General features: G+C 38.5%; 3 protein-coding genes across 6 annotated transcripts; all 3 read left to right on the plus strand.

Moving 5' to 3' along the window:
* The first annotated feature begins 2,918 nt into the window (after positions 1-2,918).
* Positions 2,919-5,076, plus strand: admb (adrenomedullin b). Its single transcript, XM_084409805.1, has 5 exons — positions 2,919-3,071; positions 3,412-3,524; positions 3,610-3,738; positions 3,828-4,123; positions 4,475-5,076. Exons 2-4 carry the CDS (start codon positions 3,424-3,426, stop codon positions 4,096-4,098), a joined length of 501 nt encoding a protein of 166 aa, XP_084265931.1. The 5' UTR covers positions 2,919-3,071; positions 3,412-3,423; the 3' UTR covers positions 4,099-4,123; positions 4,475-5,076.
* Positions 5,077-6,328: 1,252 nt separating this feature from the next.
* ampd3b (adenosine monophosphate deaminase 3b) lies at positions 6,329-20,962 on the plus strand. Of its 4 annotated transcripts, XM_084409251.1 has the most exons (17): positions 6,329-6,453; positions 7,104-7,253; positions 7,952-8,056; positions 11,803-12,025; positions 12,126-12,303; positions 13,570-13,735; positions 14,033-14,252; positions 14,365-14,494; positions 14,591-14,785; positions 14,893-15,024; positions 15,139-15,302; positions 16,691-16,817; positions 17,252-17,415; positions 17,525-17,645; positions 18,837-19,010; positions 19,115-19,225; positions 20,109-20,962. In XM_084409251.1, the coding sequence occupies exons 3-17, from the start codon at positions 7,999-8,001 to the stop codon at positions 20,283-20,285; spliced, it is 2,340 nt and encodes a 779-aa protein (XP_084265377.1). In that variant the 5' UTR covers positions 6,329-6,453; positions 7,104-7,253; positions 7,952-7,998; the 3' UTR covers positions 20,286-20,962. The 4 variants fall into 4 exon arrangements, with proteins under 4 accessions (XP_084265377.1, XP_084265378.1, XP_084265379.1 ...); XM_084409252.1 differs by lacking the exons at positions 6,329-6,453; positions 7,104-7,253 and adding an exon at positions 7,648-7,833; XM_084409253.1 differs by lacking the exons at positions 6,329-6,453; positions 7,104-7,253; positions 7,952-8,056 and adding an exon at positions 8,716-8,854.
* Positions 20,963-23,929: 2,967 nt separating this feature from the next.
* LOC311290646 (AMP deaminase 3-like) lies at positions 23,930-38,355 on the plus strand. Its single transcript, XM_084409259.1, has 14 exons — positions 23,930-24,167; positions 24,244-24,415; positions 26,392-26,557; positions 27,929-28,148; positions 28,274-28,403; positions 28,500-28,694; positions 28,802-28,933; positions 29,048-29,211; positions 32,860-32,986; positions 33,421-33,584; positions 33,743-33,863; positions 36,895-37,068; positions 37,173-37,283; positions 37,966-38,355. Exons 1-14 carry the CDS (start codon positions 23,947-23,949, stop codon positions 38,140-38,142), a joined length of 2,274 nt encoding a protein of 757 aa, XP_084265385.1. The 5' UTR covers positions 23,930-23,946; the 3' UTR covers positions 38,143-38,355.
* Positions 38,356-72,089: the final 33,734 nt, after the last annotated feature.

The raw sequence follows: 72,089 nt of genomic DNA on the forward strand, positions 1-72,089 counted from the left end.
CAGTAATACCCCCTTGTGATTTTTTTTAAAGCTTTACTTTGCAAACAAGTGGCTAAATGGGACTACAGAGGTTGTCAGGGACATTAAACATCATGCCATACAGAAAAACTCATACTAGTCTGCTTTCACAGCTCTGTTGTGCTTATTCTCTTGAAAATAGTTCTACCTAAATATTTAAGAGAAAATGCTTTTTTTTTAAAGGGATAGTTCAATTATGTCATCATTTATCCACTCTCAAGTTGTTCCAAACCTGTATGAGTTTCTTTCTTCTGTTGAACACTAAATAAGATATGTCAGTAACCAAACAGTTGACGATAGTCATTGACTTCCACAGTATTCCCCCCCCCCAGAAAAAATTACTTCTCAAAAATCGAACAGAACTACTGCGGTGACTGGCAGGCCACATAAACGCTTCCACGAAACAGAGCAGAAATAACCACACTTCTAAATCTGCTTGCGATTTCTTTCTTAGCATGAAAACAGCATTCACACCATGCAAAGACTGATAGTAAAAAAGATATTACCCACTTGTTTTGAATCAAGTCCACTGGATATCCACCAGCAGCTGGTTATAGGCTACAACCAGAGGATTTATATTAATTTTGATGTGCAGATTATTAACAAATAAATAACATGTGCTGTACGACCACTCGGATGAGCAGATGCCAGCACAGTCATTATTACATCGAACCACTTACTCATATAAAGGATAAACAATAGCAATAAAAAAAGTGTCAAGCAGATAACTTTCTGAGAACAGAGGGGATTTTGCGTAAAATGTCACGGTGGTTTCACGATGCATTACTTGGCAAGTGTAAACGAGAGCATGTATGTCACGACATGGGGATGTGATGAGATGTGTCATTTTCATGGAGCAGATTCTCTTCCTGAGGCTTAAAATAATTTGTGGCTGTCTGTATTCATTGACTTGATGATGTTGCAATAACAATGCCTCTAGGGGACTTGCCCCATCTGCTTGGAATACACCCTTGATTTTTTTTTTTTTTAGTCGTCGCTCAAGCACTGATATAACCAAAGTCTGGTTTGAACCTGCTTCAACCACATTTAACAGCTGGTAATGCATAGATAGGAGGAACAAACAGGTAATCGCTCTATTATCAAAAAAAGGAAACACATCACAGCTGTGCTGTCATACTTGCATCAAAACATGTGGAGTTCACTATGAACATAAAACTTCAATGCTGTTAGAATCTAATCCTGGTGCACACTTTATTCAAGCTTTATTCCTCTCATAAAGAGACAAGATTATGTGACTTCCAGTCACCGCAGCAAAGATTGATACTCTTACTATTTTCTTTTAGATTGTGTGGCACTATAGAAAACCAATGGATTCAGACAGTCAGTTTGTCACTTACACCAAGAGCAATCGAGCAACTACTCTGCTGTTAGACTGGCAGAAACATCTGAGCTGGAGCGTTTTATCTTTCCAGAACACATTTTTAAAAATGTCGACACTGTGTTTCTACTTTCTACAGATAAAAAGACGAGAGGCTCATGCTTAAATATAGAATCGGGTGTTGTTTAACTCAAAGGAAACTGGTAGGAGTAAAGTTGTCTTTCCTGAGCATGTCTTCACTTGGCAGGAACACTTCCAGCAGCCTTATGAGGCACTTAACGTAATGTTACCATAGTCACGCACCCATAGCCAATTTGCAATTCGATCGTGTCTAATGTGCTAAAACAGTGCATTTAAAAACCAAACTGATCGCAACTGTGTACAACTAGTAACACTGTTGAAACATTTTTTTTCATTGGCAATTTTGAAGGACAAATTGATCTATAGTGACAGGGAAGACATTTATGATGTTACAAAAGATATCTATTTCAAATAAGTGTTCATCAAAGTATCAGTTTCCACAAAAATATTAGCACAACCGTTTTCAACATGAGCATTTTCAACATTGAGCACCAAATCAGCATATTAGAATGACTTCTGAAGGATCATGTGACACTGAAGATAGGAGTAATGATGCTGAAAATTCACCTTTTCCGTCATAGGAATAAATTAAAATTCAAAATCACAATATTACTGTTTTTACTGTATTTTTTAATCAAATAAATGATCAGTCTTGGTGAGAATAGAGACTTTCCCCCTGAAAAAACTTACCAAAAATCTTACCAACCCCAAACTTTACAGCAGAAGTGTATATACAATCTCAATATTGAATTTTTGGTTTATTTATATACCCATGGACTGAAAAATAGGCCACATGAATCCGCAACAATCCAGAGAGAAGAACTCAGTCTAATTTTTGGGGCGAGGAGAATGTTTGAACAGAAATAATTACCATCTACTGTTTTTCTCTCTCTTCAGTTACAAATTTGGGCATGTTCCATTCTCAAATGATTTTGGCAAGGCATCTGGTGTCATATTAGCTGTACTCGATATAGAAATCATTAATTCCACATTCCTAACTTGTTAACAAAATGTGTAGGTGGCTGGAATGCGTGAGGGCTCATACGGAGTCATTATCCCAAGGACAACATCTCCCATGCAGTCACATCATTTGAAATAAACTCGATCACCAATTAGATGTGCATTCCAGATGCTTCGCAGGAAGTTAATCATCAGATGTTTACAAGGCTGATGCTGAAGCATATTTGTCTGGGAAATGAATCTCGACTCTACAATTCAAAACCTCTCTGACCCTGTGAACACACCAATGCAGGAGATATGAAAATGATTCGGAAACAAAACAAATGGTGTCATCTAATTAAAAACGATATTACAGGAATGCTGGAATAATGATTTCTCTCAGGGGTTATATTCCATCCTTTTAAGACAGGGCACATAAAGTTGTTGGCTAGTTTAGAACAGGGATGTGGCTGCTATCACTCAAGACAACTCCCGCCCCTTCCCACCCCCTGTAAAGTATATAAAGCACTCAGGTTTTTCTGTGTAACTCAGACCATTAGCAGTGGCACAGCTGAATACTCATCCTCAGCCAACTAAGATTTGGACACAACTTGGAAATACACAAAAATATTGACTTCAACATCACCACTTTTCAAGTGTGCAGTCAATTCTAGAGAGCGACCGGAGTTATCAGGTATGTTTTCTTGGTTTGTTCACTTAGGCTACTTTTTGGTTTCAAAGGTCAAGGCAAAAACATGGGTTAGTGAGACATTTGACTTTCTGGCAAGTCATTTTCATTGCACCAAGTGTGCACTTGTCTCAGGCAAATATAAGACTTGCTACTGGGAAATGACACGGTTGAGCAAAACTTAACCTCTGTGTAACTTTCAAAATAAATGAATGACCAGTGTGGAGTCAACAAGGAGCAGGAAGATCACGTCATTGAGACCTTTGTTAAAAAATCAGGTGTTTTTCATGAGAAGAACATGCATTTTACATGATTAATAATAACATTGCTACATGTTCTTCCACAGGTTCCATTCACAATGAACTCAGTGCTTCAGAAGGCTTTCCTGTGGTGTGTGCTGACTGCATTTCTGCCGAGCATCACGAGTGCAAAACCTCTGAATACAGATGGTTTGAGAAGGTACGCTCTCATGACTGAACCCCTCTTGTCATTCAAAACTCTGATTCTGAATAAAATCTCATGGGTTTCTCTTGTCATCTGCTAGGCTCAGTGTTTGGCTTCAGGGTAAGGTGAGGAAAGATGTCAGCAGCGTGTCTGAGAGAAGCGAGAGCGACTCGACAGCTTTGCTGACTCAGAGGAACAGCGGTACCGAGTCATTTGTACCACAGCACAGGTATGTCACATTCTTTGACTGGATAAACACAACTGACTAATCACCACCAGCAGATAAAGGAAAACTAAATGCTTTCTGTTTCCCTCCAGGAGTGTGAGGGTAAAGCGGACAGAACCAGCCTACACGGTCAAAAGAGTCGAAAGAGCGGGCTGTAATCTGGCCACCTGCTCTGTGCACGAGCTGGCCCACCTGCTGAATATAATGCACACGAAGACGAGCAACGCCCCCACTGATAAGATCGGCTCAGGGGGCTACGGACGGCGACGGAGACGTTCGCTCCCATCAAACCACCCTGCACTAACTTTCCACGAAGGCCGTCTAAAGCTGGCATGGGTCCGATCCATCCACAAAGGGATTTAAAGAACAACCCAGGAACACCTCTGCGGTTTGTCCTGAGCCTTTGGTTTATATTGGCTCTGTTTACTGAGATACTTCTGATACCTCCTTTGCTGAACGTTAGTGTACTCTCTTCAGGCACAAAGGAGCAAGTGGAGCATCCTTCTCTCCATCCTCTGCCTGATGGGTTGGACAGAGAAGGATTCAGGTCGCTTAAAGTGGTTGTGGAAAAAAGGAGTGCTATCAGTTGAGACATAAAAAAAACGATATATATATAAAAAGCTTTGTGAGGGTCTAAGGCAGTATGACAGGAAATGGGTGGTCAATGCTCTGCGCATGTGTTTAGCATTCTTGTCATTCTAATGGAGCTTTGGGACTTGACTCTCTGTCTCTTCTGCAGCACTGATGCGCCTTCTGCTGGAGGAATGAAGGAACAACCCAGGACACTGCCAGCCCAAACTTTCAGTGAAGAGGACGGAGAGAGAACAGCAAGAAGAGCTTTCATGAAGCTATTTACCCTGGAGGACCAATGATGAAGAACAGAGAGAGAAAACTCTTTATGGAAGAAATTATTTTTGCTGTCCTCAAGGACATCCACATACTTGAAGACTGATTTATCTATACTGTGGGGGCCGTGCAATAATTCACTTTAATATTATAATGTAGTCTTTTATTGATGTGTATAAAGATGTATATTATGAAAATACTGTAGGCCTACGTTTAAAAGTTCATATATTTATATCTACATACTGTACATGTATCCTTAAGAAATATTGTTTATTTTGCGTTTATTTTGAAATAAGATGTTTATCCTGTGATTTCATATCGCTATAATGCGAAGCATTTTTTCCACATGAATCATTCAATAATGTGTCAATTGATAACCTATTAAACTCCTGCAAGTGTGAGTGAGGACAAATTGTATCTTATTTCCAGGGAAGCTTTCAGGTTGGTACCTTGAACGCAAAAATAAATAAGTAGCTAAACATAGGCTACTGAAGTTAGTAAAATATTATGTGTGGACCGACTGAAAAATGTAAACATTGTGTTGCCGCCATCATGAGAAACTGAAATTACATCCTTTTCAATGCTTCATTACTTTACACAAAACGTTTACATTTTTAATTACCGTGCGTGACTTACGTAGCCTAAAAGAAGCCACAGTAAAAGATTTAATAAGTCGTTTTGGCAAGTGGACTGTGGGAAAAGTAACTTTTTGAACTACATTACAAACACAGCAGAGGGCGCGCTTTCCCTAATAATTATTATACACTAAAGCAACATTCCACGCTCTAGAAAAGGAAATAAAAGTTGCAAATAAAACACTTACCAAATAAAAGCAATGTAAAGATAAGGCAATTTAACTGTAACTTGCAGATTAAAATATAGTCTTGAGCAAAATCCTTCATGAAATGAGTTGGAGACAGGGCTCTCAAGTTTTATCAAAAGTTTGGCATGACATCTGTTAGGGGAGCCACCCAAATATTTGCAGCAGCGGCCGCTCAACCCCTCGACCCCACCAAATTCGCTTCAATTTTTGCTAGCAGGTCAATTTTGCCTATTGTTTATAAATGACCAGCACAAATGGACATTATAACAATTGGTAAATCTGATAAAAGACAGACAAATTCATCCAAATAAAAGAAATAGTTATATTTCAAAAATACAAATTTATCAAAAAATAAAAAGAAATTTGGCCCCAAACAAGCCAACTGAACAGCAGTGCTCACACAGTCATAACAACTTGTCTTGCCGTGAGTGTGTGTGTGTGTGTGTAGCATTTAGCTTATGAATGGTGTTTTGTGTTCTAAGTGTTTGTTGCACATTTTGATGCCAGGGGTAGGAGACTCCCACTTAAAGCACTGTGGCTCAAGGCCACATGATAGTGTTCCATCCAGAGCCAAACTGTTCCTAGTTTTGGATGGATTTTTTTCATGTGGTGGTTGTGTCCACACATTGCAAACACACATTTATCGGCAAACACCATATAAAAGTGAATTTTGCATCCGGAGAGTTTTTGACTGCATCAAAAATAATTTAGCACGAATTTGGCTATACTCCTCAACATCAGCTCTCACTGTCTTTGATCACAGGCAAGAGATTTCGTCCAGGAATCGTAAAATCTAAATGATAAAAAAATCATCAGATCGTGCTCTTCCACTCCGTGTGTGCGCGTGTTGCCTACGAACGTGCTTGCAGCGGGAACACGTAATTTACCCGGAAACAACTAATTCTTATTTCTGATTGGCTGGTAGGTGGCATTCAGCAGCTATGAACTCGACAGAGACCTTGAACTTCCCTCCGTTTGCCTGCGCCTCGTCCATTAAGTATTGCGGGACAAGTTATCCCTTACTCCTCAGCATGAGAATGAAATACAAGGTGTGGCGTGTGAAATGCGTCAAGTCTCAAGACTTGAGAGCCCTGGTTGGAGAGAGCATGCAAAACAGACTTTACCACATTTATTTTTTTCTAATTGAAAAGTGTTACACTCAAAAGAATGATACTTCTCCGCATTGTTTAAAATAGTGTACACGTGACGTATATGAAATGAATTGGTCTCAAGACTTGCTTTGTAATGGATAAAGTTCCTGTTACTTGACAAATCGTGTTAAAAAACGCGGCACTTGCGAGACGCCGAAAAAATAGCGAGATGCAAAAGTCAAAGACGTCTTTGCATTTTTACAAATAGAAAAAAATCAGCAAAAGGGAATGCAATAACGCGTTTTGTGTGTGTGCGTGTGTGTGTGTGTGAAAGTAAACATTCGCCTTCATCAGCAGAAACATATCCATAAAATACTTGTCTACCTTTAGTTTAAGCAAACATGTAGTTAGCCTATGTTTTGTTTTCATCAACAAATATAGTCGCAAAACGTCGAAAGTCTCTTTAAACATTCTGAGAACAAATGCAAAACACAATAAAAGCCCATAGAACTGAAATGAAATACACCAGACAAGATTCAAGTCCCAAATTCAAGGTTCCCTACCACCAGCACTGAAAGGGTTAAGTGCTGTGACATTTTTTTTTACAGATTCAGCTTGCAAAATCCTTGAGGTATTTATCTTCACACCCAGTGTTGCACTACTGAACACAGCAGAATCTCCCAGGACACTATCACACGAACAGAGAGAGAGAGACAGAAAAACTTAAAGGAGAACAGATAGAGGTCTGCAGACAGAGGGTGAGTTGGTTCATATCGCTTTAAAAACAAAGTAGTAATGCTATGGCAGTTGGGTTACCACAGTAGAAGTGCTGTAACCTGTGGCCTCTTTTCTTTCAAGCATTTCCTGCAGGTCTGAACCAGTTGAGGGGTGATGCCTCATTCTATTACTGCTTCTCTGTAGTCTTAAAAATGCCTTTATAAAATGGAAGGATTAAATATCGGAGAGTTTTTCCAGGTGTGGTGGTATTTTTGAACATTGAGGCATTTCCTTGAACATTGAGGCATTTCCTTATTCAGAACTGCATGCTGTTTGTGTTCTTGTAGATAAGCTAAGATGACAGCTAACAACTGATAGTGTTTATCAGGAGTTGTTTCCCCCTAAAACATCAGAAAATGTTGCATATGCTGTAAAGCAAGTGCCCAGGAAATGTAATAAACATACTAGGAAATAACATCAACTTTTGTGTTTTGCTTTTGGATTTGACTTTGCAGAAGTAGTGTCCATCAGATTAGAGTTAGTTGGCCTACTTATGAATTTCCTTTTCCTGTTTTTGAAAACCAGAAGACTAGCAGTTAGCTTTCATCTGCTCGCTGAGAGGTAAACAGTCCATGTTGCTGTAGAATTCTTATCAAATGAATCATTGTGTTTTTACTGTGGAATTTTTCCTTCCTGCAATGCATTTTAATAACACAAGGAGTTTACTTTTGTCTCTCAGGTGGAACTTTGACTAGAGATCGTGTTGCATCTGTTACACTGTACAAAATGAGCAGGAAAGGAACTCCGTTGTCTAAGCAACAATCAACACCCAACTTTATGAGGGGTAAGTTTGGCACAGTATGAAAATACTATATCTCAGTGCTACATGTTGGCTTGCACAATATGCTTGTTTTTGTACATTTTGTCTTTGTAAAAGGCTAGTTTGTTTCATCTGCACAAACTCCTGAAAGCTGACATGCAGACATATTGTTGGGTATTGTCAAAGTAGATTTAAAAGTATAGCAAAACATTCTTTGCAAGCATGTCATAAAGAGCTCTAACAAAAGAGAACTGAACCCGTTCTATAAATAACCCCTTTGCAATGAAGCACTTGACTTTACTCATGCCAGGCTCGATGACTTGTCTTGTGCAATCATTAAACGCAAAGTCATTGCAAAATGTATCTGTTTTCATTTAAAACCAAAGAAAGCCTTATTATAAATGCAATTATTTACACTAATGGCATTCAATACATTAGTCTGTGAGAATGATGGCACTGTAATTTAATGGTTTACACTTTTTCAGTCTATAAAATTAGAGTCAATTTTAACCAAATACTACAAAACAAGAAGAATACTGCAAATGTATGGCACAAAGTGAGCCGAACTTGTGCGTCAAAATGAAAGTATGGCTTTTCCGCCTCTCAGATGTAAAGTAAGGGGAGGGGGCAGAGGGTTGCCAGGTATTGAACAAGTGCTACGCTGCAGGGCGGAGTTCAGCCTCTCTTATTTGTTTTCCTACAAACGAGTAAAGGTCGAGGAGACACGGGTTTAGTAGACACAAATACACAGAGCTATCCTGTCTGTCACCCCTTATACTTTCTCTGAGACACCGTGGTAGCCTTGACCTTCTCAAAGCGCAGGTAAATAAATGCACTTGTGAGCGGAGCTGTTGTGTTTTGAGAATGCTTTGCTCATTTACTTTAAGCCTAGGGTTCTTCCATGCTCATTTCAAGGACCAGCAAAATTAGGTGAGTCTAACTTCAGCAAAGGGGATGTATGAAAACGGATTAGGACGTTATTGGATGCTGTTTGGAACAGAGTATTCCTCTGGGGTCTTATATGTGTCAGCATGTGCTTTCCAGAAGCTTGATAATAATACTGCACGTACAGTATACTGGAGGCTTATGAGTTATGTTGACTTAAAAAGGAGTAACCTGATTCTCGTTATCTGTGCAGGGGTAGGGCTTAGTGCAGTGTGAGCTGGTTTAAGTCAGGTTGAGCTGTTATATATGAAGTTGCTAAGGTTGTGGATGGGAATGTAAACAACCTGTTTTCAATAGTGGATACATTGTATAAGCCATAGCGTATACAGCCTGTCTTTAAAGGTTCATTAATGTTACTGGAACATGAGTGAGCTAATGCCAAGACAATGTTATTCCCTTATAAAAAAAAAAAACACAGCGGGCTGGGAAATGATCCTGCCAGCATTTAGAATGGTCTCAGGTTCAGCTCGCAGCTTGTTGTGACGTCCAGCCAGGGCTCTCTGCTGATATGATGCTGTCAGACCCTTTAAATAGGGAGGAGTGGGATACTGAAAAACACTGAAGCTTCTTCAAAGACAAAAAAAGACCTAGAACTGAAGACCACAGTTATAAAGCAACAGGAAAACAGAGAATCCAAACACAGAGATCCAGTAAAACCATGGCAAAAATAGCTAAAGAAGGTAAGAGAAAGTGTATATTCCAACAATAGGAATAGGAATATACAATAGGATCGGTCAAGCTGAATAATAGGGGTCAGTGACAGTCAAAAGATATGATATTGACAAGCTTTTTTTCAGTTGAAAGTTGACAGGATATAAGATATATTTGTAGTATAACTGTGTGCTTAAAGTAAACAATTCCTTTGACAATTACTTATTTATACATATATTCACATAATGTATAATAGAGTAAAAATCAATTAGATATACATGTATAATTTTATACATGAATTTTATACGTAATAAAAAATATATAATAAAATATATATAATGTATTTGTTTTTAATTTTTTACTGTATATATATAATGCATATCTTACAGAAAAATATATATGATTGATTTTTACTTGGATATATAACTAAGGGGTTTACTTCCATGCGTACGACACAGCTGTTCTAGAAGTGCGTCTGGTATCTAGGTTTCCTAGATGGGCAGGGCTGAGAGGAGTCCGGAATCATCCATCTGACAGGCTTGTCAAGCGTCTATATCGAAGGGCTGCGGATTGTTGACAGTGCAGTGGAATATCCAGTTGCATGTCAACACAGGTGGAAGTCAACAATCTTGCACATGACTTTATAAACCTGCCTGCCATTAAAAACTGGCCTGACCTACATTCCCATGCTATATGAGCACTGAACCTTGTATATGCTGATGTCATATCCAATGTGATATGGGAAATAGAAAGGTGGCCAAGGCATGGTAACTGATATGAAACTATAATCTACTGTACTGGATGCAAATGTGGTATTGATAAACCAGGAAGTCTGTGCGTGAATGGAGGAAGGGTGGTGAGGTTAGGCATAATAGAGACAAAAACCAGTGGTCAAGGCCTGAAAAATAATTTGAGAGATGCTTTTTGAGAAAAATTCAAATCAGAAATTCAATTAATTAATACACTTATCCAACATAATTTTTTTGAAATTTTCAAATGTCTAAAGCATACTGCATGACAGGGGTTTTCAAACTTTTTGATGCCAAAGACCGCAAAATATGATGATCCCCTTCCTAAAATATCATGGCAGCGAATATAATTGATTCAATAAAATAAACATTTATACTGTGTGACGAAAATGTTAAGCGTTGTTGTTTCCGGTATTAAATCATTGTCAGTAAATATTTACTTTGTATTAAGTTAATAGCTACTTTTCTACTCACTATTAGGATGATGTACATATATAAACCTCAAATTAACCAGATTTTTTTTTTTTTTTCACTGTTTACAACTAGGGCTGTCAATTGAATAAAATTGTGATTCATGTCATGATTTTTGACCAGATTTTCAAAGGCAACTTTGAAAACCTTAAATAGATACATTTAGTAAAGTGTCAGATTTTCTGTAGACCCAGACATAAGTTTGAAAACAAGACACTTTTCCTTTTCTTAAAGTGTTGCATGTAAAACTAAACCACAAAGTTACACTTTGCAAATGTGCTGCATATACTTCTGCTTCAGTGCATGCAACATTAATGAATTATTATATACAAGTTCCCCTTCACTTGTGGTTTGTTCTCCATGATTGTGCCTAAACTAATAATGATTGCCTACCAAGTAAATAAAGGAATGCTTGCTGTGCACCGTGAGTAGTTTGCTGCCAGACACAACAACTACTCATCTGACACTTTGGGAGTCCAGTCTCTAATAGGACAGGAACTTAGTTAACCTCATAGATACCTGACTAAGACCAAGGCACAAGTTGGAAAGTGAAACCAGAACTGTGTGGACCGATACTTGAGGACATGTTTACGATCATGATGAGTGCAGTTGTAACATTGCCATGACTTACACATACACATAATTACCTCCAGTTTATTTTACTACCTTCAATAATGGTTTTACTGTACATTATGGCAAAATCCCGTAAATAATTTCTTAGCCAAAATATGACAAATAATAGGCCTTCTAATAGTGCCATGTCATTCATTTCAAAGCATGACTCTCTTGTCAAGTTTTGGCAACATGTTTGGGTACTGGCCAAAGTAATGAAAGTTTTTAGAATACTTCATACAAATGAACACCATGTACATAAGGTGTTCCTACAGCTGATGAAGAACATTGACTAATTATAGAAAGAAAAAGCATTCTTTCTGATGGCACCACTCCTTGCAGAAATGCCGCGTCAGTTCACGAAGATCTCTCTCCAAGAGGTGGATGAGAAAGTGAGACTCATGGCTGAGAAAGTGTACGCTTCAGCTCTAAAAGAAGAAGACTCTAAGAACAGCTTGTCCATGTTCACCGTCCCTGAGGACTGTCCCATTGGCTTAAATCAGGCCAAGGAGTGGGAGCTACGCAAAGAGATGGAGGAGCAGATGTCCGAGAAATCCGTCAAGAGGTCAGTGAACTCAAATGTGCCACAGGTTGCAGAACTAATCAGCAGTTTGCATTATTGTGATATTCAATATGTATTTATTATTCTTTATGCCCCATTTTAGGAAACAAAGTTTCAAGCTGATACGATCCCAATCAATTTCCTTGCATATCCCCGCCGCTCAAGATTGGGCTATGTCTATTATTTCACCCCTGATGACCCCTTCCACAGCCGAAGGCCCTATGCCAGACAATATCCCAGAATTCCAGAGGGTCACCATCAGTGGAGACTACTGCGCAGGGGTAGGAGACAAATTATTATATATATGTATATATATATATATATATATATATATATATATATATATATATATATATATATATATATAAATGATTTCAGTTATTTCAAAGTTCCTTAAAACCCACAATGACACTGACCAAGCAAATAAATATAGTAAATAATAGGATAAAACCGACAAATTATTTCCATATTTTTTTCCACAAAATGACGTTTTATTATGTACTCAAACGCGAGGTGAGTTACCGGGTGTGCATTATTTTTCTTGTCATTTAACGGCCCGTCGTCAATTATTCCTTATATATATTATATATGAAGGTATTTAATAATATAATATATAATATAATATAATATACAAGGAAAAGTTCAAGAAAGTTAATAAACAGGGCTGGGTATTTAATTTGAGCCAAACAAATGAATTCATAGTACAAGTACAAGTCACACCTGTGTGACACAAATTAAGATTGCATGACCAGTACAGGTGTGGTTTCATAATCAAACACTTTGGATGCAGTGGTAGATTAGTAGATTCAATTGTGAAAAAATGCAAGCAAGAAAGTGTCCATTATACAGTGATTCATATTTGATGAACAGAGTATTTTTGTATGCGTACTTTTAGAAGTACACTAGCACACTTATATATACACATATACACATAATACACAAATTATGCCTCCAAAGCTAACAAGATATGGACTACAAGTCACAAACCTTTAAACTTAGAGGTTTAATGCATATATAATACCGTTCAAAAGTTTGGGGTCAGTAAGGTCTTTCTTTTTAAAGAAATTAATACTTTTATTCGGCAAAGACACATTAAATTGATCAAAATTTAACTGTAAAGTAATTTATAATGTTACAAAAAATGTATTAATGCTGTTATTTTTTAACTTTCTATTCATCAAAGAATGCTGAAAATGTATCATGGTTTCCAAAAAAATATTACTAATCAGCACAGCACCTTGATAATAATAAGAATTTTTGTCTTGAGCACCAAATCAGCTTATTAGAATGATTTCTGAAGGATCATGTGACACTGAAGACTGGAGTAATGATGTTAAAATCAGTTTTTCCATCACAGGAATAATTAAATTTTAGAACTAGAAAACAGTTATATAATATTTCACAATATTACGTTTTTTACTGAATTTATGATCAAATAAATGTAGCCTTGGTGAACATAAGAGACTTACCAACTTTTTGAACTGTAGTGTATATGCTGTTCTCCTAAAAGCTGACAAAATGAATTCATCTATGATCACTTCTGACAGATAACAGTTGAAGACTATGCGCAGGCAGCGAAAACTCTGCTGACAGCACTCTTCATCAGAGAAAAATATTCCCGGCTGGCATATCACCACTTCCCCAGGACCACAGCCAGCTTTCTAAGGATTGCCAATAATGAGAAATGGAGTGAGGAGGATGAAATGCTGCCAGGTATGTCATGGTTGGCAACAGTTCATGCACCAATAATGTTCAGATAACTGTTATCAAGTAACCAATAACTGTTCAAAGACCTATAATGACAACAGCTTTGAGACATAAGTGAGAAATGACTGTAATTACTGTTAAATAGTACTATTCTGTCTCAAAGACTGTTGGGTGTTCATTAGGTTTGGGAAAGTGATACTAAAAACATCTAGTCCTGTTTCTAATTATATCAGAACATAAGTATAGTATGACATTAGTATTCATCATCAGAACTACCGTTATGCTTTCTTTCCATGGCAACAGATATCTGCCCCCCTCCAAGTGAGGGTGAGGATCCCTACAGTATGGAAGACCTCCCACAGGATCTGAACTACTCCCTGAGGATGAAAGATGGAATCATATATGTCTACGATAATGAGGATGCTTTAAAACTGGATCAGCCACGGAGCTTGCCATATCCTGACTTGGAAACTTTTGCTATTGACTTGAGCCACGTCCTTGCTATGATTGCAGACGGACCAACGTGAGTTCGGTTATATTATATTTATAACACTGCATGCATCTGTTGCTAAATAATAATAATGAAATTCAGCGAAAAAAAGAAATACATTTAGGGGAAATATCCTCTTTTATAGGAAGACCTATTGTCACAGAAGGCTTAACTTCCTGATGTCCAAGTTTCAACTACATGAAATGCTGAACGAGATGGCTGAGTTAAAGGAACTAAAAGGTGTTCCTCACAGAGACTTCTACAATGTCAGAAAGGTATTTCAAATAAAGTTGCATAAACACTAATATTTACACTATTTACTGCATAAAGACCCTTTTCACTTCTAAATGTACATATTTGTGAATATTCAGGTTGATACGCACATTCACGCAGCTGCCTGCATGAACCAGAAGCATCTACTGAATTTCATCCAGGACACCTATAAGACAGAAGCAGAGCGAGAGGTGGTGGAGAAGAACGGAAAGAAGCTCACCCTCAAACAGGTGTTTGACAATCTGAAAATGGACCCTTACGATCTCACAGTGGACTCATTAGATGTACATGCGGTACGTATTTCAGAAAACCTCAGGACTTCCAAATGATGCTTTTATGCTACATTTTCTTGCAGAATGGATCTTGCCGCAATAAGAAATTGCTCTATTGTTTGTTACAGGGCAGACAAACCTTTCATCGCTTTGATAAATTCAATTCCAAATACAACCCAGTGGGTGCTAGTGAGCTCCGAGAGATCTACCTCAAAAGTGATAACTACATCAATGGAGAATATTTTGCACGTCTTATCAAGGTAAAATTGATCAACTCATATGCTGATACAAGATAAAATGAACTATAACTGTCAGAGCACACAGACTATTTTCTTAAGTGGGTAACAATCAATTACATTGTTCCTCTTTTGCAGGAAGTTGCTCATAACCTGGAGGAGAGTAAATATCAGCATGCTGAACCCCGTCTCTCAATTTATGGCCGAGCCCCTGAAGAGTGGGACAGCCTGTCCAAGTGGTTTATCAAGCAAAAGTTGTACTCCCCTAACATGAAATGGATCATACAGGTGCCCAGGATTTAGTAAGTCCTCTTCTAATGTCAATTAACATGAATTTAAAGACATTTAACAGTCAATGAATCTTCAATAATCTAACACAACAAAATATTTAATAAATGTCTTATATATTTTCAATATATTTAAGACATTAATTAAATATATTGAGAAAATATATATATATATTTTCATTCAAACAGCACTTATTCCACTGGTCTACAATTTTTTTAATAATATTTATTATGTATTTGATGTGCTGAATTCAAATATAACAAGTAAAACAACCGATTGGCTACTGTTTCCAAGATACTGAAGTTTTTACATTTTACATCTATGTTAGAAAAGATATTACCAGTCACCTGTCCTGTTTATGTAACACTCAGCAAAAAATTTTTATAAAACAAAAGACAAAAAAACTCTGCACTTCTTTGGCTTGTCTCTTGTATTCATTAAATGGAGCATCTCTTGTCACTGTCCAGCAATATTCTGCAAGCATTGATGGGCTCCATTTGCAGTTATCTGCACTGCAGTGACTAAACAGAACTGTGTACCTATGCAAAATCAAACACTGGCGAGTATGACACTGTATGACAGGGATGCAAAACTAAGTTCCAGGAGGGCCACAGCCCTAGTTTAGCTTCAACCCTAATTAAACACACCTGATCCAGCTCATCAAGTCCTTCAGGCTTAATTGAAAGCTACAGGATTGCGTGTTAGAGCAGTGATTGGAACCATGGCTGTGGCCTTCCAGGAATTCAGTTTTGCACCCCTGCTGAATGACTTCTAGAGTTGATTTAGGGCAATTTGTTCAATTGACTTTCAAGAAATATGATGCAATACCAGCTTCAGATTGCATAATTTATTGTTTTGCCTAAAAACCAAGTACTGTCCAAACCCAGTCATAATTGTATTCATAGATCCAGTCAAAGATGTGTTTTAGTAATTTCAGGTTTAAACTGAGATCTCTTCCCTTTATTATTCATTCATCCTCCGCCATTCCCACATCAATGTTCATATATACTGACCTAATAGCATATCTTTAAAAAACTAGAGCCAATCAACAATTTTAAGCATCATTTTCTTTCTCAGTGACCCAGAATTAGTCAAGTTTGACTACATTTATTTCAGAAGCATTTTGGCTGTACTGTTATTGTCATAATGTTTAATTGTTAATTTTCAAATCAGTGTATGAAAGTTATGTAATATGTACTTTTTGGAATTCTGCTTTCTAAATTCAATTTACAATTCTCTGTCAGTTAAAATTCATGATTTTAAAAGGCATTCTCAATTCAATTCTGAATAGCACAACTCTGCGACGTTTCTACTCAAACTATATTTTTACTCATACTTGCTCATAATTCATATCCAGTATTTCTAAAATCAAGTATTCTTGATTTGTGCACTTTGTTTTTAGTGACATTTTCAGATCAAAGAGGATTGTTCTTAACTTCGCCAAGATGCTGGAGAACATCTTCCTCCCACTGTTCCAGGCCACAATTAACCCTCAGAAGCACAAAGAGACACATGTTTTCCTGAAACACGTAAGTGCTTTATCAGAGTTTTGTTAAGCTGGCAAGACCAGTCAGAGCAGATTCATGCTACAATAGAATATTGTAACACCAACAGTGCAATTAACAGCTTAAACACAAAACAGTCATTTTACTAGGAATCAAGATTTAAATGCCAAATCCCTTATGAACAATTAAATAGTTCTCAGATGAATATGAGTTCATGTAAAATTGTCACGCACTATAAATCACAGAAAACATAGTTGTGGTTAAACTACGCACAAGTCAGTAATGTAGTCATTGTGTATTCATTTTTTCCCCCACCAAAGTCAAAGGAACGCCACCTTGCCTATATATCTGAACAGCCTGATCAGTCCTTATGTAAATATTAAGCCACAACCTCAGGAAAATTAGGGCAAAAAGTGGCTGTAAAAAGATGTCAAAAAAGCATTCTGTTTTTTCTGCAGGTGACAGGGTTTGACAGTGTGGATGATGAGTCCAAACATAGTGATCACTTATTCACCTATAAGAGTCCAAAACCGGAAGAGTGGACCATGGAGGAAAACCCACCATACACTTACTACCTCTTCCACATGTATGCCAACATCATGGTCCTCAACAACCTACGAAAGTAAGTCACTGTAAAGATCAAGCTCTGATTTCAGCACTACAACCCATTACATTCCCCTCAAATTTAGCCAAAAGCTTTATAACTGAAGTTATATATATGTATTTTGCAGGGAACGTGGTCTCAATACCTTCCAGTTCCGTCCTCACTGTGGCGAGGCAGGATCCATCACCCATCTGGTGTCAGCCTTCCTCACAGCTGACAACATCTCTCACGGACTCAACCTGAAGAAGGTCAGTCTCTAAAACTAATTGTGTTCACATCAAACCACACAACATTACACCCATAGGCAGTGTAGTTCAGAGTCCACTAAATAGACAAACAATTATTACACCGCTTTCAAAAGTAAGGATCGTTTCAGCTTTCCCCCGTTTGGGGTAATGTTCACTGCCAATTAGGGGGGAAAAAAAGCATGAATTTACATGTATAATTTCTAGGGCATTGACACAAATTTTACGATTTGATTTAATATCGATTAATTGGGGACAATCAGGTACAGTACATGGCAAAAAAATCTCTCAACTAACGCTGTAAATTATACAGGGACAGTGGTTATACATACTATATAATATTAAAGGTAACTGATTTGTAGGCTACTTAAATTACACACAAGAAAGGTTTTTTAAATGACGTAATTGTGTGTCTACTAGTTGTATTTAGATATGAACATTTAAATGGTGGCTGTCAAAAACATGACGGATTTATTCATACATACATTCATACATACATACATTAAATATTGAAAAGCAGGTTAAGTTGAAATGCAATGAATATGCTATATAGTGCAAATATTTATCAAAATGCTCCTCTAAGTTAATTTAGCTGACTGATGAGTTTTTGGACATTGATTGAATGGCTTTTCTGAGGTAAATGTAAGATGACGTGACATTGTTTTGGCTACAATCTATTTTATTGATGTTTTTATGTGGTTGAAACACTGATTGAGCGATTACACGAATTTCGGTAAGTTGTACTGTATCTTTCAACATACCTTCTGAAGTTCTTTCATGTTTGTTTCATGCTATAACTAGCAATACAGATGACGACCAGTTCACGTGCGCTAAGCTTGAACCGATGATCTGTCGCGCCACATTAAAGAGCACCAAAAATGTATTTATCGTTTGAATTTCATAATACAATTGACAGAATTTGAAAGCTGAGACGTTATTACTGTATATGAAGTACTAAAGCACAAAGCTTATTGCAATTTAATAGATTGGAGGCGCGCTGCAAAGGTTCTTACTGACCCAATAGGACAAGTGACTTTTCTGTCAACTGACCATCATTATTATTGAGCCCTGTATGCTAAGTTTCTTAGAAAGGAGTAATTTAACACACAAAAAACCTTGAAAACCATCAGATACCAGTATTGATGTAGTCTTTTCTTATGGTTTAACATTGTTCTTGTTAATTTCTCAATACAGAGTCCTGTGCTGCAGTACCTGTTTTACTTGGCCCAGGTGCCCATTGCCATGTCTCCGCTCAGTAACAATAGCCTGTTCCTGGAGTATTCCAAGAATCCCCTCAGGGAGTTCCTGCAAAAGGGCCTGTGTGTGTCCCTCTCCACGGATGACCCATTACAGTTCCACTACACAAAGGTCTGGGAAAGCAGTGTGAATGACGCTCATAGAACACTGCCAACACTGAGTGTAATCATCTAGAGCAGTCAGGTGATGTGATTCTGTTGTTTATGTATCTTTAGGAGGCCTTGATGGAGGAGTACGCCATAGCAGCACAACTGTGGAAACTGAGCACATGCGATGTGTGTGAGATCGCCAGAAATAGTGTGCTTCAGAGCGGTCTGTCTCATCAGGTACTTTCTCTGTCTGTCTTAACCTATAAAGAATATTATAGGATTAGATTTCAAATAATTACCGCTCATCCTTGTTTTCTTAAAATAAAAAAAAGAAAGAAAAAGCGAAATCTGAGGTGACATTGAGGAACATTCAATGGCAGTAAATGGGACCAATTTGTAGAGGATTTAAAGCTGAAAGCTTAATAAAAGCACTTCCATTAAAGGTACAATCAGTGCTTGAAGTGGGCCGGAACACACCGGTACTATACACACTTCTATATTTTAATCGGTAGCATACGCTCACTTTTTCTTGAGTACTGGCACTTCTCACATGTTGCCGGTATTCTGAGAAGCAATTTCTTTTTTTTCAAATGCAAAATTTCAACCGAGGGGGCTGTTCTTCCGCAAAACTCATGCAGTTTTGTTTATTAACCGTGAGAGCAGCAAAAGTTACATAATGTAATTATTCTGTTTAAACTTGTGCATTATTTGAGCTGTAAAGCTGTTGAAATATTTTTTACAGTCATTCTAGGGTTTTAGAGTTCTTGGTCTAGCATTGCCCTGGTGATTTACACAGAACAGGTTAATAAGGGATTTTTTTTTACACCAAAATCATGTTAACACGCTTATGTTTATGTCTTTTGGCTGATTGAAACAGTATTTGTATGAATTAGCCCCATTCACTTACATTGTAAGTGCCTCACTGTAACTCAGATGTTGCTTTTTAATGAAAAAAATAATAATTATGATACAAATACTGTTGGTTGGGCGAAACTTCTACTGAAACCGGAATATTTCCTTAAGAAAAATCTTCCAGTGCTAATTTTAAATGCATTCCAATGCTAAATTTAACATCAACCCTTTGTGTATAAAAAAGCTGACATTTAGATTTCCCTTGCAGGAGAAGAAACACTTCCTGGGTGAGAATTATCTACAGGATGGACCAGAGGGTAATGACATCCGTATGACAAATGTGGCGCAAATCCGTATGGCCTATCGTCACGAGACCTTGTGCAATGAGCTCAGCTTCCTAGTGGATGCCGTCAAGTCAGAAGCCTTGGCTGCACAAGCCCCGTAAACATGGCAGGGTGATCGATAGGGTAGAACATGAGTCCATACGAGTGGACCAGATATCAGCATAAAACTTTATCTTGCTATAAGTGATGCAAAAAAAGAGCCATGGATATAATTCATGCAGGTAGCAAGATGTGGAGTCATGTGACTTAATGCCTTATATGATGGGCATATCCGTTCTCATAGTGCCTTGTATGTGATGGATATATTTATATCACAATTGTCAAATGTACCTTTAAAAAATGGGACGTTCTTATAAACTGTTTTAGTATTTTGCATGGTTTCTGAAAATGTGAGGGGCATACATTTGTTACCTTTTCTTAACAAGGGAGTGTTCGGGTGAACAGTGTATTCCTTTGTTCAAATAATTGCTTTTGTAAAAAAATAAATAAAAAGGCACTGGAACTAAAATTTGCGTTGATAAACTAGTTCGTTTGCAACCTGAGATTCTGGGGCGTTTTTTTGTTCTTTCTTTTTTTGGTACAAAATAGACTTGTGTACTTGAACTTGCACATTTTGTACACCAACAATGATGGTTAAACTGATTTAAGGATGTTTTATAATGTATGGGTGCTTGGCCTCTGAAAAGCCACCTGAAACGTGCCTGAGTGCTATTAGAGTGCTTCACTAATATCTGAATACTGCACTCAAAGTAAAATAAATAAAGTGGTGTCAAATAAAGTCTTGCTGAATCAATTCATAATGAGATTGTCTATAGTTCATATTCCAGATCATTAGAAATATTATTATTTATTTGCTCGACACTGCTGTTCAGTGGAAGTACTAGGAACTGCAGCCTTCAAACAAACTGGCTAGAAGAAAATATTCAATTTAGTTTATTATTCAAGATTTACACAAGATGACAGAACTGAGAACATCAAACATCCCAATTTACTCCAGAAGTAAAAGAAATCTCCTTCAAAACAACACTAGGAAGCAGCTAATAATGTTATTTTCTCTCTGATAAAACTATTAACATTCAGCCCAATCTCTATAAATCTGAATATTGCAGAAATTTACATGTTCCACAAATTCACATACTCTTCTCATATAAGTCCAAGATGAATAGGATTTCAAACTGAAAAAACCAACAACACACAATTAAAAGGTAACACACCTCTACTGAAAGTGTCAGTGATGCCCTGTAAAATAAAGATTTAATTTGCAAACATTAAGCTGCAAAAGAAAACAAGCAAATCAGTTCATTCTCAAATGTTAATCCATTTGAAAGATCCAGTTATTTCATTTGGTCCTTACACAGAAATAAAGTTCATGTTAAATGGATTCATATAATTCCTTAGATTATAAACATTTCTGAATCATGTGTGACTAAATTATAGCATATAAAAACCTAAAAATAACCAGATTTAGTTTGTTTCTGATTATTAGGGCTGTCAATTGAGTAAAATTGTGATTAGTCATGACTTTTGACCAGATTGTCAAAAGCAAAATGAAACCACAATAACATTATTCTGTAAATATCGCATTAAATATTTACTTTGTCTTTCATTATCAACTTTGAAAACCCTAAAAGATACATTTAGTAAAGTGACTAAAGACACTTTGCCCTTTCTTACAGTGTTGCATGTAAAACTAAACCACAAAGTTACACTTTGTAAATGTGCTGCATTGACAGTCAACAGATAAAAATAATTATATTTGTTCCATTCTTGTTTTCTGCATTGTTGTAGTTTATACATTTTCTGTGCACCTTGTTTCTGCTACTGTTGTTAAAATGACCTCGTCATCTGCAACTCTTAATGTGGCGCTTTACGTCTTTAGTGGAGGAGAGAAGCAACATCGTTACAGTACAGTATCATTACCGCTCCGTTGTTTTGATGCGCTGCTCACTTTAATCTGTAGAAATGGTAAAATGGCGCAATTATGTCCCGCGGTCCGGATGGAACCAAGCCGGGGTCTGAAAATGGAGGTTCTCTATTTGATTTAAAATGAGAAACCTGAGAAACTGTTGTAGCACGTGCAGAATGAAGCCTTCCATTGTTGATGTCATCATTATGGCAGTATGTATCTCTGTACAATCCCAATATACGCCTCTATGTCATTGCACCCGCATACCGTGACAGATGTTTGCTTTTGCACCTGTCACTGATGAAAGTCTGGATGGTCCCATCCTTCTTTGGGTCTAAGAACTCGACGTTCATTTTGTTCCCCAAAAACAAGCTAAAACGAGGACTCATCTGACCACGGCACACATTTCCACTGTCTTTTTCATCTGAGATGAGCTCGGGGCCAGAGAACTCGTGGTCGTCTCTGCATAGAATTGATGTAAAGCTTTATCCTTGCGTAACAGAGATTCAAGTTGCATTTCTTGTAGCAGTGTCAGACTGTGTTAAGTGAAAACGGTTTTCCAAATTACTCTCGATAACGCATGGCTATATTTAACACAGTAGCACGATGGTTTCTCATGCAGTGCCATCTGAGGGCTCGAAGGTCATGTGTCCTGCCTTGATCTCACGTACTGAGATTTCTCTGGATTCCCTGAATCTTTTCAGGATATTATGTAAGGTGGATGGTAAAAGATTTGTGAATTATTTGACAATTCACTTATGAAACTTGACACAAAGTGATGAGCTGACTCATCTTTGCCTGCAAAGACTGAGATGCTCCTTTTATGCAGAATCGCGAAGCCAATATCGCCAATTCATCTGTTTATAGTGGACTGTTTTAAAACAGTTTAACATTCTATAACCTTTTCCTTTTAATTTAGCCTCTGTCCCAACTTTTTTGGAGTGTGTTGCAGCCAACTTACAATTAAGTTGGTCGGTGAAAACATTGGAAATCTTTTCTTTCTACTTTTGTCAGTTAAATAAAGGTTAAAGAGAATTAACGAATCACAGAATCTTGATTTTACTGCATTTTACAAAATGTCCCGACTCTTCTGGAAATGGGGTTGTATGTATGTTAGTTCTCCTGTCGTTCTTTCTTCATGATTTTGCCTAAACTAATTATGATTCCCTACCGAGGAAATAAAGGAATGCTTGCTGTGCACCATGAGTAGTTTGCTGCCAGAGGACACAACAACAACTCATCTGACACTTTGGGAATCCAGTCTCTAATAGGACAGGAACTTAGTTAACCTCATAGATACCTGACTAAGACCAAGGCACAAGTTGGAAAGTGAAACCAGAACTGTGTGGACCGATACTTGAGGACATGTTTACAACCGTGATGAGTGCAGTTGTAAAACTGCCATGTACACATACACATTACCACGTTTTATTTTTTAAATAATCAGCTGATTAATAATATTTTTTACATTAAGGCAAAATCCAGAAAATAATTTCTTAGCCAAAATATTACAAATAATAGGCCTACTAATTGTACCATGTCATTCATTTCAAAGCATGACTATCAGTTGTCAGGTTTTGGCAACACGTTGGTAACTCAGTCATAAGTCATAACACAAACACGCAGTACACTTAGTCTCATTTGATCAAAGGAAGGGATTTTGTCGAGTAGATACAGGCTTGTGATCATAGATTGAGAAGCTGATGGAAAATGGTACTGCCCAATGTGATGAAAGTTTTTAGAATACTTTTAACAAATGAACACCATGTACAAAAGAAGGTGTTACACCTGATGAAGAACATTGACTAATTATAGAAAGAACAGACATTCTTTCTGATGGCACCACTCCTGCAGAAATGCCGCGTCAGTTCACTAAGATCTCTCTGCGAGAGGTGGATGAGAAAGTGAGACTCATGGCTGAGAAAGTGTTCGCTTCGGCTCTGAAGGAAGAAGAGTCTAAGAACAGCTTGTCCATGTTCACCGTCCCTGAGGACTGTCCCATTGGCTTAAATCAGGCCAAGGAGTGGGAGCTACGCAAAGAGATGGAGGAGCAGATGTCAGAGAAATCCGTCAAGAGGTAAGGACTCCCGCGTAGCACTCTCTGCTTTTGTTGTTTAGTAAATGTATTTATTATTCTTTATGCCCCATGTTAGGAGACTGAGTTTAAAGCTGATGCGATCCCAATCCTCGCAAATCCCCTTCACTTCAGATTGGGCTACGTCTGTGATTTCACCCCTGCTGACCCCTTCGACAGCCGCAGGCCCTATGCCAGACAACATCCCAGAATTCCAGAGGGTCACCATCAGTGGAGACTACTGCACAGGGGTAGGAGACAAATGAGCATGTATAAGTATCTTACATATTATCTATAAAATAAAATAGTAGGCTATATTATATATATAACATACATAATAATGCATATTAAAAGTAATATAATATAATATACCATAAGGGAAAGATCAAGAAAGTTAATACACAGGGCTGGGAATTTAATTTGAGCCAAACAGCTATGAAATAATTATATTCAAAAAAATTAAAAGTACAAGCAAGTTGCACCTGTTTGACGCAAATTCAGTTATAATTGCATGACCAGTACAGGTGTGGTTTCAGAATCAAATACTTTGGATGCAGTGGTAGATTAGTAGACTAAAGCCGTTTCTCAATACCAAGTACGTAAACTTCGGACTTGCCAAGTTCGACTCAGGAGAACGAACTCCCGAGGACGAGGACGCAAGTCCGGTTATTCTGCAAAATGGAACAGCAGCGTTCTTGATCGCGTCACTCAGCTCGCTCTGGCAACTCCGGTCATCTCTTGATGTATATTTTAGGTAACAATAAAACGAAATATGGTATAAAATACAACTCTGCCTCTTTTCGTCAACAATAAAACGAAATATGTTATAAAACACCACTCTTCCTCTTTACATAAAAAAAAAAAAAATCTTACACATATGAATGGCCACATAAATGTGGTTCAGGCAAACATTGATTATCTTCACTGCATATATTTATAACAACACGAAATATAAAACACAACCCTGCTTTTGTTTTCATTTTAAAAATATGAAACATATTGATCATTAAAACTGACATTTAACAAACAGAGACAGGGTTGTGTCATTTTATTTTATTATACATGTACATACAGTGAAGAGAATGTACTAAAATAAATATAAAAAATATTCTATATATTAAACAATATATAAAATAAAATTACACAACCCTGTCTCTTTTTGTTAAATGTCAGTTTTAATGATCAATAATATCCAGTATAAAAGTATAAGTAGCCTAAAAGGTATAAGAAGTTATACAATGAGAAATAAAGCAAACAATTCATTCAAACATAGCCTAAGTCAGTTCTCTAAAGTTAAAGTTAAATAGCCTATAAAGTTGTGAAACTTCACTTTGCCAAAACGATTTGCCATGGAACAAACTATAGATTTAATGAGACCAAAGATCGACTTCTACACAAGACGAATTATATCTCATGTTTAACCAATAGACTAGAGACATCAGAGCCAGCGGCAAACATCAGAAGGATTAGCCGAGGAAAAGCTGTTCCAGTCGGGGTTAATGAGCGTTGAACGCCCGGTGTTCGCCTGGATCTCACAACTCCGAAAAACGTCAGATGCATTTTTCAAATAGGCGCTATCATTACAAATAAATCTCAGATTTGAGCTTTAAACAACTACATTCTCGCCTGAAACACTCTTAAAATTACATTTTGTGACACAATAACAGTCGTATTTTGATATTACGCGGGTTTTCTCCTCTGCTATTGACGCTTGCTGGTTGGTGCGACATGCATTCTGGGATACCTGGCTGTCTCAAGTCCGCACAAGTCACCTCTCTATAGCATCCTCGGTAAAAGGGGCGGATCAAGAACACATCCGGGGATTTGAACTGGACTTGGCTATATGTGAACTTTACTTGGGCAGTACTTGGGCAGAACAGTACTTGGGCAGCGACTGATGACGTTTCACAAGTCCACAAGAACACAAGTACAGACAAGAACGCATATTGAGAAATGGCCTAAATTATGAAAAAAGCAAGCAAGAAAGTGACCATTAAATTGATCAAAATTGACATTAAAGGCATTCATAATGTTACAAAAGATTTATAAATGCTGTTCTTTTTAACTTTTTATTCATCAAAGAATGCTGAAAATATAATATGGTTTCAACAAAACATAAGAGACTCCTTTCAAAAAATCTTACCAACTTTTGACTATTGAACTGCAGTGAATATGCTGTACTCCTAAAAGCTCACAAAATGAATTCATCTATGATGATTTTGGACAGACAACAGTCGAGAACTACGAACAGGCAGCGAAAACTCTGCTGACAGCACTCTTCATCAGAGAAAAATATTCCCGGCTGGCATATCACCACTTCCCCAGGACCACAGCCAGCTTTCTAAGGAATGCCAATAATGAGAAATGGAGTGAGGAGGATGAAGTGCTGCCAGGTATGTCATGGTTGGCATTAATAACAGTTCATGCATAAATTAAAGGTATTGTAGGCAATTTTCGGAGTGGCTAGCAATAGCTTTGAAAACACATGAACGCGAAGTGTCACGAGACGATAAACTACCTCATGTCTCAGAGTACATAACATTACAATAATAATGATCAAATACAACTTAACCCTCCTGTTACCCTCAGATTTACCAACATATTTTTTCCCTCTGGGGTAAATTGGACTGCAGAAATTTAAACCTCCAGAATATATATATTTTTTTTTAACAAAGGTTTATGTGTCATGGTACTTTATGTTTCTTTGTTGACTACTTAAATAGCCCTTTAAGTCATGGTGACATGATTTCGTAGTTGACTCATTCAGGAAGAGAGTGTTCTGGCACTTGTGGACACCCTGGGATGTCCTGAAGCCTTCTTCACTGCAGTTGAACCCCTCCTCCTTGAATTCTTGATCTGGTAAATGGTTCTTTCAGGTGCAATATTCTTTGCTTGCTGCAAATTCCTTGCATGTGAGGCCATTTTGATGCAAAGCAGAGGGAAGTTTTTTGAAGATTATAAAATTGCATGTTATAATGACCTCAGTATCATCCAAAACAACCAAAACAAATGTGTGTAAAATTGTTATATGTCTTACATTATTTACACAGCTAAATGAGCATGGGGTCATATTGAACACTGATGCTACAAAATGTGTACTAGACTTTTAAGACTGGGCATATAATCATTTCAATTTTGTGTTTACCCAGCTGTCCTCATTAAATGAGGAAAAGTCATTAAAAATTAAGCAAAAAAAAAAAAGAAAAAAGAATGATGTCAATCATATATTTAGAACCACCTGACTGCTGCAGATTCATTTCGGCGTTGATAGTGTTGCCATTGAAACGCATAAATTCAAGTCATGCACAGCTCCGGGTATAACGTCACAGTTTTCCATATTCAAACGCAGCATAAGCACATTGTTTTGGTTCAGGAAGAACTGTAAAAAGTGACTGCTGTTTTGGTTGCGGTGCTCGCCTCTGTGAATGACACCTGTCTAACTCTGCAAAGCATTAAACGCACTGGTGCGCGGAGGTATGAAAATACATGGCTTCCACAGATGATATACATTTAAATACATTTAGATCACTTAACTTAGTGATTGCTATTAGGACTTTAACCAGCATGACAAAAAATATTTCTCGCTTACCCTAACAGCTTTGAGACATAAGTGAGAAATGACTGTACTATTCTGTCTCAAATACTGAAGTGTGTTTGGGAAAAGTGATACTAAAAAAACCTAGTCCGGGCTCTATTTATATCAGGACATCAATATAATACGACATCAGTATTCATCAGAACTTGCTTTCTTTCCATGGCAACAGATATCTGCCCCCCTCCAAGTGAGGGTGAGGATCCCTACAGTATGGAAGACCTCCCACAGGATCTGAACTACTCCCTGAGGATGAAAGATGGAATCATATATGTCTATGATAATGAGGATGCTTTAAAACAGGATCAGCCACGGAGCTTGCCATATCCTGACTTGGAAACTTTTGCTATTGACTTGAGCCACGTCCTTGCCATGATTGCAGACGGACCAACGTGAGTTCGGTTATATTATATTTATAACACTGCATGCATCTGTTGCTAAATAATAATGATAATAATGATGTGTGAAATTCAGTGAAAAACAGAAATACATTTAGGGGTAATATCCTCTTTTATAGGAAGACCTATTGTCACAGAAGGCTTAACTTCCTGAGGTCCAAGTTCCAACTACATGAAATGCTGAACGAGATGGCTGAGTTAAAGGAACTGAAAGGCGTTCCTCACAGAGACTTCTACAATGTCAGAAAGGTATTTCAAATAAAGTGGTATAAACATTAACATTTAGATTATTTACTGCATAAAGACCCTTTAACCTTCTAAATGTACATATTTGTGAATATTCAGGTTGATACGCACATTCACGCAGCTGCCTGCATGAACCAGAAGCATCTACTGAAGTTCATCCAGGACACCTATAAGACAGAAGCAGAGCGAGAGGTGGTGGAGAAGAACGGAAAGAAGCTCACCCTCAAACAGGTGTTTGACAATCTGAAAATGGACCCTTACGATCTCACAGTGGACTCATTAGATGTACATGCGGTACGTATTTCAGAAAACCTCAGGACTTCCAAATGATGCTTTTATGCTACATTTTCTTACAGAATGGATCTTGCCGCAATAAGAAATTGCTCTATTGTTTGTTACAGGGCAGACAAACCTTTCATCGCTTTGATAAATTCAATTCCAAATACAACCCAGTGGGTGCTAGTGAGCTCCGAGAGATCTACCTCAAAAGTGATAACTACATCAATGGAGAATATTTTGCACGTCTTATCAAGGTAAAATTGATCAACTCACATGCTGATACAAGATAAAATTAACTATAACTGTCAGAGCACACAGATTATTTTCTTAAGTGGGTAACAATCAATCGCATTGTTCCTGTTGTGCAGGAGGTTGCTCATGACCTGGAGGAGAGTAAATATCAGCATGCTGAACCCCGTCTCTCAATTTACGGCCGAGCCCCTGAAGAGTGGGACAGCCTGTCCAAGTGGTTTATCAAGCAAAAGCTGCACTCCCCTAACATGAGATGGATCATACAGGTGCCCAGGATTTAGTAAGTCCTCTTCTAATGTCAATTAACATATGAATTTAAAGACATTTAACAGAGAAACTCGAATAATCTAACACAACAAAATGTTTTGGAAGTCGTCTACTTCAGAGATAAAATATACTATTTATTATGTATTTTGATGTGCTGAATTCAAATATGAAAACTCAGTTCCTGGAGGGCCACAGTCCTGCATAATTTAGCTTCAACCTTAATTAAACACACCTGATCCAGCTCATCAAGTCCTTCGGGCTTATTTGAAAATGTCTCAGGTTACAACTGTAACCTTTTCCTTGAAAAGGGAATGAGATGTTGCATCGGATGTGGAAAGACCTCTGCATGATTGTGTTGTGAAGCACGTGTGAAATTAGTCCAATGGCGTGATGGAACGTCATAGGCGGGTGACATCATGACCAGGAAACTATAAAGCATACCCGGACCAAACAGCGTTAGCTTCTGATAGGCTGAAGCAAGTCGATTACAGTCATGCAGGTAGTGTGGCAGGGTGACGCAGCGTCGTAACAGTCGCAATAATCGTAACCTGAGACTTTCCTTTTCAAGGGACCTCGCGCTGCATCAGAGAATTCGACGTTGTGGGAATGTTTATACCCATGCCTGTCTTGTGTGAAATCGTAAAGAGCAGCACTGAGACACCAGCACCTGGGACCCTGGTGTACAGTCCAAATCCAAGTTATAAAACCTCACAAATGTGTGTGGAGAGGGCCAGCCTGCCACATCACATAGATCTTGGAGGAAAACTCCCGATAAAATAGCCTTTGAAGCAGCCATACTCCTAGTCGTCTCTCGAGACGCGAACAAATCCACATCCGTCCTGGCCACAACTACTTCCATAAGGAGCAGCTTTCCTTGAGCCAAAAGGAGGATCTGGTGTGCCAGTTTGTACAGTGGGCGCAACCACAGGTGCAACCCCCCAATGATTTATGTAGCCGACCACCAATGTTTTGTCTGTATGGACAAGAACATGGTGGCCCCTGAGGTTTGAGAAGAAGTGTTTCAACGCCAGGAAAACCACCATCATCTCCACGCAGTTTATGTGCCAGGAGAAATGATGACCCCTCCACAGACCTTGAGTCAAGCAACCATTCAGAATCACTCCCCAGCCCATGAAGGAAAATGGTGTGATCCATTTCCCCCATAGAAGGCAGGAAGTGTTCATCTAGCTTACTTTTCTAACAAACTTCAACTTCCACCTGCCATTGGACTGATTTCACAAGTGCTAAACAAAGCAGTCACGCAGAGGCGTTCCCAAAACATTGAATTCTCAGACACAGCGTGAGTTCTCTTGAAAGGGAACTACAGGATTGCATGTTGGAGCAGGGTTGGAACTAAACTCTGCAGGGCTGTGGCCTTCCAGGAATTCAGTTTTGCACCCCTGCTGAATGACTTCTTGAGCTGATTTAGGGCAATTTGTTCAGCTGAGTGATGTGAGCATTGTTATGTTTGCAACATCCATGACTTCAAGGAATATAATGCAATATCAGCTTCAGATTGAATCATTCATTGTTTAGCCTAACCAAGTACTGTTCATATTCATTTATAGATCCAGTCAAAGATGTATTTTAGGCATTTCAGGTTTAAACTGAGATCCCTTCCCTTTATTACTCACGTATCCTCTGCCATTCCCAAGTAAAGGGTCGTATTTACTGACCTAATAGCATATCTTGAAAACTAGAGCCAATCAACAATTTTAAGCATCATTTTCTTTCTCAGTGACCCATAATTAGTAACGTTTGACTACATTTACAGTGAGGAAAATAAGTATTTGAACACCCTGCTATTTTGCAAGTTCTCCCACTTGGAAATCATGAAGGGGTCTGAAATTGTCATCGTAGGTGCATGTCCACTGTGAGAGACATAATCTAAAAAAAAAAATCCAGAAATCACAATATATGATTTTTTAACTATTTATTTGTATGATACAGCTGCAAATATGTATTTGAACACCTGTCTATCAGCTAGAATTCTGACCCTCAAAGACCTGTTAGTCTGCCTTTAAAATGTCCACCTCCACTCCATTTATTATCCTAAATTAGATGCACCTGTTTGAGGTCGTTAGCTGCATAAAGACACCTGTCCACCCCATACAATCAGTAAGAATCCAACTACTAACATGGCCAAGACCAAAGAGCTGTCCAAAGACACTAGAGACAAAATTGTACACCTCCACAAGGCTGGAAAGGGCTACGGGGAAATTGCCAAGCAGCTTGGTGAAAAAAGGTCCACTGTTGGAGCAATCATTAGAAAATGGAAGAAGCTAAACATGACTGTCAATCTCCCTCGGACTGGGGCTCCATGCAAGATCTCACCTCGTGGGGTCTCAATGATCCTAAGAAAAGGTGAGAAATCAGCCCAGAACTACACGGGAGGAGCTGGTCAATGACCTGAAAAGAGCTGGGACCACCGTTTCCAAGGTTACTGTTGGTAATACACTAAGACGTCATGGTTTGAAATCATGCATGGCACGGAAGGTTCCCCTGCTTAAACCAGCACATGTCAAGGCCCGTCTTAAGTTTGCCAATGACCATTTGGATGATCCAGAGGAGTCATGGGAGAAAGTCATCTGGTCAGATGAGACCAAAATAGAACTTTTTGGTCATAATTCCACTAAACGTGTTTGGAGGAAGAAGAATGATGAGTACCATCCCAAGAACACCATCCCTACTGTGAAGCATGGGGGTGGTAGCATCATGCTTTGGGGGTGTTTTTCTGCACATGGGACAGGGCGACTGCACTGTATTAAGGAGAGGATGACCGGGGCCATGTATTGCGAGATTTTGGGGAACAACCTCCTTCCCTCAGTTAGAGCATTGAAGATGGGTCGAGGCTGGGTCTTCCGACATGACAATGACCCGAAGCACACAGCCAGGATAACCAAGGAGTGGCTCTGTAAGAAGCATATCAAGGTTCTGGCGTGGCCTAGCCAGTCTCCAGACCTAAACCCAATAGAGAATCTTTGGAGGGAGCTCAAACTCCGTGTTTCTCAGCGACAGCCCAGAAACCTGACTGATCTAGAGAAGATCTGTGTGGAGGAGTGGGCCAAAATCTCTCCTGCAGTGTGTGCAAACCTGGTGAAAAACTACAGGAAACGTTTGACCTCTGTAATTGCAAACAAAGGCTACTGTACCAAATATTAACATTGATTTGCTCAGGTGTTCAAATACTTATTTGCAGCTGTATCATACAAATAAATAGTTAAAAAATCATACATTGTGATTTCTGGATTTTTTTTTTTTTTGATTATGTCTCTCACAGTGGACATGCACCTACGATGACAATTTCAGACCCCTCCATGATTTCTAAGTGGGAGAACTTGCAAAATAGCAGGGTGCTCAAATACTTATTTTCCTCACTGTATTTCAGAAGCATTTTGGCTGTAGACCAGGGTTATTAATATTAGGCTACCTAATGTTCAAACCAAATGAAAGTTTTTCTAAATTCAAATAAAAAAAAAACTGCATCCTTTTATCCTTGTCAGTTAAAATTCACTAAGTTAAAAGGCATTCTCAATTCAGTTCTGAATGGCACAACTCTGTGACGTTTCCACTCATACTATATTTTTACTCATACTTGCGCATAATTCATATCTAGTATTTCTAAAAGCAAATATTCTTGACTTGTGTACTTTGTTTTTAGTGACATTTTCAGATCAAAGAGGATTGTTCCCAACTTCGCCAAGATGCTGGAGAACATCTTCCTCCCACTGTTCCAGGCCACAATTAACCCTCAGAAGCACAAAGAAACACATGTTTTCCTGAAACACGTAAGTGCTTTATCAGAGTTTTGTTAAGCTGGCAAGACCAGTCAGAGCAGATTCATGCTACAATAGAATATTGTAACACCAACAGTGCAATTAACAGCTTAAACACAAAACAGTCATTTTACTAGGAATCAAGATTTAAATGCCAAATCCCTTATGAACAATTAAATGGTTCTCAGATGAATATGAGTTCATGTAAAATTGTCATGCACTATAAATCCCAGAAAACATAGTTGTGGTTAAACTACGCACAAGTCAGTAATGTAGTCATTGTGTATTCATTTTCTTTCCCACCAAAGTCAAAGGAACGCCACCTTGCCTATATATCTGAACAGCCTGATCAGTCCTTATGTAAATATTAAGCCACAACCTCAGGAAAATTAGGGCAAAAAGTGGCTGTAAAAAGATGTCAAAAAAGCTTTCTGTTTTTTCTGCAGGTGACAGGGTTTGACAGTGTGGACGATGAGTCCAAACATAGTGATCACTTATTCACCTATAAGAGTCCAAAACCGGAAGAGTGGACCATGGAGGAAAACCCACCATACACTTACTACCTCTTCCACATGTATGCCAACATCATGGTCCTCAACAACCTACGAAAGTAAGTCACTGTAAAGATCAAGCTCTGATTTCAGCACTACAACCCATTGCATTCACAGAACAAACTAAAATCAAGACAAGCTATTCCCTTCAAATTTAGCCTTAAGCTTTATAACTGAAGTCACAAGCCATGTTAAATAGTGAAAATGTTTTTTGCAGGGAACGTGGTCTCAATACCTTCCAGTTCCGTCCTCACTGTGGCGAGGCAGGATCCATCACCCATCTGGTGTCAGCCTTCCTCACAGCTGACAACATCTCTCACGGACTCAACCTGAAGAAGGTCAGTCTCTAAACTAATTGTGTTCACATCAAACCACACAACATTACACCCATAGGCAGTGTAGTTCAGAGTCCACTAAACAGACAAACAATTATTACACCGCTTTCAAAAGTAAGGATTGTTTCAGCTTTCCCCCGTTTGGGGTAATGTTCACTGCCAATTAGGGGGGAAAAAAGCATGAATTTACATATATAATTTCTAGGGCATTGACACAAATTTTACGATTTGATTTAATATCGATTAATTGGGGACAATCAGGTACAGTACATGGCAAAAATATCTCTCAACTAACGCTGTAAATTATACAGGGACTATACATAGGCTACTATATAATATTAAAGGTAACTGATTTGTAGGCTACTTAAATTACACACAAGAAAGGTTTTTAAAATGACGTAATTGTGTGTCTACTAGTTGTATTTAGATATAAACATTTAAATGGTGGCTGTCAAAAACATGACGGATTTATTCATACATACATTCATACATACATACATTAAATATTGAAAAGCAGGTTAAGTTGAAATGCTATGAATATGCTATATAGTGCATATATTTATCAAAATGCTCCTCTAAGTTAATTTTCCTAGCTGACTGATGAGTTTTTGGACATTGATTGAATGGCTTTTCTGAGGTAAATGTAAGATGACGTGACATTGTTTTGGCTACAATCTATTTTATTGATGTTTTTATGTGGTTGAAACACTGATTGAGCGATTACACGAATTTCGGTAAGTTGTACTGTATCTTTCAACATACCTTCTGAAGTTCTTTCATGTTTGTTTCATGCTATAACTAGCAATACAGATGACGACCAGTTCACGTGCGCTAAGCTTGAACCGAAGGCGCTATATGATCTGTCGCGCCACATTAAAGAGCACCAAAAATGTATTTATCGTTTGAATTTCATAATACAACTGACAGAATTTGAAAGCTGAGATGTAGATGTTATTATATGAAGTACTAAAGCACAAAGCTTATTGCAATTTAATAGATTGGAGGCACGCTGCAAAGGTTCTTCCCAGTAAACACATTTACGTTGTGGCAACGTCTCTGGCACGTTGCATTTCTGCTATGGCAACGTCGCTGTCTACGTGCTCGCAACATTGTAACAACGTAGAATTGTAAGACGTGACAGGGCTGTAGCAACGTTGTTGCGCGACATCCAGCAACTGAGAGACGACGTTCTGACAATATTTTTATATGGTGTATTTTGTTAGATAATTATATACTTTTTATCGTTTATTGTTTATCTATATTATTTAATGGGGCTATCAACACCTACAAGTGTAGCCTACACTTTATAGAGTAAAAATGACAGAAGGTTTCGTTAATTCAACTTTATTAAAATTGCATATAATCAAATTGCACTTCCAAAAGTCATACATTTGTAAAAAAAAAGAAAAAGAAAAAAACGAATATACACATTTATTTTAAGTATCTATCTATAAATTACAGGAACGTCTGTCTGTCTGTCTGTCTGTCTGTGTGTCTGTTAACCGCATATCTCTCGAACCGTAAGTCCGATGGATTTCGAACTCGACAGGTGTCTCGCCACGGGCACGAGTAAGTGCAGTGCCAAGTTTGACGTTGTTTGGATGAGAAATGCTAAAGATATCGGTAAATATATAATTTTTAGAAGGTTGTGGTTTAAAAATAAACAATCTGACATTAGAGGGTTGTATCGGTCAAAGAAGCCCCAAGAAGGTTGTGGTTTAAAAATAAACATTCTGACAATCTGTCAGCTACACTGTTTACTTCTGAATATTATAGTCTGGTTCCAAAATGTGATAAATCCATTTTGATTAATTTGAGTAAAAATGTGTTTTCTTTACCAAGAAACCAACAATTACTAAAAACACACACAAAAACTGATTTTGCACGGGCACTTTGCACACTGCTCCCTGAATCAACACGCTTATTCATTTGTGGATGTAAACTGAATCTATATGTTAGCTATGCTGTTTACTTCTGAATATTATATTTCATTCTGGTGCGCTTAACGTTATCGCTACTGTGTAATAGCCTATGCTATTCACCAACTAAACATATCCTATTCAATGTGTTCACAGTCTCTTTCACGGGCATCATTTGTAGTTGCCTTTTCACAAACTGTTTGCTCAAGCATAGCATTTTCTCGGAGTTCACTGTGTGCTTTCTACCATGCACAAATAAAAATGTCACTGAACTTTTGCTGTGTAATTGTAACAATGAGCATTCAATCACACCAAACCAACAATTACTAAAAACACACACAAAAACTGATTTTGCACGGGCATTTTGCACTAGTAATAAATAAAACATGAAAAGCAAAGGCAGATCAGAACATTTAATGAACAAAACCGGGTCTGTATGGCGGACAGTAGCCGAGCAGGTGTCACCGGGGAAACATATCCACAAATCCAGAGGAGCAAAGAAACGCATGAGACTAAATAGCGGAAAAATCAAACGAAAAACTAAACAGTGCGAGTGATGCTTCATTAATCACATTAGAAATGAAAGCTGTAGGTTGTGTTTGATAGCTGAAGTAGGCTAAACGCAATACTCACGTATCGTTGCTCGATGATGAATGAGAACACAATGAGCCCAACAACAGGTGGTTGGAATTTAAAAGGCTGATTTTCCCGCTTCAGGGCAGTGACGAGTACATTATGTAGTCCAGTGGTTGCCAAGACACCCTAGGCACAACCTTAAGCAATGGCCCTGAACGATGGTTTAATGTCAACATTGTGACAACGCTGTAACAACTTCACCACACAACGTAGTTATAGCAACCTTTTGGCCATGTTGTTAAAACGTTGTTAGAAGGTTGGCTACGTTGTGCCAACGTTCTGTGTTTGCTGGGTTACTGACCCAATAGGACAAGTGACTTTTCTGTCAACTGACCATCATTATTATTGAGCCCTGTATGCTAAGTTTCTTAGAAAGGAGTAATTTAACACACAAAAAAACCTTGAAAATCATCAGATACCAGTATTGATGTAGTCTTTTCTTATGGTTTAACATTGTTCTTGTTAATTTCTCAATACAGAGTCCTGTGCTGCAGTACCTGTTTTACTTGGCCCAGGTGCCCATTGCCATGTCTCCGCTCAGTAACAATAGCCTGTTCCTGGAGTATTCCAAGAATCCCCTCAGGGAGTTCCTGCAAAAGGGCCTGTGTGTGTCCCTCTCCACGGATGACCCATTACAGTTCCACTACACAAAGGTCTTGGAAAGCAGTGTGAATGACGCTCATAGAACACTGCCAACACTGAGTGTAATCATCTAGAGCAGTCAGGTGATGTGATTCTGTTGTTTATGTATCTTTAGGAGGCCTTGATGGAGGAGTACGCCATAGCAGCACAACTGTGGAAACTGAGCACATGCGATGTGTGTGAGATCGCCAGAAATAGTGTGCTTCAGAGCGGTCTGTCTCATCAGGTACTTTCTCTGTCTGTCTTAACCTATAAAGAATATTCTAGGTTCAGATTTACAAATAATTTCAGCTCGTCCTCGTTTGTTTGAAAATTAAAATAAAATTAAAATTGTTAAAAATGTATATGAGTGAGTACATTATACTTCCATCGTCGAAACAGTGTTTTTGTCTTATCCAGAATCACTACGGTGCGCCTATAAGCGTTTATATTCTAAGTATTTTAGACCGGACGGAGCGACTATCACTGCGGTGTCTATGGAGGTAGCCCAGTACCTGCGTGACTTTACATTAACAGAAATTTAAGGGTTTTGGAGTTTATGTTATTGCATTTTCATGGTGGTGAAGTTGTAAAATTTTATATTAATAAGAATTTTTTTTTTTTTTTTTTTTTTTTTTTACCTAAATCATATTAGCATTCGTATGTTTATATCTTTTGGCTGTAAGATTGAAAAAGTATTTTAACATGTATGAATTGGCCCCATTCACTCCATTGCAAGTGCCTCACTGTAACTGAATTAAAGATAAATTAAAAAAAATTTTGGTTGGGCTTAACTTTTACTGAACCCGTAATATTTCCTTGAGAAAAGTTTTCTTTAAAAAAAATTCTTAGTACTAATTTTAAACACATTCCAATGCTAAATTTAACATCAGCCTATGTAAAAGCTGACATTTAGATTTCCCTTGCAGGAGAAGAAACACTTCCTGGGTGAGAATTATCTACAGGATGGACCAGAGGGTAATGACATCCGAATGACAAATGTGGCGCAAATCCGTATGGCCTATCGTCACGAGACCTTGTGCAATGAGCTCAGCTTCATAGTGGATGCCGTCAAGTCAGAAGCCTTGGCTGCACAAGCCCCGTAAACATGGCAGGGTGATCGATAGGGCAGAACATGAGTCCATACGAGTGGACCAGATATCAGCATAAAACTTTATCTTGCTATAAGTGATGCACAAAAGAGCTATGGATATACATCATTCAGGTAGCAAGATGTGGAGTCATGTGACTTAATGCCTTATATGATGTGCATATCCCTTGTCATAGTGCCTTATGTGTATATATTTTATATCTCAAATCTATTCTTTAAAAAAAATATGGGGCACTCTGATAAACTGTGTCAGTATTTTGCATGGTTTCTGAAAATGGGAGCATACATTTGTTACCTTTTCTTAAAGGGTTAGGTCACCAATAAATTAAAATTCTGTTAGTAATTACTCACCCTCATGTTGTTCCAACCCTTTAAGACTTTCGTTCATCTTCGGAACACAAATTAAGATATTTTTGATGAAATCTGAGAGCTGGATCACTCCTCCATAGGCTTCTATGGGATCGAAACTTGCCGGCCCAGAAAAGTTAGTAAAGACATTGTTAAAATAGTCCAAGTGACTACAGTGGCTCAACCATAAAATATCTTAATTTGTGTTCCGAAGATGAACGAAAGTCTTACGGGGTTGGAACAACATGAGGGTGAGTGATTACTGACAGAATTTTCATTTTTGGGTGACCTAACCCTTTAACAAGGGAGTTTTTGGGTTTCTGACTATAACAATGTATTCTTTTTTTTTTTTCAGATAAATGTTTTTGTAAAAAAAAAAAAGTCACAGGAAGTGGGATTAAAATTTGCCTTGATAAACTAGTTTGTTTGCAACCTGAGATTCTGGGGCTGTTTTTTTTTTCTTTCTTTTTTTGTGGCACAAAATAGACTTGTGTACTTGAACTTGCATATTTTGATGGTTAAACTGTTTTAAGGATGTTGTATAATGTATGGGTGCTTGGCCTCTGAAAAGCCACCTGAAACGTGCCTGAATGCTACATATCTTCACTAATATCTGAATACTGCACTCAAAGTAAAATAAATGAAAGTGGTGTCAAAAAAAGCCTTGCTGAATCATTTCATAATGAGATTGTCTATAGTTCATATTTCAGATAATTAGAAATATTATTATTTATTTACTCGACACTGCTGCCCAGTACTAAGAACTGTTACAGTCTTCAAACAAGAATTTTTATTTTATTTTATATACTTTATTGTTCAAGATTTACACAAGATAACAGAACAGAGAACATCAAACATCCCAATTTAGTCAATAAGTAAAATAAATCTCCTTCAAAACAACACTAGGAAGCAGCTAATAATGTTATTTTCTCTGATAAAACTATTAACATTCAGTCCAATCTCTATAAATCTGTGAGAATTTGCAGAAATGAACATTTTTAAAACTAGATTAGTAGGCTAGATCTTGATAAACTGGATTAAATCATCATAAACTGCTACACAAATGTATATGTATATATACTGTAAATAGATGTAGAAAGTTTGAGCTATACATTATCATATATTTTTATATTTTTGTCTCTCTCATTCACACAAAAGTGCGAGCTGAAAAGTCTAGGATTTCAAACTAGGTAACCAACCTCCACTGAAAGTGTCAGTGATGCCCTATAAAATAAAGGTTTAATTTGCAACCTATTAAGCTTCAGAAGAAAACAAGCAAATTAGTTCATTCTCAAATGTTAATCCATTTGAACGGTCCAATTATTTTTCATAATGAATGTAATATAACAGAGTCATGCCCTAAAATCTCCCGGAATCTAGAGCGAGCGAGCAAGAGCGCGCATGCGTATATAGCGCGCGCACGACAGAGAGAGGGAGCGAGAGACCGTGCGTGTGTGTGCTAGTGTGCGTGTGTTCCTCACGAAGCGCATGTAAGGACCCAACCAATCAATTGTCAGTGCGGGCAGGCTTTTATTTATACTCCCGAACCGAATTAATCAGAACCGAACAACCCCACTCACCCCCCCCCCCAGGTTGGGATGTCTGCAAAAAGTCATTATAATCAGCAGTTATTGCCTCCAGTGAATGACACTATATAGTGCAACAAATACCCAGTCACCCTATAAAATAGTATTTAAAGAAGGTCATCTGTTATGGGGAGACAGTGAGTTTGACGGTGGCACAGTGCTTCATTTTAAGGTCTGTGTGGGTGCCTGGCTTCATCTGCAAGATTGAGAATGTACCCAGCTCCTCCGTGCAGCATCTGACATGACCCATGATTCATTAGCGGCAGTCACCTGAATTCGGCTCTTGACCGCTCCTATATTGAGGCATAGACACACAAAAGCACAGGGTTTGTCATGGCTAATTAAAATGATTTGTGAATTTGTAATTATTTATTGTCATAATGTTGTTCCAAGCTAATTTGTCTTTTTCCCCCTCCTTTTTCTGAAAATCTTTCTGAACCCTGAAATTTCTAAAATATAACACAAACATATACCAAAATAAATACAGTACTGCTTTAACTGAAGAGCTGTCTAGAGAAAAAACGGAAAAAAAAAAAAAAAAAAAAAAAAGGAAAATCAAGCCGAAATCTCGTTTTTTCGTTTTTGAAAAAAACGAATTAAGGCGTGTTTTCTCGTTTTTGCTTATTCATTTCAAATTGAAAAACAAACTATAAAAAAGTAGCCTACACGGACCTAAAACTAGTGTGTGGACGGCAGGCACAGCCATAGCAAAAGTTGCGTTTTAAAATGAAAATGCACTAGTGTAAACATAGGTAGCCTACAGTCTGCTCGGAACCGATGCTCTCGAGCCAGATAGTTCTTTCAGTGAGTAGCCTATATGGCTCGACGGCAGGAAAAATAAAATAAACCAAACAATTTTTTTTCTTTTTTTTCTTCAATAATAGGCCTAATAGGTTGCGTGTCGATTTAATAAAAAAAAATCCATATATCACATATTTTAAAATATTACATAATTCATTGAAGTTTGTTTGTCATGAATAATACACCGACCAATCATCATCTGGCTCAAGTTCTGCACATTCACTCACTGGCGGAAAATCGGCCACAGCCAGGAGTTACTGGCTTTTGCGGCCGGTTGGTCTTTACATGGCTACATCTTTTTAGAGCCGCTGTTCTTGTATTGGACAAACAGGGCTCTGCTTTTCTGCACTAGCTGGCTAGTTTCCCCACACTGCTCCGGTTCACAGGTGCTATCCGGCGAATCACAAGTTGTGGGAGACGAGCAGGAGCAGCAGCAGCAGGGTGTCATAGCGGAGCTCGAGCTGTCACTCGGGGGTTGTGCATCTTGAAAGCAGCAGGACCGGGCAGTGGAGTGCACGAGTGGTGTTTGAACTTGTGGCACCTAAAAATCATCAGCTCTTAACGTCAGAGAATTGACCACTAGTCTGTGAGGGCCTGTTAATCAGTAACAGTTTGATTAATATTAGAACCTCATTGTGTAAGAAACATGGGGGAACAGAATCCGATGGCAAACAAACCAGCTATCGGAATCCGTTCCCCCCTCCCATTATGAGAGGCATTTTGAGTGCGGATGGAGCTTAACTGGCATCAGTTTAAAGAAAACATTTTTGGAAGTTTATGCCTTTTATTATAATAGGAAAAATATAGGATCAAGAAAATTCCACGGGCCCGGACTTGATTTCGGGTCGCCCAAAGACCAAAAACTCTAATTGTCAGTGCACTGCCCACTAGGCTATGGGGATGAACAAATCAGCATCAGTTTGATAAATATTAGAACCTCATTGTGTAAGAAACATGGGGGAACAGAATCCGACGGCAAACCAACCAGCTGTCGGAATCCGTTCCCCCACTCCCATTATGAGAGGTGTTGATGTAAAGGCTTAAAAAATGCTGAATCTATTTTGTGTGTGGATGGAGCTTAACTTGCATCAGTTTAAAGAATTTTTTATTTTTTTTTGCCTTTTATTATGAAAGGACAGTATAGTAAAGTTTGACGACCCGGAACTTGAACTCGGGTCGCCCAAAGCTAAAAAACAAAAATATTGTCAGGTCACTGACCACTAGGCCATTGTGGCTAGCAATTTGCTGCAATTTGATAAATGTTAGAACCTTATTGTGTAAGAAACATAGGGGGAACAGAATCCGACGGCAAATAATTCAGCTGTCGAAATCCGTTCCCCCACCCCAATGATGAGAGATCTTGATGTATCGGCTTAAAATATGCTTATTCTATTCTGTGTGTGGATGGAGCTTAAACAGCATAAATTTGAGAAATATTAGAACCTCAGTATGTCAGAAATATGGGGGGAACAGAATCCGACGGCAAAAAACCCAGCTGTCGGAATCCGTTCCCCCACTTCCATTATGAGAGGTGTTGATGTAATGGCTTAAAAAAATGCTGATTCTATTTTGTGTGTGGATGGAGCTTAACTTGCATCAGTTTAAAGAATTTTTTTTTTTTTTTGCCTTTTATTACGATGACCCGGGACTTGAACTCGGGTCGCCCCAAAGCTAAAAAAAAAAATTGTCAGGGGACTGACCACTAGGCTACTGAGGCTAGAAAAATGCTACACTTTAATAAATATTAGAACCTTATTGTGTAAGAAACATGGGGGAACGGAATCCGACGGCAAAAATAAAAACAGCTGTCGGAATCCGTTCCCCCACTCCCATTATGAGAGGTGTTGATGTAATGGCTTAAAAAATGCTGATTCTATTTTGTGTGTGGATGGAGCTTAACTTGCAACAGTTTAAAAAATATATTTTTTGCCTTTTATTATGATAGGAAAGTATAGTATCAAGAAAGTTCGATGACCCGGGACTTGAACTCGGGTCGCCCCAAAGGTAAAAAAAAACATTGTCAGGGTACTGACCACTAGGCTATTGAGGCTTGCAAAATGCAACAATTTAATAAATATTAGAACCTTATTGTGTAAGAAACATAGGGGGAACGGAATCCGAAGGCAAATAGTTCAGCTGTCGGAATCCGTTCCCCCACTCCCATTATGAGAGGTGTTGATGTAATGACTTAAAAAATGCTGATTCTATTTTGTGTGTGGATGGAGCTTAACTTGCATCAGTTTAAAGAATATATTTTTTGCCTTTTATTATGATAGGAAAGTATAGTATCAAGAAAGTTCGATGACCCGGGACTTGAACTCGGGTTGCCCAAAGCAAAAAAAAAATATTGTCAGGGTACTGACAACTAGGCTATTGAGACTGGTAACTTGCTTCAATTTGATAAATATTAGAACCTTATTGTGTAAGAAACATAGGGGGAACGGAATCCGACGGCAACAAAACAGCTGTCGGAATCCGTTCCCCCACTCCCATTATGAGAGGTGTTGATGTAATGACTTAAAAAATGCTGATTCTATTTTGTGTGTGGATGGAGCTTAACTTGCAACAGTTTAAAGAATATATTTTTTGCCTTTTATTATGATAGGAAAGTATAGTATCAAGAAAGATCGATGACCCGGGACTTGAACTCGGGTCGCCCCAAAGCTAAAAAAAATATTGTCAGAGGACTTACCACTAGGCTATTGAGACTAGTAACTTCCTTCCAGTTGATAAATATTAGAACCTTATTGTGTAAGAAACATAGGGGGAACGGAATCCGACGGCAAATAGTTCAGCTGTCGAAATCCGTTCCCCCACTCCCATTATGAGAGGTGTTGATGTAATGACTTAAAAAATGCTGATTCTATTTTGTGTGTGGATGGAGCTTAACTTGCATCAGTTTAAAGAATATATTTTTTGCCTTTTATTGTGATAGGAAAGTATAGTATCATGAAAGTTCGACGACCCTGGACTTGAACTCGGGTTGCCCAAAGCTAAAAAAAATATTGACAGGGTACTGACAACTAGGCTATTGAGACTAGTAACTTCCTTCAATTTGATAAATATTAGAACCTTATTGTGTAAGAAATATAGGGGGAACGGAATCCGATGGCAAATAGTTCAGCTGTCGAAATCCGTTCTCCCACTCCCATTATGAGAGGTGTTGATGTAATGGCTTAAAAAATGCTGATTCTATTTTGTGTGTGGATGGAGCTTAACTTGCAACAGTTTAAAGAATATATTTTTTGCCTTTTATTATGATAGGAAAGTATAGTATCAAGAAAGTTCGATGACCTTGATGACTTGAACTCGGGTCGCCCCAAAGCTAAAAAAAAAAGTTGTCAAGGGCCTGACCACTAGGCTACTGAGGCTAGAAAAATGCTACACTTTAATAAATATTAGAACCTTATTGTGTAAGAAACATTGGGGGAACGGAATCAGACGGCAAATAGTTCAGCTGTCGAAATCCGTTCCCCCACTCCCATTATGAGAGGTGTTGATGTAATGGCTTAAAAAATGCTGATTCTATTTTTGTGAGTGTATGGAGCTTAAACAGCATCAGTTTGATAAATATAAGAACCTCAGTGTGTCAGAAATATGGGGGGAACAGAATCCGACGGCAAAAGGAAAAACAGTTGTCAGAATCCGTTCCCCCACTCCCATTATGAGAGGTGTTGATGTAATGGCTTAAAAAATGCTGATTCTATTTTGTGTGTGGATGGAGCTTAACTTGCAACAGTTTAAAGAATATATTTTTTGCCTTTTATTATGATAGGAAAGTATAGTATCAAGAAAGTTCGATGACCCGGGACTTGAACTCGGGTCGCCCCAAAGCTAAAAAAAATATTGTCAGGGGACTGACCACTAGGCTACTGAGGCTTGCAAAATGCTACAATTTAATAAATATTAGAACCTTATTGTGTAAGAAACATAGGGGGAACGGAATCCGACGGCAAAAAAACAGCTGTCGGAATCCGTTCCCCCACTCCCATTATGAGAGGTGTTGATGTAATGACTTAAAAAATGCTGATTCTATTTTGTGTGTGGATGGAGCTTAACTTGCAACAGTTTAAAGAATATATTTTTTGCCTTTTATTATGATAGGAAAGTATAGTATCAAGAAAGATCGATGACCCGGGACTTGAACTCGGGTCGCCCCAAAGCTAAAAAAAATATTGTCAGGGGACTTACCATTAGGCTATTGAGACTAGTAACTTCTTTCTATTTGATAAATATTAGAACCTTATTGTGTAAGAAACATGGGGGTTACGGAATCCGACGGCAAATAGTTCAGCTGTCGAAATCCGTTCCCCCACTCCCATTATGAGAGGTGTTGATGTAATGACTTAAAAAATGCTGATTCTATTTTGTGTGTGGATGGAGCTTAACTTGCATCAGTTTAAAGAATATATTTTTTGCCTTTTATTGTGATAGGAAAGTATAGTATCATGAAAGTTCGACGACCCTGGACTTGAACTCGGGTTGCCCAAAGCTAAAAAAAATATTGTCAGGGTACTGAGAACTAGGCTATTAAGACTAGTAACTTACTTCGATTTGATAAATATTAGAACCTTATTGTGTAAGAAACATAGGGGGAACGGAATCCGACGGCAAAAATAAAAACAGCTGTCGGAATCCGTTCCCCCACTCCCATTATGAGAGGTGTTGATGTAATGGCTTAAAAAATGCTGATTCTATTTTGTGTGTGGATGGAGCTTAACTTGCAACAGTTTAAAGAATATTTTTTTTGCCTTTTATTATGATAGGAAAGTATAGTATAGAGAAAGTTCGATGACCCGGGACTTGAACTCGGGTCGCCCCAAAGCTAAAAAAAGGTATTGTCAGGGGACTGACCACTAAGCTACTGAGGCTTGCAAAATGCTACAATTTAATAAATATTAGAACCTTATTGTGTAAGAAACATAGGGGGAACGGAATCCGACGGCAAATAGTTCAGCTGTCGGAATCCGTTCCCCCACTCCCATTATGAGAGGTGTTGATGTAATGACTTAAAAAATGCTGATTCTATTTTGTGTGTGGATGGAGCTTAACTTGCATCAGTTTAAAGAATATATTTTTTGCCTTTTATTATGATAGGAAAGTATAGTATCAAGAAAGTTCGTCGACCCTGGACTTGAACTCGGGTTGCCCAAAGCTAAAAAAAATATTGTCAGGGGACTAACCACTAGGCTACTGAGGCTTGCAAAATACTACAATTTAATAAATATTAGAAACTTATTGTGTAAGAAACATAGGGGGAACGGAATCCGACGGCAAAAAAACAGCTGTCGGAATCCGTTCCCCCACTCCCATTATGAGAGGTGTTGATGTAATGACTTAAAAAATGCTGATTCTATTTTGTGTGTGGATGGAGCTTAACTTGCATCAGTTTAAAGAATATATTTTTTGCCTTTTATTATGATAGGAAAGTATAGTATCAAGAAAGTTCGTCGACCCTGGACTTGAACTCGGGTTGCCCAAAGCTAAAAAAAATATTGTCAGGGGACTAACCACTAGGCTACTGAGGCTTGCAAAATACTACAATTTAATAAATATTAGAAACTTATTGTGTAAGAAACATAGGGGGAACGGAATCCGACGGCAAAAAAACAGCTGTCGGAATCCGTTCCCCCACTCCCATTATGAGAGGTGTTGATGTAATGACTTAAAAAATGCTGATTCTATTTTGTGTGTGGATGGAGCTTAACTTGCATCAGTTTAAAGAATATATTTTTTGCCTTTTATTATGATAGGAAAGTATAGTATCAAGAAAGTTTGACGACCCTGGACTTGAACTCGGGTTGCCCAAAGCTAAAAAAAATATTGTCAGGGTACTGACAACTAGGCTATTGAGACTAGTAACTTCCTTCAATTTGATAAATATTAGAACCTTATTGTGTAAGAAACATAGGGGGAACGGAATCCGACGGCAAATAGTTCAGCTGTCGAAATCCGTTCCCCCACTCCCATTATGAGAGGTGTTGATGTAATGGCTTAAAAAATGCTGATTCTATTTATGTGAGTGTATGGAGCTTAAACAGCATCAGTTTGATAAATATAAGAACCCCAGTGTGTCAGAAATATGGGGGGAACAGAATCCGACGGCAAAAAGAAAAACAGTTGTCAGAATCCGTTCCCCCACTCCCATTATGAGAGGTGTTGATGTAATGGCTTAAAAAATGCTGATACTATTTTGTGTGTGGATGGAGCTTAACTTGCAACAGTTTAAAGAATATATTTTTTGCCTTTTATTATGATAGTAAAGTATAGTATCAAGAAAGTTCGACGACCCTGGACTTGAACTCGGGTTGCCCAAAACTAAAAAAAATATTGTCAGGGTACTGACAACTAGGCTATTGAGACTAGTATCTTCCTTCAATTTGATAAATATTAGAACCTTATTGTGTAAGAAATATAGGGGGAACGGAATCCGATGGCAAATAGTTCAGCTGTCGAAATCCGTTCTCCCACTCCCATTATGAGAGGTGTTGATGTAATGGCTTAAAAAATGCTGATTCTATTTTGTGTGTGGATGGAGCTTAACTTGCAACAGTTTAAAGAATATATTTTTTGCCTTTTATTATGATAGGAAAGTATAGTATCAAGAAAGTTCGATGACCCGGGACTTGAACTCGGGTCGCCCCAAAGCTAAAAAAAAATATTGTCAGGGGACTGACCACTAGGCTAATGAGGCTTGCAAAATGCTACAATTTAATAAATATTATAACCTTATGGTGTAAGAAACATAGGGGGAACGGAATCCGACGGCAAAAAAACAGCTGTCGGAATCCGTTCCCCCACTCCCATTATGAGAGGTGTTGATGTAATGGCTTAAAAAATGCTGATTCTATTTTTGTGAGTGTATGGAGCTTAAACAGCATCAGTTTGATAAATATAAGAACCTCAGTGTGTCAGAAATATGGGGGGACAGAATCCGACGGCAAAAAGAAAAACAGTTGTCAGAATCCGTTCCCCCACTCCCATTATGAGAGGTGTTGATGTAATGGCTTAAAAAATGCTGATTCTATTTTGTGTGTGGATGGAGCTTAACTTGTTTAAAGAATATATTTTTTGCCTTTTATTATGATAGGAAAATATAGTATCAAGAAAGTTCGATGACCCGGGACTTGAACTCGGGTCGCCCCAAAGGTAAAAAAAAATATTGTCAGGGGACTGACCAATAGGCTACTGAGGCTTGCAAAATACTACAATTTAGTAAATATTAGAACCTTATTGTGTAAGAAACATAGGGGGAACGGAATCTGACGGCAAAAAAACAGCTGTCGGAATCCGTTCCCCCACTCCCATTATGAGAGGTGTTGATGTAATGGCTTAAAAAATGCTGATTCTATTTTGTGTGTAGATGGAGCTTAACTTGCAACAGTTTAAAGAATATATTTTTTGCCTTTTATTATGATAGGAAAGTATAGTATCAAGAAAGTTCGATGACCCGGGACTTGAACTCGGGTCGCCCCAAAGCTAAAAAAAAATATCGTCAGGGGACTGACCACTAGGCTACTGAGGATTGGAAAATGCTACAATTTAATAAATATTAGAACCTTATTGTGTAAGAACCATAGGGGGAACGGAATCCGACGGCAAAAAAACAGCTGTCGGAATCCGTTCCCCCACTCCCATTATGAGAGGTGTTGATGTAATGGCTTAAAAAAATGCTGATTCTATTTTTGTGAGTGTATGGAGCTTAAACAGCATCAGTTTGATAAATATAAGAACCTCAGTGTGTCAGAAATATGGGGGGAACAGAATCCGACGGCAAAAAGAAAAACAGTTGTCAGAATCCGTTCCCCCACTCCCATTATGAGAGGTGTTGATGTAATGGCTTAAAAAATGCTGATTCTATTTTGTGTGTGGATGGAGCTTAACTTGTTTATGACAGGAAAGTATAGTATCAAGAAAGTTCGATGACCCGGGACTTGAACTCGGGTCGCCCCAAAGCTAAAAAAAAATATTGTCTGGGGACTGACCACTAGGCTACTGAGGCTTGCAAAAAGTTACAATTTAATAAATATTAGAACCTTATTGTGTAAGAAACATAGGGGGAACGGAATCCGACGGCAAAAAAACAGCTGTCGGAATCCGTTCCCCCACTCCCATTATGAGAGGTGTTGATGTAATGGCTTAAAAAATGCTGATTCTATTTTGTGTGTGGATGGAGCTTAACTCGCATCAGTTTAAAGAATATATTTTTTGCCTTTTATTATGATAGGAAAGTATAGTATCAAGAAAGTTCGATGACCCGGGCCTTGAACTCCGGTCGCCCCAAAGCTAAAAAAAAATATTGTCAGGGGACTGACCACTAGGCTACTGAGGCTTGGAAAGTGCTACAATTTAATAAATATTAGAACCTTATTGTGTAAGAAACATAGGGGGAACGGAATCCGACGGCAAAAAAACAGCTGTCGGAATCCGTTCCCCCACTCCCATTATGAGAGGTGTTGATGTAATGGCTTAAAAAATGCTGATTCTATTTTGTATGTGGATGGAGCTGGATGGAGCTGAAATCAGTTTAAAGAATATATTTTTTGCCTTTTATTATGATAGGAAAGTATAGTATCAAGAAAGTTCGATGACCCGGGACTTGAACTCGGGTCGCCCCAAAGCTAAAAAAAAATATTGTCAGGGGACTGACCACTAGGCTACTGAGGCTTGCAAAATGCTACAATTTAATAAATATTAGAACCTTATTGTGTAAGAAACATAGGGGGAACGGAATCCGACGGCAAAAAAACAGCTGTCGGAATCCGTTCCCCCACTCCCATTATGAGAGGTGTTGATGTAATGGCTTAAAAAATGCTGATTCTATTTTGTGTGTAGATGGAGCTTAACTTGCAACAGTTTAAAGAATATATTTTTTGCCTTTTATTATGATAGGAAAGTATAGAATCAAGAAAGTTCGACGACCCAGGACTTGAACTCGGGTTGCCCAAAGCTAAAAAAAAATATTGTCAGGGGACTGACCACTAGGCTGTTGAGGCTAGCAAAATGCTACAATTTAACAAATATTAGAACCTTATTGTGTAAGAAACATAGGGGGAACGGAATCCGACGGCAAAAAAACAGCTGTCGAAATCCGTTCCCCCACTCCCATTATGAGAGGTGTTGATGTAATGACGTAAATAATGCTGATTCTATTTTGTGTGTGGATGAAGCTTAACTCGCATCAGTTTAAAGAATATATTTTTTTGCCTTTTATTATGATAGGAAAGTATAGTATCAAGAAAGTTCGATGACCCGGGACTTGAACTCAGGTCGCCCCAAAGCTAAAAAAAAATATTGTCAGGGGACTGACCACTAGGCTACTGAGGCTTGCAAAAAGTTACAATTTAATAAATATTAGAACCTTATTGTGTAAGAAACATAGGGGGAACGGAATCCGACGGCAAAAAAACAGCTGTCGGAATCCGTTCCCCCACTCCCATTATGAGAGGTGTTGATGTAATGACTTAAAAAATGCTGATTCTATTTTGTGTGTGGATGGAGCTTAACTCGCATCAGTTTAAAGAATATATTTTTTGCCTTTTATTATGATAGGAAAGTATAGTATCAAGAAAGTTCGATGACCCGGGACTTGAACTCGGGTCGCCCCAAAGCTAAAAATAAATATTGTCAGGGGACTGACCACTCGGCTACTGAGGCTTGGGAAATGCTACAATTTAATAAATATTAGAACCTTATTGTGTAAGAAACATAGGGGGAACGGAATCCGACGGCAAAAAAACAGCTGTCGGAATCCGTTCCCCCACTCCCATTATGAGAGGTGTTGATGTAATGGCTTAAAAAATGCTGATTCTATTTTTGTGAGTGTATGGAGCTTAAACAGCATCAGTTTGATAAATATAAGAACCTCAGTGTGTCAGAAATATGGGGGGAACAGAATCCGACGGCAAAAAGAAAAACAGTTGTCAGAATCCGTTCCCCCACTCCCATTATGAGAGGTGTTGATGTAATGGCTTAAAAAATGCTGATTCTATTTTGTGTGTGGATGGAGCTTAACTTGTTTATGATAGGAAAGTATAGTATCAAGAAAGTTCGATGACCCGGGACTTGAACTCGGGTCGCCCCAAAGCTAAAAAAAAATATTGTCTGGGGACTGACCACTAGGCTACTGAGGCTTCCAAAAAGTTACAATTTAATAAATATTAGAACCTTATTGTGTAAGAAACATAGGGGGAACGGAATCCGACAGCAAAAAAACAGCTGTCGGAATCCGTTCCCCCACTCCCATTATGAGAGGTGTTGATGTAATGACTTAAAAAATGCTGATTCTATTTTGTGTGTGGATGGAGCTTAACTCGCATCAGTTTAAAGAATATATTTTTTGCCTTTTATTATGATAGGAAAGTATAGTATCAAGAAAGTTCGATGACCCGGGCCTTGAACTCGGGTCGCCCCAAAGCAAAAAAAAAATATTGTCAGGGGACTGACCACTAGGCTACTGAGGCTTGGAAAGTGCTACAATTAAATAAATATTACAACCTTATTGTGTAAGAAACATAGGGGGAACGGAATCCGACGGCAAAAAAACAGCTGTCGGAATCCGTTCCCCCACTCCCATTATGAGAGGTGTTGATGTAATGGCTTAAAAAATGCTTATTCTATTTTGTATGTGGATGGAGCTGGATGGAGCTGAAATCAGTTTAAAGAATATATTTTTTGCCTTTTATTATGATAGGTAAGTATAGTATCAAGAAAGTTCGATGACCCGGGACTTGAACTCGGGTCGCCCCAAAGCTAAAAAAAATATTGTCAGGGGACTGACCACTAGGCTACTGAGGCTTGGAAAGTGCTACAATTTAATAAATATTAGAACCTTATTGTGTAAGAAACATAGGGGGAACGGAATCCGACGGCAAAAAAACAGCTGTCGGAATCCGTTCCCCCACTCCCATTATGAGAGGTGTTGATGTAATGGCTTAAAAAATGCTGATTCTATTTTGTGTGTGGATGGAGCTGGATGGAGCTGAAATCAGTTTAAAGAATATATTTTTTGCCTTTTATTATGATAGGAAAGTATAGTATCAAGAAAGTTCGATGACCCGGGACTTGAACTCGGGTCGCCCCAAAGCTAAAAAAAAATATTGTCAGGGGACTGACCACTAGGCTACTGAGGCTTGCAAAAAGTTACAATTTAATAAATATTAGAACCTTATTGTGTAAGAAACATAGGGGGAACGGAATCCGACGGCAAAAAAACAGCTGTCGGAATCCGTTCCCCCACTCCCATTATGAGAGGTGTTGATGTAATGACTTAAAAAATGCTGATTCTATTTTGTGTGTGGATGGAGCTTAACTTGTTTAAAGAATATATTTTTTGCCTTTTATTATGATAGGAAAGTATAGTATCAAGAAAGTTCGATGACCCGGGACTTGAACTCGGGTCACCCCAAAGCTAAAAAAAAATATTGTCAGGGGACTGACCACTAGGCTATTGAGACAATTAATTTCCTTCATTTTGATAAATATTAGAACCTTATTGTGTAAGAAACATTGGGGGAACGGAATCCGACGGCAAATAGTTCAGCTGTCGAAATCCGTTCCCCCACTCCCATTATGAGAGGTGTTGATGTAATGGCTTAAAAAATGCTGATTCTATTTTGTGTGTGGATGGAGCTTAACTTGCAACAGTTTAAAGAATATATTTTTTGCCTTTTATTATGATAGGAAAGTATAGTATCAAGAAAGTTCGATGACCCGGGACTTGAACTCGGGTCGCCAGAAAGCTAAAAAGAAATATTGTCAGGGGACTGACCACTAGGCTACTGAGGCTTGCAAAAATTTACAATTTAATAAATATTAGAACCTTATTGTGTAAGAAACATAGGGGGAACGGAATCCGACGGCAAAAAAACAGCTGTCGGAATCCGTTCCCCCACTCCCATTATGAGAGGTGTTGATGTAATGACTTAAAAATGCTGATTCTATTTTGTGTGTGGATGGAGCTTAACTCGCATCAGTTTAAAGAATATATTTTTTGCCTTTTATCATGATAGGAAAGTATAGTATCAAGAAAGTTCGATGACCCGGGACTTGAACTCGGGTCGCCCCAAAGCTAAAAAAAAATATTGTCAGGAGACTGACCACTAGGCTACTGAGGCTTGCAAAATGCTACAATTTAATAAATATTAGAACCTTATTGTGTAAGAAACATAGGGGGAACGGAATCCGACGGCAAAAAAACAGCTGTCGGAATCCGTTCCCCCACTCCCATTATGAGAGGTGTTGATGTAATGACTTAAAAAATGCTGATTCTATTTTGTGTGTGGATGGAGCTTAACTCGCATCAGTTTAAAGAATATATTTTTTGCCTTTTATTATGATAGGAAAGTATAGTATCAAGAAAGTTCGATGACCCGGGACTTGAACTCGGGTCGCCCCAAAGCTAAAAAAAAATATTGTCAGGAGACTGACCACTAGGCTACTGAGGCTTGCAAAATGCTACAATTTAATAAATATTAGAACCTTATTGTGTAAGAAACATAGGGGGAACGGAATCCGACGGCAAAAAAAAAGCTGTCGGAATCCGTTCCCCCACTCCCATTATGAGAGGTGTTGATGTAATGGCTTAAAAAATGCTGATTCTATTTTGTGTGTGGATGGAGCTTAACTTGTTTATGATAGGAAAGTATAGTATCAAGAAAGTTCGATGACCCGGGACTTGAACTCGGGTCGCCCCAAAGCTAAAAAAAAATATTGTCAGGGGACTGACCACTAGGCTACTGAGGCTTGCAAAATGCTACAATTCAATAAATATTAGAACCTTATTGTGTAAGAAAAATAGGGGGAACGGAATCCGACGGCAAAAAAAACAGCTGTCGGAATCCGTTCCCCCACTCCCATTATGAGAGGTGTTGATGTAATGGCTTAAAAAATGCTGATTCTATTTTGTGTGTGGATGGACCTTAACTTGTTTAAAGAATATATTTTTTGCCTTTTATTATGATAGGAAAGTATAGTATCAAGAAAGTTCGATGACCCGGGACTTGAACTCGGGTCGCCCCAAAGCTAAAAAAAAATATTGTCAGGGGACTGACCACTAGGCTACTGAGGCTTGCAAAAAGTTACAATTTAATAAATATTAGAACCTTATTGTGTAAGAAACATAGGGGGAACGGAATCCGACGGCAAAAAAACAGCTGTCGGAATCCGTTCCCCCACTCCCATTATGAGAGGTGTTGATGTAATGACTTAAAAAATGCTGATTCTATTTTGTGTGTGGATGGAGCTTAACTCGCATCAGTTTAAAGAATATATTTTTTGCCTTTTATTATGATAGGAAAGTATAGTATCAAGAAAGTTCGATGACCCGGGACTTGAACTCGGGTCGCCCCAAAGCTAAAAAAAAATATTGTCAGGGGACTGACCACTAGGCTACTGAGGCTTGCAAAAAGTTACAATTTAATAAATATTAGAACCTTATTGTGTAAGAAACATAGGGGGAACGGAATCCGACGGCAAAAAAACAGCTGTCGGAATCCGTTCCCCCACTCCCATTATGAGAGGTGTTGATGTAATGACTTAAAAAATGCTGATTCTATTTTGTGTGTGGATGGAGCTTAACTCGCATCAGTTTAAAGAATATATTTTTTGCCTTTTATTATGATAGGAAAGTATAGTATCAAGAAAGTTCGATGACCCGGGACTTGAACTCGGGTCGCCCCAAAGCTAAAAAAAAATATTGTCAGGGGACTGACCACTCGGCTACTGAGGTTTGGGAAATGCTACAATTTAATAAATATTAGAACCTTATTGTGTAAGAAACATAGGGGGAACGGAATCCGACGGCAAAAAAACAGCTGTCGGAATCCGTTCCCCCACTCCCATTATGAGAGGTGTTGATGTAATGGCTTAAAAAATGCTGATTCTATTTTTGTGAGTGTATGGAGCTTAAACAGCATCAGTTTGATAAATATAAGAACCTCAGTGTGTCAGAAATATGGGGGGAACAGAATCCGACGGCAAAAAGAAAAACAGTTGTCAGAATCCGTTCCCCCACTCCCATTATGAGAGGTGTTGATGTAATGGCTTAAAAAATGCTGATTCTATTTTGTGTGTGGATGGAGCTTAACTTGTTTATGACAGGAAAGTATAGTATCAAGAAAGTTCGATGACCCGGGACTTGAACTCGGGTCGCCCCAAAGCTAAAAAAAAATATTGTCTGGGGACTGACCACTAGGCTACTGAGGCTTGCAAAAAGTTACAATTTAATAAATATTAGAACCTTATTGTGTAAGAAACATAGGGGGAACGGAATCCGACGGCAAAAAAACAGCTGTCGGAATCCGTTCCCCCACTCCCATTATGAGAGGTGTTGATGTAATGGCTTAAAAAATGCTGATTCTATTTTGTGTGTGGATGGAGCTTAACTCGCATCAGTTTAAAGAATATATTTTTTGCCTTTTATTATGATAGGAAAGTATAGTATCAAGAAAGTTCGATGACCCGGGCCTTGAACTCGGGTCGCCCCAAAGCTAAAAAAAAATATTGTCAGGGGACTGACCACTAGGCTACTGAGGCTTGGAAAGTGCTACAATTTAATAAATATTAGAACCTTATTGTGTAAGAAACATAGGGGGAACGGAATCCGACGGCAAAAAAACAGCTGTCGGAATCCGTTCCCCCACTCCCATTATGAGAGGTGTTGATGTAATGGCTTAAAAAATGCTGATTCTATTTTGTATGTGGATGGAGCTGGATGGAGCTGAAATCAGTTTAAAGAATATATTTTTTGCCTTTTATTATGATAGGAAAGTATAGTATCAAGAAAGTTCGATGACCCGGGACTTGAACTCGGGTCGCCCCAAAGCTAAAAAAAAATATTGTCAGGGGACTGACCACTAGGCTACTGAGGCTTGCAAAATGCTACAATTTAATAAATATTAGAACCTTATTGTGTAAGAAACATAGGGGGAACGGAATCCGACGGCAAAAAAACAGCTGTCGGAATCCGTTCCCCCACTCCCATTATGAGAGGTGTTGATGTAATGGCTTAAAAAATGCTGATTCTATTTTGTGTGTAGATGGAGCTTAACTTGCAACAGTTTAAAGAATATATTTTTTGCCTTTTATTATGATAGGAAAGTATAGAATCAAGAAAGTTCGACGACCCAGGACTTGAACTCGGGTTGCCCAAAGCTAAAAAAAAATATTGTCAGGGGACTGACCACTAGGCTGTTGAGGCTAGCAAAATGCTACAATTTAACAAATATTAGAACCTTATTGTGTAAGAAACATAGGGGGAACGGAATCCGACGGCAAAAAAACAGCTGTCGAAATCCGTTCCCCCACTCCCATTATGAGAGGTGTTGATGTAATGACGTAAATAATGCTGATTCTATTTTGTGTGTGGATGAAGCTTAACTCGCATCAGTTTAAAGAATATATTTTTTTGCCTTTTATTATGATAGGAAAGTATAGTATCAAGAAAGTTCGATGACCCGGGACTTGAACTCAGGTCGCCCCAAAGCTAAAAAAAAATATTGTCAGGGGACTGACCACTAGGCTACTGAGGCTTGCAAAAAGTTACAATTTAATAAATATTAGAACCTTATTGTGTAAGAAACATAGGGGGAACGGAATCCGACGGCAAAAAAACAGCTGTCGGAATCCGTTCCCCCACTCCCATTATGAGAGGTGTTGATGTAATGACTTAAAAAATGCTGATTCTATTTTGTGTGTGGATGGAGCTTAACTCGCATCAGTTTAAAGAATATATTTTTTGCCTTTTATTATGATAGGAAAGTATAGTATCAAGAAAGTTCGATGACCCGGGACTTGAACTCGGGTCGCCCCAAAGCTAAAAATAAATATTGTCAGGGGACTGACCACTCGGCTACTGAGGCTTGGGAAATGCTACAATTTAATAAATATTAGAACCTTATTGTGTAAGAAACATAGGGGGAACGGAATCCGACGGCAAAAAAACAGCTGTCGGAATCCGTTCCCCCACTCCCATTATGAGAGGTGTTGATGTAATGGCTTAAAAAATGCTGATTCTATTTTTGTGAGTGTATGGAGCTTAAACAGCATCAGTTTGATAAATATAAGAACCTCAGTGTGTCAGAAATATGGGGGGAACAGAATCCGACGGCAAAAAGAAAAACAGTTGTCAGAATCCGTTCCCCCACTCCCATTATGAGAGGTGTTGATGTAATGGCTTAAAAAATGCTGATTCTATTTTGTGTGTGGATGGAGCTTAACTTGTTTATGATAGGAAAGTATAGTATCAAGAAAGTTCGATGACCCGGGACTTGAACTCGGGTCGCCCCAAAGCTAAAAAAAAATATTGTCTGGGGACTGACCACTAGGCTACTGAGGCTTCCAAAAAGTTACAATTTAATAAATATTAGAACCTTATTGTGTAAGAAACATAGGGGGAACGGAATCCGACAGCAAAAAAACAGCTGTCGGAATCCGTTCCCCCACTCCCATTATGAGAGGTGTTGATGTAATGACTTAAAAAATGCTGATTCTATTTTGTGTGTGGATGGAGCTTAACTCGCATCAGTTTAAAGAATATATTTTTTGCCTTTTATTATGATAGGAAAGTATAGTATCAAGAAAGTTCGATGACCCGGGCCTTGAACTCGGGTCGCCCCAAAGCAAAAAAAAAATATTGTCAGGGGACTGACCACTAGGCTACTGAGGCTTGGAAAGTGCTACAATTAAATAAATATTACAACCTTATTGTGTAAGAAACATAGGGGGAACGGAATCCGACGGCAAAAAAACAGCTGTCGGAATCCGTTCCCCCACTCCCATTATGAGAGGTGTTGATGTAATGGCTTAAAAAATGCTTATTCTATTTTGTATGTGGATGGAGCTGGATGGAGCTGAAATCAGTTTAAAGAATATATTTTTTGCCTTTTATTATGATAGGTAAGTATAGTATCAAGAAAGTTCGATGACCCGGGACTTGAACTCGGGTCGCCCCAAAGCTAAAAAAAATATTGTCAGGGGACTGACCACTAGGCTACTGAGGCTTGGAAAGTGCTACAATTTAATAAATATTAGAACCTTATTGTGTAAGAAACATAGGGGGAACGGAATCCGACGGCAAAAAAACAGCTGTCGGAATCCGTTCCCCCACTCCCATTATGAGAGGTGTTGATGTAATGGCTTAAAAAATGCTGATTCTATTTTGTGTGTGGATGGAGCTGGATGGAGCTGAAATCAGTTTAAAGAATATATTTTTTGCCTTTTATTATGATAGGAAAGTATAGTATCAAGAAAGTTCGATGACCCGGGACTTGAACTCGGGTCGCCCCAAAGCTAAAAAAAAATATTGTCAGGGGACTGACCACTAGGCTACTGAGGCTTGCAAAAAGTTACAATTTAATAAATATTAGAACCTTATTGTGTAAGAAACATAGGGGGAACGGAATCCGACGGCAAAAAAACAGCTGTCGGAATCCGTTCCCCCACTCCCATTATGAGAGGTGTTGATGTAATGACTTAAAAAATGCTGATTCTATTTTGTGTGTGGATGGAGCTTAACTTGTTTAAAGAATATATTTTTTGCCTTTTATTATGATAGGAAAGTATAGTATCAAGAAAGTTCGATGACCCGGGACTTGAACTCGGGTCACCCCAAAGCTAAAAAAAAATATTGTCAGGGGACTGACCACTAGGCTATTGAGACAATTAATTTCCTTCATTTTGATAAATATTAGAACCTTATTGTGTAAGAAACATTGGGGGAACGGAATCCGACGGCAAATAGTTCAGCTGTCGAAATCCGTTCCCCCACTCCCATTATGAGAGGTGTTGATGTAATGGCTTAAAAAATGCTGATTCTATTTTGTGTGTGGATGGAGCTTAACTTGCAACAGTTTAAAGAATATATTTTTTGCCTTTTATTATGATAGGAAAGTATAGTATCAAGAAAGTTCGATGACCCGGGACTTGAACTCGGGTCGCCAGAAAGCTAAAAAGAAATATTGTCAGGGGACTGACCACTAGGCTACTGAGGCTTGCAAAAATTTACAATTTAATAAATATTAGAACCTTATTGTGTAAGAAACATAGGGGGAACGGAATCCGACGGCAAAAAAACAGCTGTCGGAATCCGTTCCCCCACTCCCATTATGAGAGGTGTTGATGTAATGACTTAAAAATGCTGATTCTATTTTGTGTGTGGATGGAGCTTAACTCGCATCAGTTTAAAGAATATATTTTTTGCCTTTTATCATGATAGGAAAGTATAGTATCAAGAAAGTTCGATGACCCGGGACTTGAACTCGGGTCGCCCCAAAGCTAAAAAAAAATATTGTCAGGAGACTGACCACTAGGCTACTGAGGCTTGCAAAATGCTACAATTTAATAAATATTAGAACCTTATTGTGTAAGAAACATAGGGGGAACGGAATCCGACGGCAAAAAAACAGCTGTCGGAATCCGTTCCCCCACTCCCATTATGAGAGGTGTTGATGTAATGACTTAAAAAATGCTGATTCTATTTTGTGTGTGGATGGAGCTTAACTCGCATCAGTTTAAAGAATATATTTTTTGCCTTTTATTATGATAGGAAAGTATAGTATCAAGAAAGTTCGATGACCCGGGACTTGAACTCGGGTCGCCCCAAAGCTAAAAAAAAATATTGTCAGGAGACTGACCACTAGGCTACTGAGGCTTGCAAAATGCTACAATTTAATAAATATTAGAACCTTATTGTGTAAGAAACATAGGGGGAACGGAATCCGACGGCAAAAAAAAAGCTGTCGGAATCCGTTCCCCCACTCCCATTATGAGAGGTGTTGATGTAATGGCTTAAAAAATGCTGATTCTATTTTGTGTGTGGATGGAGCTTAACTTGTTTATGATAGGAAAGTATAGTATCAAGAAAGTTCGATGACCCGGGACTTGAACTCGGGTCGCCCCAAAGCTAAAAAAAAATATTGTCAGGGGACTGACCACTAGGCTATTGAGACAATTAATTTCCTTCAATTTGATAAATATTAGAACCTTATTGTGTAAGAAACATAGGGGGAACGGAATCCGACGGCAAATAGTTCAGCTGTCGAAATCCGTTCCCCCACTCCCATTATGAGAGGTGTTGATGTAATGGCTTAAAAAATGGTGATTCTATTTTGTGTGTGGATGGAGCTTAACTTGCAACAGTTTAAAGAATATATTTTTTGCCTTTTATTATGATAGGAAAGTATAGTATCAAGAAAGTTCGATGACCCGGGACTTGAACTCGGGTCGCCCCAAAGCTAAAAAGAAATATTGTCAGGGGACTGACCACTAGGCTACTGAGGCTTGCCAAAAGTTACAATTTAATAAATATTAGAACCTTATTGTGTAAGAAACATAGGGGGAACGGAATCCGACGGCAAAAAAACAGCTGTCGGAATCCGTTCCCCCACTCCCATTATGAGAGGTGTTGATGTAATGACTTAAAAAATGCTGATTCTATTTTGTGTGTGGATGGAGCTTAACTCGCATCAGTTTAAAGAATATATTTTTTGCCTTTTATTATGATAGGAAAGTATAGTATCAGGAAAGTTCGATGACCCGGGACTTGAACTCGGGTCGCCCCAAAGCTAAAAAAAAATATTGTCAGGAGACTGACCACTAGGCTACTGAGGCTTGCAAAATGCTACAATTTAATAAATATTAGAACCTTATTGTGTAAGAAACATAGGGGGAACGGAATCCGACGGCAAAAAAACAGCTGTCGGAATCCGTTCCCCCACTCCCATTATGAGAGGTGTTGATGTAATGGCTTAAAAAATGCTGATTCTATTTTTGTGAGTGTATGGAGCTTAAACAGCATCAGTTTGATAAATATAAGAACCTCAGTGTGTCAGAAATATGGGGGGAACAGAATCCGACGGCAAAAAGAAAAACAGTTGTCAGAATCCGTTCCCCCACTCCCATTATGAGAGGTGTTGATGTAATGGCTTAAAAAATGCTGATTCTATTTTGTGTGTGGATGGAGCTTAACTTGTTTATGATAGGAAAGTATAGTATCAAGAAAGTTCGATGACCCGGGACTTGAACTCGGGTCGCCCCAAAGCTAAAAAAAAATATTGTCAGGGGACTGACCACTAGGCTACTGAGGCTTGCAAAATGCTACAATTCAATAAATATTAGAACCTTATTGTGTAAGAAAAATAGGGGGAACGGAATCCGACGGCAAAAAAACAGCTGTCGGAATCCGTTCCCCCACTCCCATTATGAGAGGTGTTGATGTAATGGCTTAAAAAATGCTGATTCTATTTTGTGTGTGGATGGAGCTTAACTTGTTTAAAGAATATATTTTTTGCCTTTTATTATGATAGGAAAGTATAGTATCAAGAAAGTTCGATGACCCGGGACTTGAACTCGGGTCGCCCCAAAGCTAAAAAGAAATATTGTCAGGGGACTGACCACTAGGCTACTGAGGCTTGCAAAAAGTTACAATTTAATAAATATTAGAACCTTATTGTGTAAGAAACATAGGGGGAACGGAATCCGACGGCAAAAAAACAGCTGTCGGAATCCGTTCCCCCACTCCCATTATGAGAGGTGTTGATGTAATGACTTAAAAAATGCTGATTCTATTTTGTGTGTGGATGGAGCTTAACTCGCATCAGTTTAAAGAATATATTTTTTGCCTTTTATTATGATAGGAAAGTATAGTATCAAGAAAGTTCGATGACCCGGGACTTGAACTCGGGTCGCCCCAAAGCTAAAAAAAAATATTGTCAGGGGACTGACCACTAGGCTACTGAGGCTTGCAAAAAGTTACAATTTAATAAATATTAGAACCTTATTGTGTAAGAAACATAGGGGGAACGGAATCCGACGGCAAAAAAACAGCTGTCGGAATCCGTTCCCCCACTCCCATTATGAGAGGTGTTGATGTAATGACTTAAAAAATGCTGATTCTATTTTGTGTGTGGATGGAGCTTAACTCGCATCAGTTTAAAGAATATATTTTTTGCCTTTTATTATGATAGGAAAGTATAGTATCAAGAAAGTTCGATGACCCGGGACTTGAACTCGGGTCGCCCCAAAGCTAAAAAAAAATATTGTCAGGAGACTGACCACTAGGCTACTGAGGCTTGCAAAATGCTACAATTTAATAAATATTAGAACCTTATTGTGTAAGAAACATAGGGGGAACGGAATCCGACGGCAAAAAAACAGCTGTCGGAATCCGTTCCCCCACTCCCATTATGAGAGGTGTTGATGTAATGGCTTAAAAAATGCTGATTCTATTTTTGTGAGTGTATGGAGCTTAAACAGCATCAGTTTGATAAATATAAGAACCTCAGTGTGTCAGAAATATGGGGGGAACAGAATCCGACGGCAAAAAGAAAAACAGTTGTCAGAATCCGTTCCCCCACTCCCATTATGAGAGGTGTTGATGTAATGGCTTAAAAAATGCTGATTCTATTTTGTGTGTGGATGGAGCTTAACTTGTTTATGATAGGAAAGTATAGTATCAAGAAAGTTCGATGACCCGGGACTTGAACTCGGGTCGCCCCAAAGCTAAAAAAAAATATTGTCAGGGGACTGACCACTAGGCTACTGAGGCTTGCAAAATGCTACAATTCAATAAATATTAGAACCTTATTGTGTAAGAAAAATAGGGGGAACGGAATCCGACGGCAAAAAAACAGCTGTCGGAATCCGTTCCCCCACTCCCATTATGAGAGGTGTTGATGTAATGGCTTAAAAAATGCTGATTCTATTTTGTGTGTGGATGGAGCTTAACTCGCATCAGTTTAAAGAATATATTTTTTGCCTTTTATTATGATAGGAAAGTATAGTATCAAGAAAGTTCGATGACCCGGGCCTTGAACTCGAGTCGCCCCAAAGCTAAAAAAAATATTGTCAGGGGACTGACCACTAGGCTGTTGAGGCTAGCAAAATGCTACAATTTAACAAATATTAGAACCTTATTGTGTAAGAAACATAGGGGGAACGGAATCCGACGGCAAAAAAACAGCTGTCGGAATCCGTTCCCCCACTCCCATTATGAGAGGTGTTGATGTAATGACTTAAAAAATGCTGATTCTATTTTGTGTGTGGATGGAGCTTAACTCGCATCAGTTTAAAGAATATATTTTTTGCCTTTTATTATGATAGGAAAGTATAGTATCAAGAAAGTTCGATGACCCGGGACTTGAACTCGGGTCGCCCCAAAGCTAAAAAAAAATATTGTCAGGGGACTGACCACTCGGCTACTGAGGCTTGGGAAATGCTACAATTTAATAAATATTAGAACCTTATTGTGTAAGAAACATAGGGGGAACGGAATCCGACGGCAAAAAAACAGCTGTCGGAATCCGTTCCCCCACTCCCATTATGAGAGGTGTTGATGTAATGGCTTAAAAAATGCTGATTCTATTTTGTGTGTGGATGGAGCTTAACTTGTTTATGACAGGAAAGTATATTATCAAGAAAGTTCGATGACCCGGGACTTGAACTCGGGTCGCCCCAAAGCTAAAAAAAAATATTGTCTGGGGACTGACCACTAGGCTACTGAGGCTTGCAAAAAGTTACAATTTAATAAATATTAGAACCTTATTGTGTAAGAAACATAGGGGGAACGGAATCCGACGGCAAAAAAACAGCTGTCGGAATCCGTTCCCCCACTCCCATTATGAGAGGTGTTGATGTAATGACTTAAAAATGCTGATTCTATTTTGTGTGTGGATGGAGCTTAACTCGCATCAGTTTAAAGAATATATTTTTTGCCTTTTATTATGATAGGAAAGTATAGTATCAAGAAAGTTCGATGACCCGGGCCTTGAACTCGGGTCGCCCCAAAGCTAAAAAAAAATATTGTCAGGGGACTGACCACTAGGCTACTGAGGCTTGCAAAAAGTTACAATTTAATAAATATTAGAACCTTATTGTGTAAGAAACATAGGGGGAACGGAATCCGACGGCAAAAAAACAGCTGTCGGAATCCGTTCCCCCACTCCCATTATGAGAGGTGTTGATGTAATGACTTAAAAAATGCTGATTCTATTTTGTGTGTGGATGGAGCTTAACTCGCATCAGTTTAAAGAATATATTTTTTGCCTTTTATTATGATAGGAAAGTATAGTATCAAGAAAGTTCGATGACCCGGGACTTGAACTCGGGTCGCCCCAAAGCTAAAAAAAAATATTGTCAGGGGACTGACCACTCGGCTACTGAGGCTTGGGAAATGCTACAATTTAATAAATATTAGAACCTTATTGTGTAAGAAACATAGGGGGAACAGAATCCGACGGCAAAAAGAAAAACAGTTGTCAGAATCCGTTCCCCCACTCCCATTATGAGAGGTGTTGATGTAATGGCTTAAAAAATGCTGATTCTATTTTGTGTGTGGATGGAGCTTAACTTGTTTATGATAGGAAAGTATAGTATCAAGAAAGTTCGATGACCCGGGACTTGAACTCGGGTCGCCCCAAAGCTAAAAAAAAATATTGTCTGGGGACTGACCACTAGGCTACTGAGGCTTGCAAAAAGTTACAATTTAATAAATATTAGAACCTTATTGTGTAAGAAACATAGGGGGAACGGAATCCGACGGCAAAAAAACAGCTGTCGGAATCCGTTCCCCCACTCCCATTATGAGAGGTGTTGATGTAATGACTTAAAAAATGCTGATTCTATTTTGTGTGTGGATGGAGCTTAACTCGCATCAGTTTAAAGAATATATTTTTTGCCTTTTATTATGATAGGAAAGTATAGTATCAAGAAAGTTCGATGACCCGGGACTTGAACTCGGGTCGCCCCAAAGCTAAAAAAAAATATTGTCAGGGGACTGACCACTAGGCTACTGAGGCTTGCAAAAAGTTACAATTTAATAAATATTAGAACCTTATTGTGTAAGAAACATAGGGGGAACGGAATCCGACGGCAAAAAAACAGCTGTCGGAATCCGTTCCCCCACTCCCATTATGAGAGGTGTTGATGTAATGACTTAAAAAATGCTGATTCTATTTTGTGTGTGGATGGAGCTTAACTCGCATCAGTTTAAAGAATATATTTTTTGCCTTTTATTATGATAGGAAAGTATAGTATCAAGAAAGTTCGATGACCCGGGACTTGAACTCGGGTCGCCCCAAAGCTAAAAAAAAATATTGTCAGGGGACTGACCACTCGGCTACTGAGGCTTGGGAAATGCTACAATTTAATAAATATTAGAACCTTATTGTGTAAGAAACATAGGGGGAACGGAATCCGACGGCAAAAAAAACAGCTGTCGGAATCCGTTCCCCCACTCCCATTATGAGAGGTGTTGATGTAATGGCTTAAAAAATGCTGATTCTATTTTTGTGAGTGTATGGAGCTTAAACAGCATCAGTTTGATAAATATAAGAATCTCAGTGTGTCAGAAATATGGGGGGAACAGAATCCGACGGCAAAAAGAAAAACAGTTGTCAGAATCCGTTCCCCCACTCCCATTATGAGAGGTGTTGATGTAATGGCTTAAAAAATGCTGATTCTATTTTGTGTGTGGATGGAGCTTAACTTGTTTATGATAGGAAAGTATAGTATCAAGAAAGTTCGATGACCCGGGACTTGAACTCGGGTCGCCCCAAAGCTAAAAAAAAATATTGTCAGGGGACTGACCACTAGGCTACTGAGGCTTGCAAAAAGTTACAATTTAATAAATATTAGAACCTTATTGTGTAAGAAACATAGGGGGAACGGAATCCGACGGCAAAAAAACAGCTGTCGGAATCCGTTCCCCCACTCCCATTATGAGAGGTGTTGATGTAATGGCTTAAAAAATGCTGATTCTATTTTGTGTGTGGATGGAGCTTAACTTGTTTAAAGAATATATTTTTTGCCTTTTATTATGATAGGAAAGTATAGTATCAAGAAAGTTCGATGACCCGGGACTTGAACTCGGGTCGCCCCAAAGCTAAAAAAAAATATTGTCAGGGGACTGACCACTAGGCTATTGAGACAATTAATTTCCTTCAATTTGATAAATATTAGAACCTTATTGTGTAAGAAACATAGGGGGAACGGAATCCGACGGCAAATAGTTCAGCTGTCGAAATCCGTTCCCCCACTCCCATTATGAGAGGTGTTGATGTAATGGCTTAAAAAATGGTGATTCTATTTTGTGTGTGGATGGAGCTTAACTTGCAACAGTTTAAAGAATATATTTTTTGCCTTTTATTATGATAGGAAAGTATAGTATCAAGAAAGTTCGATGACCCGGGACTTGAACTCGGGTCGCCCCAAAGCTAAAAAGAAATATTGTCAGGGGACTGACCACTAGGCTACTGAGGCTTGCCAAAAGTTACAATTTAATAAATATTAGAACCTTATTGTGTAAGAAACATAGGGGGAACGGAATCCGACGGCAAAAAAACAGCTGTCGGAATCCGTTCCCCCACTCCCATTATGAGAGGTGTTGATGTAATGACTTAAAAAATGCTGATTCTATTTTGTGTGTGGATGGAGCTTAACTCGCATCAGTTTAAAGAATATATTTTTTGCCTTTTATTATGATAGGAAAGTATAGTATCAAGAAAGTTCGATGACCCGGGACTTGAACTCGGGTCGCCCCAAAGCTAAAAAAAAATATTGTCAGGAGACTGACCACTAGGCTACTGAGGCTTGCAAAATGCTACAATTTAATAAATATTAGAACCTTATTGTGTAAGAAACATAGGGGGAACGGAATCCGACGGCAAAAAAACAGCTGTCGGAATCCGTTCCCCCACTCCCATTATGAGAGGTGTTGATGTAATGGCTTAAAAAATGCTGATTCTATTTTTGTGAGTGTATGGAGCTTAAACAGCATCAGTTTGATAAATATAAGAACCTCAGTGTGTCAGAAATATGGGGGGAACAGAATCCGACGGCAAAAAGAAAAACAGTTGTCAGAATCCGTTCCCCCACTCCCATTATGAGAGGTGTTGATGTAATGGCTTAAAAAATGCTGATTCTATTTTGTGTGTGGATGGAGCTTAACTTGTTTATGATAGGAAAGTATAGTATCAAGAAAGTTCGATGACCCGGGACTTGAACTCGGGTCGCCCCAAAGCTAAAAAAAAATATTGTCAGGGGACTGACCACTAGGCTACTGAGGCTTGCAAAATGCTACAATTCAATAAATATTAGAACCTTATTGTGTAAGAAAAATAGGGGGAACGGAATCCGACGGCAAAAAAACAGCTGTCGGAATCCGTTCCCCCACTCCCATTATGAGAGGTGTTGATGTAATGGCTTAAAAAATGCTGATTCTATTTTGTGTGTGGATGGAGCTTAACTTGTTTAAAGAATATATTTTTTGCCTTTTATTATGATAGGAAAGTATAGTATCAAGAAAGTTCGATGACCCGGGACTTGAACTCGGGTCGCCCCAAAGCTAAAAAGAAATATTGTCAGGGGACTGACCACTAGGCTACTGAGGCTTGCAAAAAGTTACAATTTAATAAATATTAGAACCTTATTGTGTAAGAAACATAGGGGGAACGGAATCCGACGGCAAAAAAACAGCTGTCGGAATCCGTTCCCCCACTCCCATTATGAGAGGTGTTGATGTAATGACTTAAAAAATGCTGATTCTATTTTGTGTGTGGATGGAGCTTAACTCGCATCAGTTTAAAGAATATATTTTTTGCCTTTTATTATGATAGGAAAGTATAGTATCAAGAAAGTTCGATGACCCGGGACTTGAACTCGGGTCGCCCCAAAGCTAAAAAAAAATATTGTCAGGGGACTGACCACTAGGCTACTGAGGCTTGCAAAAAGTTACAATTTAATAAATATTAGAACCTTATTGTGTAAGAAACATAGGGGGAACGGAATCCGACGGCAAAAAAACAGCTGTCGGAATCCGTTCCCCCACTCCCATTATGAGAGGTGTTGATGTAATGACTTAAAAAATGCTGATTCTATTTTGTGTGTGGATGGAGCTTAACTCGCATCAGTTTAAAGAATATATTTTTTGCCTTTTATTATGATAGGAAAGTATAGTATCAAGAAAGTTCGATGACCCGGGACTTGAACTCGGGTCGCCCCAAAGCTAAAAAAAAATATTGTCAGGGGACTGACCACTCGGCTACTGAGGCTTGGGAAATGCTACAATTTAATAAATATTAGAACCTTATTGTGTAAGAAACATAGGGGGAACGGAATCCGACGGCAAAAAAACAGCTGTGGGAATCCGTTCCCCCACTCCCATTATGAGAGGTGTTGATGTAATGGCTTAAAAAATGCTGATTCTATTTTTGTGAGTGTATGGAGCTTAAACAGCATCAGTTTGATAAATATAAGAATCTCAGTGTGTCAGAAATATGGGGGGAACAGAATCCGACGGCAAAAAGAAAAACAGTTGTCAGAATCCGTTCCCCCACTCCCATTATGAGAGGTGTTGATGTAATGGCTTAAAAAATGCTGATTCTATTTTGTGTGTGGATGGAGCTTAACTTGTTTATGATAGGAAAGTATAGTATCAAGAAAGTTCGATGACCCGGGACTTGAACTCGGGTCGCCCCAAAGCTAAAAAAAAATATTGTCTGGGGACTGACCACTAGGCTACTGAGGCTTGCAAAAAGTTACAATTTAATAAATATTAGAACCTTATTGTGTAAGAAACATAGGGGGAACGGAATCCGACGGCAAAAAAACAGCTGTCGGAATCCGTTCCCCCACTCCCATTATGAGAGGTGTTGATGTAATGACTTAAAAAATGCTGATTCTATTTTGTGTGTGGATGGAGCTTAACTCGCATCAGTTTAAAGAATATATTTTTTGCCTTTTATTATGATAGGAAAGTATAGTATCAAGAAAGTTCGATGACCCGGGCCTTGAACTCGAGTCGCCCCAAAGCTAAAAAAAATATTGTCAGGGGACTGACCACTAGGCTGTTGAGGCTAGCAAAATGCTACAATTTAACAAATATTAGAACCTTATTGTGTAAGAAACATAGGGGGAACGGAATCCGACGGCAAAAAAACAGCTGTCGGAATCCGTTCCCCCACTCCCATTATGAGAGGTGTTGATGTAATGACTTAAAAAATGCTGATTCTATTTTGTGTGTGGATGAAGCTTAACTCGCATCAGTTTAAAGAATATATTTTTTTGCCTTTTATTATGATAGGAAAGTATAGTATCAAGAAATTTCGATGACCCGGGACTTGAACTCGGGTCGCCCCAAAGCTAAAAAAAAATATTGTCAGGGGACTGACCACTAGGCTACTGAGGCTTGCAAAAAGTTACAATTTAATAAATATTAGAACCTTATTGTGTAAGAAACATAGGGGGAACGGAATCCGACGGCAAAAAAACAGCTGTCGGAATCCGTTCCCCCACTCCCATTATGAGAGGTGTTGATGTAATGACTTAAAAAATGCTGATTCTATTTTGTGTGTGGATGGAGCTTAACTCGCATCAGTTTAAAGAATATATTTTTTGCCTTTTATTATGATAGGAAAGTATAGTATCAAGAAAGTTCGATGACCCGGGACTTGAACTCGGGTCGCCCCAAAGCTAAAAAAAAATATTGTCAGGGGACTGACCACTCGGCTACTGAGGCTTGGGAAATGCTACAATTTAATAAATATTAGAACCTTATTGTGTAAGAAACATAGGGGGAACGGAATCCGACGGCAAAAAAACAGCTGTCGGAATCCGTTCCCCCACTCCCATTATGAGAGGTGTTGATGTAATGGCTTAAAAAATGCTGATTCTATTTTTGTGAGTGTATGGAGCTTAAACAGCATCAGTTTGATAAATATAAGAATCTCAGTGTGTCAGAAATATGGGGGGAACAGAATCCGACGGCAAAAAGAAAAACAGTTGTCAGAATCCGTTCCCCCACTCCCATTATGAGAGGTGTTGATGTAATGGCTTAAAAAATGCTGATTCTATTTTGTGTGTGGATGGAGCTTAACTTGTTTATGATAGGAAAGTATAGTATCAAGAAAGTTCGATGACCCGGGACTTGAACTCGGGTCGCCCCAAAGCTAAAAAAAAATATTGTCTGGGGACTGACCACTAGGCTACTGAGGCTTGCAAAAAGTTACAATTTAATAAATATTAGAACCTTATTGTGTAAGAAACATAGGGGGAACGGAATCCGACGGCAAAAAAACAGCTGTCGGAATCCGTTCCCCCACTCCCATTATGAGAGGTGTTGATGTAATGGCTTAAAAAATGCTGATTCTATTTTTGTGAGTGTATGGAGCTTAAACAGCATCAGTTTGATAAATATAAGAACCTCAGTGTGTCAGAAATATGGGGGGAACAGAATCCGACGGCAAAAAGAAAAACAGTTGTCAGAATCCGTTCCCCCACTCCCATTATGAGAGGTGTTGATGTAATGGCTTAAAAAATGCTGATTCTATTTTGTGTGTGGATGGAGCTTAACTTGTTTATGATAGGAAAGTATAGTATCAAGAAAGTTCGATGACCCGGGACTTGAACTCGGGTCGCCCCAAAGCTAAAAAAAAATATTGTCAGGGGACTGACCACTAGGCTATTGAGACAATTAATTTCCTTCAATTTGATAAATATTAGAACCTTATTGTGTAAGAAACATAGGGGGAACGGAATCCGACGGCAAATAGTTCAGCTGTCGAAATCCGTTCCCCCACTCCCATTATGAGAGGTGTTGATGTAATGGCTTAAAAAATGCTGATTCTATTTTGTGTGTGGATGGAGCTTAACTTGCAACAGTTTAAAGAATATATTTTTTGCCTTTTATTATGATAGGAAAGTATAGTATCAAGAAAGTTCGATGACCCGGGACTTGAACTCGGGTCGCCCCAAAGCTAAAAAGAAATATTGTCAGGGGACTGACCACTAGGCTACTGAGGCTTGCAAAAAGTTACAATTTAATAAATATTAGAACCTTATTGTGTAAGAAACATAGGGGGAACGGAATCCGACGGCAAAAAAACAGCTGTCGGAATCCGTTCCCCCACTCCCATTATGAGAGGTGTTGATGTAATGGCTTAAAAAAATGCTGATTCTATTTTGTGTGTAGATGGAGCTTAACTTGCAACAGTTTAAAGAATATATTTTTTGCCTTTTATTATGATAGGAAAGTATAGAATCAAGAAAGTTCGACGACCCTGGACTTGAACTCGGGTTGCCCAAAGCTAAAAAAAAATATTGTCAGGGGACTGACCACTAGGCTGTTGAGGCTAGCAAAATGCTACAATTTAACAAATATTAGAACCTTATTGTGTAAGAAACATAGGGGGAACGGAATCCGACGGCAAAAAAACAGCTGTCGGAATCCGTTCCCCCACTCCCATTATGAGAGGTGTTGATGTAATGACTTAAAAAATGCTGATTCTATTTTGTGTGTGGATGAAGCTTAACTCGCATCAGTTTAAAGAATATATTTTTTTGCCTTTTATTATGATAGGAAAGTATAGTATCAAGAAAGTTCGATGACCCGGGACTTGAACTCGGGTCGCCCAAAAGCTAAAAAAAAATATTGTCAGGAGACTGACCACTAGGCTACTGAGGCTTGCAAAATGCTACAATTTAATAAATATTAGAACCTTATTGTGTAAGAAACATAGGGGGAACGGAATCCGACGGCAAAAAAACAGCTGTCGGAATCCGTTCCCCCACTCCCATTATGAGAGGTGTTGATGTAATGACTTAAAAAATGCTGATTCTATTTTGTGTGTGGATGGAGCTTAACTCGCATCAGTTTAAAGAATATATTTTTTGCCTTTTATTATGATAGGAAAGTATAGTATCAAGAAAGTTCGATGACCCGGGACTTGAACTCGGGTCGCCCCAAAGCTAAAAAAAAATATTGTCAGGAGACTGACCACTAGGCTACTGAGGCTTGCAAAATGCTACAATTTAATAAATATTAGAACCTTATTGTGTAAGAAACATAGGGGGAACGGAATCCGACGGCAAAAAAACAGCTGTCGGAATCCGTTCCCCCACTCCCATTATGAGAGGTGTTGATGTAATGGCTTAAAAAATGCTGATTCTATTTTTGTGAGTGTATGGAGCTTAAACAGCATCAGTTTGATAAATATAAGAACCTCAGTGTGTCAGAAATATGGGGGGAACAGAATCCGACGGCAAAAAGAAAAACAGTTGTCAGAATCCGTTCCCCCACTCCCATTATGAGAGGTGTTGATGTAATGGCTTAAAAAATGCTGATTCTATTTTGTGTGTGGATGGAGCTTAACTTGTTTATGATAGGAAAGTATAGTATCAAGAAAGTTCGATGACCCGGGACTTGAACTCGGGTCGC

The sequence above is a fragment of the Rutilus rutilus genome (genome assembly GCF_951802725.1).
Source record: "Rutilus rutilus genome assembly, chromosome: 5".
NCBI classification, from domain to species: domain Eukaryota; kingdom Metazoa; phylum Chordata; class Actinopteri; order Cypriniformes; family Leuciscidae; genus Rutilus; species Rutilus rutilus.

Bases quoted from the DNA above. Each gene is read 5' to 3' on its own strand.
- admb (XM_084409805.1), top strand. From the start codon at position 3,424: ATGAACTCAGTGCTTCAGAAGGCTTTCCTGTGGTGTGTGCTGACTGCA. The intron at 3,525-3,609 runs GTACGCTCTCAT...GTCATCTGCTAG, and splicing joins AATACAGATGGTTTGAGAAG to GCTCAGTGTTTGGCTTCAGG. The intron at 3,739-3,827 runs GTATGTCACATT...GTTTCCCTCCAG, and splicing joins TCATTTGTACCACAGCACAG to GAGTGTGAGGGTAAAGCGGA.
- ampd3b (XM_084409251.1), top strand. From the start codon at position 7,999: ATGAGCAGGAAAGGAACTCCGTTGTCTAAGCAACAATCAACACCCAAC. The intron at 13,736-14,032 runs GTATGTCATGGT...CCATGGCAACAG, and splicing joins GGAGGATGAAATGCTGCCAG to ATATCTGCCCCCCTCCAAGT. The intron at 15,303-16,690 runs GTAAGTCCTCTT...CTTTGTTTTTAG, and splicing joins ATACAGGTGCCCAGGATTTA to TGACATTTTCAGATCAAAGA.
- LOC311290646 (XM_084409259.1), top strand. From the start codon at position 23,947: ATGCCGCGTCAGTTCACTAAGATCTCTCTGCGAGAGGTGGATGAGAAA. The intron at 26,558-27,928 runs GTATGTCATGGT...CCATGGCAACAG, and splicing joins GGAGGATGAAGTGCTGCCAG to ATATCTGCCCCCCTCCAAGT. The intron at 37,284-37,965 runs GTACTTTCTCTG...TTTCCCTTGCAG, and splicing joins AGAGCGGTCTGTCTCATCAG to GAGAAGAAACACTTCCTGGG.